At 40.6% G+C, this 60948-nt stretch overlaps 3 protein-coding genes across 4 annotated transcripts in view; 1 reads left to right on the top strand and 2 right to left on the bottom strand.

Annotated features, from left to right (window-relative positions):
* plxnb1a (plexin b1a) overlaps positions 1–14718 on the bottom strand; it is a 61814-nt gene extending 47096 nt beyond the window's left edge. For both annotated transcript variants that reach the window (XM_076741617.1, XM_076741616.1), the window contains exon 1: positions 14496–14718. The gene's annotated coding sequence lies outside the window, so the exon portion shown is untranslated. The remainder of the gene's footprint in view (positions 1–14495) is intronic.
* Positions 14719–16741: 2023 nt separating this feature from the next.
* On the top strand, positions 16742–24734 carry LOC143327464 (mitogen-activated protein kinase 14A). The gene is made up of 12 exons (XM_076741817.1): positions 16742–16959; positions 17812–17941; positions 18723–18781; positions 19028–19139; positions 20927–20956; positions 21618–21665; positions 21819–21933; positions 22064–22135; positions 22745–22824; positions 22990–23068; positions 23350–23523; positions 23768–24734. Exons 1-12 carry the CDS (start codon positions 16826–16828, stop codon positions 23827–23829), a joined length of 1095 nt encoding a protein of 364 aa, XP_076597932.1. The 5' UTR covers positions 16742–16825; the 3' UTR covers positions 23830–24734.
* A 12896-nt stretch (positions 24735–37630) lies between these two features.
* On the bottom strand, positions 37631–43294 carry LOC143327451 (keratin, type II cytoskeletal cochleal-like). The gene is made up of 9 exons (XM_076741793.1): positions 42704–43294; positions 40288–40496; positions 40134–40194; positions 39920–40015; positions 39557–39721; positions 39305–39430; positions 38947–39167; positions 38759–38817; positions 37631–38629 (listed from the first exon to the last, which is right to left on the bottom strand). The coding sequence occupies exons 1-9, from the start codon at positions 43184–43186 to the stop codon at positions 38421–38423; spliced, it is 1629 nt and encodes a 542-aa protein (XP_076597908.1). The 5' UTR covers positions 43187–43294; the 3' UTR covers positions 37631–38420.
* Between the last annotated feature and the right edge of the window lie 17654 nt (positions 43295–60948).

A 60948-nucleotide genomic window follows, 5' to 3' on the forward strand; every position in this document is an offset into this window, starting at 1 on the left:
AAGTGTATTTTGTTGATAATAATGAATATTTTGACAGAACTTACAATGGAGTATTTTTACATTGTTGTATTGATACTTTTACTTAAGCACTATAAAGGAGCTGAGCACTTCTTCCACTATAGGCCCCGACTGTAAAGCTTCTTACTGTTCAGTTTATAATAGCCTTAACCTTCAAATTCAAATCCTGTTACAGCTGCTGTAAAGCTGCTCATTCATCAGTGTTACAAGGATGTTGGCATCGTGTGAGTGTATCAATACAGTAAAGACAATAAGTCAGACCTGCAAAATAGACCAGGAAGTAGTTCTGCAATGGGGTAATTCCTTTTAACCTGGTGAGGACCTCAACCCACATTTGATATGATGACAGACAATGGAGTAGCATAGATTTATCTGTATGTATTTTAACAGCCATGTGACCTGTTTGGCTTATTGTTTAAAAACCTAAACTTGGCTGAACATGCAATATGTTTTTTTCTTGGTTGCTGGCTTTTGGAGAAAGCAGATTGGCTCTGAGGGTTGCTCCCTATTGTTGGTGAATCTTTGAATAAAGACAATCCACTCCCGGTGTCAGGACTGATGCCTGGAAATGCATTATTAATGAGAATATTCTGACTGATGCTTGGGATTAATTACAGTAGCTTTGAAAAGACTCTCCCTCCCCCCCTTTTTTTTCTGTGTGTTTGCTCAACACAGCCATGCCAACATTATTTTTCTTCCCTTTCAAGCACAGACTTAAACTGTGCAAGTGGTTTGCACAAGTCTTCATACTGAGGACACCCAGACAGACATTACTGTCTGGTCAATTATTTACACTCCACACTCTATAAAGCGAGCCCCTTGCACACTCGGGAGAGCAACAGTTGCACCGTGCTGTTGTCACCTGCTTTGGTCACACGGAGAAGCGCTAAAAGGCAAAGAGCGTCTTCTTGATCGCCCATTTGCATCCTCTTTTGTCAATAGACTCACTTACAAGTGCAGCTGGCTAATGAAAACACATTAACACAGCCAACATGTGTTGAAGTCTTTTCAGTGAAAGAGTTCTCTCCTATTGTGTAGTCAAGCGCTTTGTGTATTTATGAGTAATAAAACATTTCATGTCATTTAAGGCAACAACAACAACAACAAACTGAACCAAATGTACGACCGTGTAGATCATGTTCTCGTGATTTTCAGTTCCTCTTCACACATCATACAGCTTTATAGTTACGAATGAAATATATTGTATAATATATTGGATTTCTTAAGAATATGACAAATGCAGAATAATGCCAGCCTTGCTCTTTAAGTTGGACACTATCCCTTTTTTTTGGAATGCATAATTCTCAACCCACATTCATCTTGCCGTCATACAGCTGACATGATTGCGCCATGATTTTTCTTGCTAATCTTGCAAAAACCCAAGGTCCCAACAATAGCTGATGACTGGGTGATCACCATGTGAATGTGACCGATCCTCCACCCTCCTCATTCATCAATCCAACACACAGATGCACACGAAAATGCTCATTCTCGTTCACCGCGGGTTGTTGTTGGTTTCAATTAGTGGACCCAACATCTGACACCGGGCCACAGGAGTCTGTATTGATTGGCTGAAGCTATACAAATGTATGTGTCAAGGGCAACTGGGGTCAAACTGTGGACCCCGGCAAAAGAAAAGACGCAAAGAATGACAGGAGGGAGGGATGGAGGGAGGGGAGAGAGGCAGACGGACATGGCCTATCTAGACATGCTTCTGTTAGAAGAGGGGGAGAGGAAGATCCATTTAGATGGGACACAAAGGCAGAAGGCCATGGTGTGTGTGTGTGTGTGTGTGTGTGTGTGGAGGGTGTATAGGATAACCCACTTGAACACCCATTAGACATTCAGAGTAAGGATTTTTTGGCTACGATTTAAGTTAGGTTGGTCAAGGGTTAAATTTAAAGTTTGTGTAAGATTGGGAATGACTGTGGTCAGCACAAAAGAGAGTGTGTGTGTGTGTGTGTGTGTGTGAGAGAGAGAGAGAGAGAGAGAGGGAGAGAGAGAGAGCCTGGTAGGGGGTGATTCAGCAGCTGGACAAACAGAGTTGATCCAACTACTGTTCAACTAATGGAAACCACTGACGGCCTGGAGCACACTCACTCACAGACACGCGCACACACACACACACACACACACACACACACACACACACACACACACAACAACAACAACTTCTGGTCTGTTTCTCATATTGCATTCACCCACTTTCATGTGAAAGCTTGATATTACAATAATAAGCAGCATGCATAGCTTGTGGGCTGAACCTGGTGGGAGGTATCATTTGTGTAAACCCTGAACAACACTGGGAGGGGTCAGTGTGTGTGTGTGTGTGTGTGTGTGTGTGTGTGTGTGTGTGTGTGTGTGTGTGTGTGTGTGTGGGTGGGTAGGGTGGTGGGGGTGTGAGGGGTGGAGGGTGGTGGTGGGGTCACTGTCCAAGGGAATATCCACCAGATAATATTCTGTCGTTCATCTCCATGACTCCCACGTCCCCTTGAAATCATGAACTGCTATTTTCCCTCTTTATATCAGTCGCAGTGCAGCGCTGCTCTGATGACACTGTGATAGCAGCTGCAGTAGTATCTTCTCATTATATTTCAGATACAACCTAACACGACTACTGCAACTGCTGAATTTGTTACATTTTCATGTGATGATGTCAAACACCAACACCTGAAGCATTCATCGAGTTGAAACAAGCAATTTAAGACAAGTTTGTGAATTTAAGAGAGTTTGATGAATACAACTAAGATCACTTGAAAAGAAAGAGTGATTTAGGATAAAGAGTATAAAATGTTCTTGCATCATGGGGCCAATTATTTCTCAAAGAAAGACTCCTTGATGAATACTGTACAGCAATGCTCTGTGAAATGTCTTTATACGGCAAAGTCACAGAAACATGATTTTAGTCTACTAATGAAGCGAAAACAATCTGACAAAAGACTTTCATCCCTGGCCTTCCTACAATCTGCTTCATTTCCTTCATCTGTCATTCTGCTTTTCTTTGAAGCATTCAGTAGAACTGTAAGAAGGAGATGAGTAGCTGTTGCTGTCCAACCGCTGACTTTACTGTGGGCAACATTTTCACCATCTGCGCAGAAGAGCAGAGATACAGAAATGTCAAGCTGTCGCACATTCAGGACGGTAATGATCCAGTTACTGTGTTTGTGTCATTTCCTCCTGTTCTCTCACTGTGTGGTCAGCTGTGCTGTAACCACTGTGAAAATCTATACTCCCCTTCTACACCCAGACACACTGCAGTCTGTTTAGTTAGCTCCCTCCAGACTGCTGGACCACTCCTCCTGTTACATCCGGAAAATCTAAACAAAACACTGAGCATTAATGCTGAGATGTTGATCAGTGCCAATGAATTAACCATGACTCAATGTTTCAACCGCCTGCTGAGATCTGTGGCTTTCAGAAGTGATCACTGATGACTGGCCAATGACAAAAACAATTCTAAAACCAGATGTTATTCATCCGTTCACTGTGATACTTTACATTGGACAAAATTAGCCAAACATTACAGAACTTGACATTCTTATTTTGGGTTCCTTCACAGCTTAAAAGGCAGGTCCCTAAATCTATTTGGCCCTGCCAAGCTTTTGTCTGCCAGTCGCATTTTGTGTGTTGAATGCACTTAAAGCTTCCATAATCAATGTTTTTTTTTAATAATTGATCAAATGACTATGTGTATGTGAAAGGTGTCGCTCATAGTAACAAAAAAATCAACTGATCAATTCAAGACACAATTCAGAAGAACCAGACTAAATGGCTTGTAATATATGAGCAGCACATAATTACAATACTGACCTACTGAAGACATCAACAAATCCAGCCAAAAAAACAATTTCCACAGGGGCTCTGGGTTGCTCACGTCAATAATCTTGGCTTCATGTTAATAAGCAGGCATGTTTTCATCGTGGCTAGCTGCCAACTGGATCACAGAAATGAGGCAGACTTTGCGACTGCCGTGGTCAAACCGGTCAAACAAACCATCTAAATGATTTCCTCCTCCTTCTGCTGCAGCTGCCGCATTTGGAGGAAACACACACAAAATCATGGCCCTCTCTGCAAAACTCTGCCAACGGGCCAAGGTTCTTTACTAAATTATACCGTTGAGCACAGAACAGTATGCTTCTCCTCTCCTCTCCTCATCTAATAAAACAGTGAGCGAGCAGTCACTCACAAAGGCTTGGGATAGTTTGGCAGAAAAGCATCTATCTGTCAGCTCCCGTGAGCCAGAGAACAAGGTAATTTAAAGCCACTTTTCAGGTTCAATACCAACCTTCCGGATAAATCATACATCGAATGAGATCAGCATTTCCTGGTGAGCTACTGTTCAACAGTAAGTGGAATGCCAACATTTATAGCGCAACTCAACAAAATACTGCACAGTCAGTGAGGACATTCCATTTACATCATTGTAGATGGTTAAAAAAAACCAAGAAAGTGGATGGTGATCATAATGGACAGTGATTATTATCAAAGTTTTCTATGTTTGTTTGCCGGACAGACTTTCTATATAGAGTACTTTAAAATGATCCATTGGGTGATACAACTCTCAGATCAAAAATAATGTATTCAGTGAGAAGTGTCATAATGTCCCTGACAGAAAAGCAAAATGTAATTTTACCCATTTCAGAGTTTTTAAAAAGAAATGTAGCAGCAGCACTTTTGAATACATCCAAAGGTTAACTTGACTGTCCCCATTTGCATAATGATTGCTGTGACTGGTCATATAGCTCACACTGTCAAGATCATTGCTGATCATGAAAAACGTGACGTACACTAAGTTCTATCTACTGTAAAAAAGCACTGGCAATCATAGGCATGAACGGTACACAGATGTTTCTATTCATAATAATCAGAAATAGGGCCAATTACTTAGACTCTATTGAGCAAAAGGGGCCCTGAAAGAATTACAAGTATGGCTTCATGGTTTGAGTCTCACACTGCAGGATTTGAGCAGCAACCATTAGAAAATTTAAAACCTACGTGGTGAAGTATCATAATCAATAGATAAGTGCTGACAAGACGTCAATGATGACTCAGGTCAATATCTACCAGCCAATCATGAAGTGACAAATGTGTAACTTGTGCACCCTCACAGAGCAACTCTGGGTCATAATCTTATTCTAACCTGTGATAAAGGCTGGCACATCTGCAGCCACAAGGTTGAGTCAAAATCAATTAATTTCAATGGGATCAGTGCAATTAGTGGCTTTGCTTGCAGGGGTAACGTGAATGCACACAAGCTCAACTTTGGTAAACGTTGGTTTGTGAAATTGAACCATTGAACAATAGCTGACATCTGACCGAACAAAAGCTGGAGAGTCCAAATGAGGGAAGCTATTGTAGCTTATTAGCTGTGTTGCACCATTCAGTTTACTTCATCTCCATTGTCAGACAGTAAACTGCCCCCAAAAAGAGACATGACTTACAGACAGCCATGTGAAAGGAGTCCATGGGGGAGCGTTAACAACAACACTAATAAACTTGTTATTCGACAGTTAGCACGCCGTTAGCAAGCTTGTTAACTCTGAGAATTTGTATTTCCCTCTTCAATATAACTTTTTATTGAGTGAAATGATTAACAATCCTGAGAACAATGTGCCAGGGGAGAGTAAAAATAGAAAAAAGCTTGGAAAACTATTGTAACTGACTAGCAGACCTGCATGTTAGCATTTACCTCACCAGCTACAGTAGTTCACCAACCAGCCCAGTGAGAAACATTCATTCATTGTGTTGCCAAGTATGTTGTGAAGGCACGCAGAAGTGTTCACACAAGGGGTGGGCAATATGGCCCAAATCCTCTATCACAGTATATACAATGTATTTATCATGGTACAATAATTGTTCTCTAAATACTATTAAGAAATTGTATAAAATGACTTTTTTCACATATGAGAAGGACTCATCTGTACAGATGAATGATTTCTGCCTTGATATCAGTATTACATGTATCCACAATATCAACTGAAGTGTGGAAAGTATTATACAGATGTGCAGGAAAAAGTCTGAAGCAGCTAAACTATATGCAACATCATCGACACACCCACTCACTCACTGTGTTGCAGGGTAACAGCGCAGAGACTGTGAATGATTATGTGTGAATACGGCTTAAGGGATATCTCCCACGATGGAAACGGCATTGCAAAATCTCTGCCACTGGACACAATTCTAACATTGCACGGTAGTTCAAACCACTTTGTGATGTGACAAGGCCTTAAAAGGTTGTTAGTGACTATCAGTTGACAACATCAACTATATAAAATACGTAGACTCCATGACGTCACCCACAGGTTTCTTCCCATCATGAAGCTCAGTGACGTCACTGTCTTGGCAGTGCCTGACTCAACCTAACTCCCGCCTTATCCAAACAAGGGCAGAGGTGAAGCGCGGGTGGAGCGAATTCCCATAACTATGCAGATTACGTAGAGACTAAAACAATTTCTGTACTAGACTGTCAATGCATTTCTTTCTGCTGTAAAGTTAGGCATTTTAAAATGGTGATTTATGGGGACTGGCTGACCTTGGAGCCAGTCTGTGGTGGTTCAAGCAGATGCAGTTTTTGGCACTTCTTTGTTGGTTTCATTTTTCAGGCGCACGGTTTGCTGCTTGTTTGAGAACTATAGTGATAAAACCTTACATGTTTGCTCATTGAGATATTTGGTAAGAAGTCAGTGTTGGTTTGTCCATTGCATCCTATGGTTTGCAAATCACAGTATACCAATGAACTGATTTTGATGTAACAAAAACTACCTACATGTTGTTTTGCTTTTAATGCTTTTAAATGAATGCATAGCCAGCTTTATCTGGCTTAGACAGTGAGTGGACTTCATACTGGGTGGCTGGCAAACTCACCCTGGAGGTATTATGGTTTAATCTTCAACCTTATTACTTTTCCCTCAGCTTTTCATTAATCAGCAGGAGTCTTAAGAGGATTTACTTTCACTAACATCACAACATAAAAATCTGAAGTACCAAGTGAGCTGATTCCGCAATGTAAACACTATGAGAATCCTCTTAAAATACAACTGCACCAAGATAAAAACTTGTAAGAAGTCAAAAAAGATGCCGAATAGGTTAATTTAATAAAGTCATAAGATACAATCAAAGTAATGTCCTATACTGGAAGTAATACAGCAACAGATAATATATTTGAAGTCACATCAATGGCAAATATCACAAGAAGAAATGAAAACTGATTATATAATTCACTGGGCCAATGTCAAATAGTAAAAATAGGACTCCAGACTTCATTTAACTCTGTATAAAATCCAAACAGTCATGGGTCACAAAACACCATTTATATCAGGGACTGTTTATACAGTCTGCACAGTCGGCAGATAATCAATGAGCTAATCAAGAGTCCTAGACAGATGTGGCCCTGCAGGAAAAGATTCTTCTCATTTCATCCCCTTCTCGTAAGTGGCCAAAGGGGATTTAACCTATCCACTCTACTGGGATCTAACTGACACTGAGAATCCTCTTCACAGCTGATAAACCTGAGGATCAGATGAACCCCCATACAACAGAGCGCCCCTGCAGACAATCAGAAAAGAAAAGCTGACTTAGCACTAGCCTCTGGACCTGCTCTGTGTGTACAAACAAGTAAATTCCAAATCCATTAGCTCGACTGACAGCGAAGCAAAGCAGTTGAGTCGGATTTGTTTGATCAATCAATTCCCAGAGTGTTATCTTGACAACTGTGCAAATGATATTGATCATTCATTGACCATTCATTCTCACTCCTTGTTAGCATAAGTAATTAATTCCAGCCTGATCTTGAGAACTAACAATAACACAAATCAAATATCAGTGGAGGTGTCAATTATCGGGTCAGATTCCAGGGCATTGACGACAGTAGCTAGTACCACCAAAGCTACAGCTCACACCAGAAACCAGACAGACAAATGCAGAGGCATTTATTCAAGAAAGGGAATGCTCCACCTGTGAGTCAGTCAGATCGCTAGCATAGCTCTACTGGGGCCAAAGACAACTGTCCAGGGGCCTGTGGCAGCGTGTCAGGGGCAACAGCTTACGAGGAAGAAGGTTTATGTTTCGGGCTATTGGCAACTGGACCCACGTACTCAATGTAGCTGTCCAGAAGTCTAGGCACCAAGGACTCAAATATAGACAGAAGTGAAACAGACAGTATTCTAATCCTATTCAAGTTATTCATTTGGCTAACACAACAGGTTCACAGTCCATCAGCCCCTGATCACTATTAGTTAACTGGTGCATCACAAGCTGAGAAGTTAGGGAAAAAATAACCAGGTCAGTTGTGCTCAAGAGTTTCAGTTTGCACAGCAGCAGCAATTTCACTCAATGTTCAGTGCAAAATCTGCACAGAAATCAAACTTGTCATTGGGAAAAATTGCATTGCAAACATTGCAGCTTTCATATTAACAGGATCAAGATTTCATTCCAGTAATGTTAGGTGTTGCAATAAATTACCCTAAGTACACAACAGGAACATCTATATATTCTGAATCTATAGTGGACTGGAAAGAGCCTAAGGCAGCGATACAGAAAAGGGCAGCTGCCTGGGGGTTTAAGGTTTTGTCTAGAGGCTGGGCTGAGGCTCTCTGGGGAGCTGGGTAAGGGGACAGGGGCTGTGGCTGGTGGCATAGTACATACACAACTGTCCCGGGGCTGAGGGCTGCTTCAGAACGAACAAAAAAAAAACAAAACACCACACCCTCTGGGTTTAATATGGATATGCCCTCTTCTGACCGAATATAAGAGGATTAGATTTTCAAAAAGGATTACATCAGTGAGGGTTAATCTTTACCATAGTAGATGCATACTTTTAACTTCCAAACAGTGACAAATCCTGCTGATGTAATTAAATGGTTTCTGAGATGTTGCTCATTTTGAAATCATAATTTCTAACTTTTGTCAAAACATTTATGAAACTGTATGATTTTATTTGAGATTTGCCTATTTTTAAGTGAAGCTGGCAGGCATAACAGGATAGCAATATAACAGTCTCCACAGTTAGGTGTAGGCCAGTAGGCAAAAATAGGCAATTACCTGGAGTCGCAAGTGACTTAATGCTTCCCTACCCCAATACATCAAATACAAATAGCTGTCAAAGTTCTCATACTGTAGATCAGAAAATAGTATATTATTCCAGCTTTGTGTGCACATGTAAGGGACAAAAAATGTGGGAGTTCATGAGCATCTTGTACAATAAAGGAGAAAGAAGGCAGACAGCAAGACATTCTGCCTGCACATAGCTGCTAAACAACACCGCGGCTTGCACAAGCTTTGAACATCGGTGCCTATGATGACTCTTTCATTCAACATGCAAAGACATGTTGTAAACTTCGCTAGTATATTCACTAGCTCACATTCAGACACTTTGCAAAGTAAACTTTATGTTGTACCAACTCTTGAACCTGTGACACTGTCCTCTCACAGTGAAAGTACCAGACTCAAATGCTGTCTCAAGTCCACGAACGTGAGGCAAGCAATGTCTTCCTACCTGTAAGAGCCCTTCATTATGTTTCATTTACTGAGTATGTACAATACTCTCCCAGATAAAATATCAGATACAGTATATTTCAGTAAACTTTGCAGAGGATCATGGACACCAAGTCTGTCTGATCGTGGGAAAATTTGTCTTAGGTACTATGCAGCAGAAAGAGGAAATTTTATTCTAATGTCAAAACAGAATTGTACCTTTTGGAGTACAAAAGCTTCTTGCAGGGACTGAACCCTGGAAGTGCCTCAGGGTATGCTTTCTTGTAAGCCAATTTGTGTAGCCCTTCCATTTGTGACTTCAAAAAGTAATTAAATACCCCAAGCGACCCAAGTGTACCTTTAAGAACATCAAGCAATATTGAAAAAAAAATCAGTGTACCACTATTTTTTCACTCCCCCTCCCACAATTAAGAATAGACATATTTCCCTGCACTGCTGCTCCAGGTAAGTTAACTCCCACTTTTAGCCTGGGGAGGATGTAGACAAAAAAAAAACAATGCAGACAGACCAAACAGACTGAGTCACTCAAGGATCCCTCAACAGCTCTCCAATTGTGAACACTTCTAAATGTGTTTGATGGGGCCGAGCCAGAAGCAGCACTGCTGAGGAATAATCTCAGATCTGTGGAGAGTTGGGTCTGGGCGCCTCCATCGATGTGCCACCTTATTAACTGACTTTAGCAAATGTACCATTAGTTCAGGCTGAATTCATAAAAATAAGTACGGTTAACTATCAGGAACTACTTTGTACCCTTCTGGTGGATCCAAAGCATGCATCTGGCCTCATGAGGGTCCATTATGTTTCATGATACATCTCTGTATGTACTTTTCATGACAAAAGTCCACTCATCCTGTACCTCTGTTTTGGACTGTGTATGGTTAATAGGATGAGAGAATGCAAGGGATTTCCCTTTAAGTACAGTGGATAGAAGCTTGCTGCTAATGAAAAGAAGCATTTATTAGGCTGCCAATCTGTCTGTCAGCCAAACTCCCTCGAGGGCTTGTGCCCAGCAGATAGCGAGCATATCTGAGCCAGGGTCAATCATTTGTAAAGCATTTCCACTGTGCTTGTAAAAATGATAAAGAAGTGGCTTGGGGTTACATTGTGGTACACAGAGGGGAGGAAAAAAAACGGGTTTGGGATTTGCACAATACTGCTCATATTCCTTATCTTTTCAGGGATTCCTGTGGCCACCGTGGTGCCCCAGCAAGTGTTCTCTGCAGAATCTCCTCTCCCACACCCCATTACAGCACAAACACAGGCCACACACACACACACACACACACACACACACACACACACACACACACACAGAAGAATGCACCATGAGGTACCACCAGCTGTTGTGGTGACCAATATGGGGAACGCCCAAAATACTTCTATCGTCAAAATCTGGCATGCACATTCTCTCTCATACACTTGCACACCTACAGTAAGATCAACATGGTCGTGTTCTTTACACTGCATGATTTCTTGTAAGATGTTTTCCTGCCTGTTATAGCAGTTAAGCTAATAATTACTATGAAATCACACCAGACTTATCCAAGTCACCAACACAGCCATTCATTAACAGGACAAGAGTTTCATCAGAAACCCAGCAGGTCATCATATCCCATGCAAGTTATTTATTTCCTGTATTGGTGACAATTTACCACCCAACTGACTAAACGCTTGTAGGACAGAAGTGCTAAATATATATCTAACATCCTAGTACAGTATGTGACACATGAGATGAACAAATGAGAAATCCTGCTGAGGAGAGCTCACTTGGCATCTGATTTCAAAAGCATTAACACTTGTCTTCCTTTGTTGGTCCCACTCATTTCCAGTTCTCATGCTGTTGAAAGGCAAACTACTTAACCTACAGTGTGCCCAACACTTGACACCTGTCAGTCATAATACCCCGCCCTTGCTGCATAAATGCCCAACAGTCTTACTTTTATGATTCATACAACATATAACTGGCTGGAAAACGGTAGGTTCAGCTGCAGAGCATCGCTTTTCAATGACCAGCTGCAGCTGAAGTGGCCTTCGACCCATTCCTCTATGTTTGTCTGAGAGGTTTGAGGTCCGGATGGTAACCTAACCACTTCCTCTATGCCACCTAATGACAATAATCATCCCACAGTTTAACTTCAAAAGCTCTGCATGCAGAAATGGTAACAGTCAACAATATTATATTGGATTTTGAGGGAGAAAATTTGTCATGTATGGAGGTCCGAAATTGACAAAGTGTTGAAAGGTTATCAGACAAGTCAAATGCATATATGAGTGGATACATCTATAAGTAATATTGTTAGTTATGTAATAACAATGGAGTGTATAAAAAAGATAAAACTTCTTACCTTAAAATGTAATCCAATTTAAAAATAAATTTAAATTCTATTTATTTTGTTTTGAGTTATCTTTTATTAGTTCATTTCATTTTCCAGCTCCTGAAGTTTTCTAATTTTTTGGTCTTGGCACACACTAATCATTTATGTATTTGCTACACTCCCCAAACAACATTTTCTGTTTCCTCAACATGTTTAATTTTTCTGAATGCTGAAATGATAATGAGATGGGTGTGCCAATATATGTCCAGTGCAATGAATGGACCAGGGTGTATGTGTCATGTCAATCATCTCTACACTTTACATCATCGTACGCCGTAACATCACGGTATAAACTCTTGCCTCAGGACCAGAGGTATTCTAGCTGGAGAATTAATGCTAATAAAGTTAGCTGGCTACTTTTACTAAAGACCCATAAAATCACAAATGCCTACAAAATGTCAAGGATAACACAATTAGGTCCAGGACTAATTTCCATTGTGGTCCTTGATCAAGACAAAAGACTTGAAGATGAAGATAATGTGATGAAGACAGAATGTATGTCTGTGAACTTCCAAGTAGCATTAGCTAGCTAACTTGGTTGACCTTAGCTTGCCATCTTAAATTTCCCATGAAATGGCTAGTGGAGTGTGATTTACTTTCACAAATTAACCTGTTTCCCGTAAAAACAAGAAGCGAGGGAGTGACTTGTCACGGTTATTGCTGGGCGTTTACAGTGGCCAACAGAGTGGACTGTGCACTAAATGTACACCCCAGCCCCTTCTATGAATACATCCATGGCGGCAACTGCAAAAGAAGAGTTTTTTTTGCATTTGTCTGACCAGATACTGGCATATAGGTGACATACAGCGCAAGACATATGTGGTAAAAACACATCAATTTTGACTTCATGGGAACTTTAAATGCATTTGCTACTGTTAAGTGATGCCACAGCAGTAAACACAGTATACAGATGACTAATATTAAGTGCTGATGTGATTTTATGAAGAAAGTAAACTGTATTTTATTGACGGATTGGTAAAGGAAACAAAGTATTAAAGTTTCTAATTTTTTTTACATTTAATTTACATTCAAATTTAATTATTTAACTAAAAGTATTTTTATTGATGTATTCCGTTGTATTTTCGACCTTAAAGGCTTGTTTTGGAGCTCCACACAGTTATCTTAGTTCACCTGGCAAATTGGACTTCAGTTTGTGAACAATCTAACTTCTCTACACACTACAGTCTCTGATAATGCCATAAGCACTCACACTTTCATTCATCCCCCACAGTCAAGTGTGGGTAATGTGATATCGTGCTTCTGGAACAGACCCTTAGCAAGCAGATGGCCATCTATTCAAAAATGTCTGGATATTGAAACCCCAAGCAAAACCACAGAAAAGAAGAGACTGAGGTTCAAGGCTGGGCTTTCCAACAACGAGAATCTTTATAAAGGTTGTATATGAATTTGTGCTCTCAAAACGTTCAACCCTCTTCAAATATATTTGCCAAGAGATGCTCTTCTCCACAGCAGTGTCTGCCTCACAATAAGAGGAGAATATTCCAGTGTTTGGAATGAAAATGAGATGCTTTGGAGAGGCTTTGACTTTGATACATTTCTAAGCTGTTTCCCGTTTGCAAGATAAAATCCAACAGCTGCTACAGAAGATGGGAACCAGCTGCCGAACTTAACTCCATTTTCCTTTTTTAGCCATTTCCACAAAATCATGAACGCATCCCACACTGGAGAGGTTTCTCACTTCAGATTGAGCAGGCTCATGCATTGCAGGCTCATCAGGTGCAGCACACACACTGAGAGAGGGCTCCTCTGAAAGCCAAGCCTCACCTTGAGCAGCTGAAATCATTGCACATGACTGGCTCTAAACACACACTCCCCCTGTGACAGAAGAATTTCAACTGGTCTCTGCAAGTCGAGGGACAGACTAAACTGGCTGTGAAGCTTTGCCTTGAGAAGCAGAGCAAATAAAGGATGAAGGCCAACTTCATCATTTTGTATGGGGTGATAAAGCTGTTTGAGTCCTCCTCATATTTCACCAGGAGAAATCTAAACATTCCCTGTTCATCATCATCACCATCATCACACATCAGTGCCAGACATTCCTGGAAATAACCACACATCTAAAAGCCACTAAACTCTTGTCAAGTTCAATGAACGCTACCAACGCAGATCCCTACTGTTTTCTAACTGAGCCAATAAACAGGCAGCTGTGTGTGTCCAGCAGAATGCTAGCAGGTGAACAAGGCATTTGACATTTGGCTCACACACATTCCTACATCAGATGACAAAAGCCCAGTGCTCACCACAGTCCAAAGCTGCCGCACACACTGGAGTGAGCAGTGCTGTCTGAGGGTGTGCTCGGTTATTATTAAACATTATCCTGACAATTTAGTTATACTGAAAAACATTAGAATAACTTCAAACAAACAAAGCATATGAGTGTTTTGAGATTTTCTGCGCCCACCTAAAAGCAGAACTGACATTTCAGACTAATAAAGCAGTTTATGATGTGAATGGGGAATTCAGAATGCTGCTCCTGAATGTAACACGCATCACATCATCAAGTGTCGCGCTGGCATGGCTGATATCAGGGTTTTGTCTTTAGCAAGCAAAAGTGGCGCCCATGTTAATAAATGGTGGCCTTGAACTTACCTGTTGGGTCGGTAAAGTGCGTGAATCAGCCGTCCATGGTGTTGAGTGAATCAGCCTCACATCCACGCGAACAAGCGGAGGAACGTTATCTGATGAGCTCCAGCTCCACTTCACGTTAATCTTAGTTTTCCTTCAAAAACCGGCGCAATTTTTTTTAGAGAGTAACTGCCCTGGAAGAAGAGACAAAGTCCGAGTACACAAAGTGTTGGTGCGCGTGTGTGTGTGTGTGTGCGCGAGTGTGTGTGTATGTGTGTGTTCCCGTCAGGACATGAGGCAGCCTCTGTTGTTTGGCCGCACAGACGCGCAGGACAGGCAGGTCTCCACTTGAGGGAGCGGACAGCTGAGACAAGAGACACGGAGTCAGACAGGGTGGGACAGGAAATGGCATGTGCCGCCTTCAGAATAAAGGCCCAAAACCTGTTACCTGAAAAGGAACAATGGCTAATCGATTATGTGTGACAATTAAACCGATATTGTGAAGCGCTGTCGTGAAGTACGATTTAAAACTTCCTGTAATTCTTCAATATGCTGTTTTATACTTCTACTTCAGTACAAAGGCCTTCTCTGAAAAGTTACAAAGTCCATTTCCGGATCCCGATCATTAATGAATTATGATATACTATTGCAGATTAAAATTACCCCCACCTTTACCAGCAGCAGCATTAAGGTGATGTGCACATTAAAGGACTCAATAATCGGGGTTCAATTGTCTAATAAACTTTAAAGATTGTAGTGCTTGTAAACAGTATTTGTACAATGTAATATTGCTGCTTTTACTGAGGTAAGTTTGAGCTTGAGCTCTGCTTTAGTTTATCTTGAAAGAATTTCACTGTAGCTCTGCTACATGAATTCACAGTCTCACTTCTGCACCTGTAAATGTGCTTAACACAGGCTTTTATTTTGAAAATGCTCCTCAGACACATGTGTCTGCCTCCGCTGGCTTGACACTGGGCTGCTGCTGTTCGCAGTCTGACTGCCTCTGAAAGCCTCACTCTGGATTCACTGGACAAACATTAACTTAATTAAAACTTACTGTAATAAGGAACTTGGTTCTGTGATCATGCGCACACTGTCAAGTACATTTCAAAACACACAACACCTATGAAACGTGGATTTGTACATGCTGACAGGTCTGCAGGGTGTCTGATGTCAGTATCTTTTCCCCTCGCAGTGTGGATGGTGGTCTATGCTTGACCACAGAGGTCTTGATCAATTGGTTCAAATTCTGATGATGATTTTGTTTTTCTTATAATCAAGCCAAATATTGTATTCGTTTAATTCTGCACAGCACACAGCATGCTCCAATAACTAGAGTATGTTGGCATTTATAGTAATTTTGCTCTGTGGTGGCAAACATAAAAACATTTTTTTTTTTTTTTTTTATTTGAGTCTCTACCTCCAGCTTTGAAATCCATCGAGACAAAAATGAACAATGACTTAAAGACGGGGGGACCCTCCCCCTTTTATAGGTCTACCGGAATGACGTGTGACTGCCCTCTGCTGGTCCGAGTCTGTCCCCCAGGTGAGAGGTTTAAAGTTGTGTATGCAAGTATCTTACATGCTTTAGGCCAATATGTCAAAGAGTTTAGTTTTTAGAAGTACAAACTGACAATATACATAATTAAATACTGAGGAAAAATATGTCAGTGAGTCAGAAACTTGTACTTAATGTATTCAAAGTAAAAGAAAAATGTCCCCTGTGACTGTTACACTATTATACATCACATCACATAGATTATTATTACAGATGAAGTGTAAAAGCATTGATTTTACTGCTGTAGTTGACTGAGATGGAGCTCATATTTAACTATTTTGTTTAAAATTCAGGAAAGAGTGAGAAGTTCCATCAGAGTTGCCAAGAGTCCAGTGTGACACCTTCACAGTGCTTGTTCTGGATAACCAGCAGTAACCAGCAAGGAATAAAAAAAGAAAACGTTTCCACTGATTAATCAACTAATCCTTTCAGCTGTACTTATACAAGTGGCCAGCAAAGCTTAAGTAAATGTACTTCGTTACATTCCACCACTGCTATTACTTGCATGATTTTTAATCTCCATATTGTCCATCAATTCTTGTCATTTCTGTGAAACGCTCAGAGGTTGTGGACACCGCTCAGGTGTGCACCTGTCTGTGACAGCTGATAGGTGGAGGCAATGACAGCTCACCATGTGACGAGGGGGCAGGCTGCGCAGCACCGGGGGCGTTTCCTGCCTGCGCGGCTCGCATCTGTGCCGCCGGATCTCACCTGGCAGGTTGAAACTTAAGGCCTGGGGAAAAAAAAAACGGTTTATGACCAAAAACCCGACTGGAAATTTAACCACAACAGCGCCATGCAGTCTCCAGAGAAGGATTCCCCCGTCAGACCGGGATTTCACAGGCTGGAGATCCAGAAAACGACGTGGGACGTCCCGGAGAGATACACGGCGCTGCGGGCGGTCGGCTCCGGAGCGTACGGGACAGTTTGGTGAGTTTACGCGGGGAGGGGTCACACTAGTCCAGCCACACTGACGAAGAAAGCGTCGCAGAGCTTGTTGCAGGCAAAGTGCAAGCTACTCAGGGCTTTTAGTCTAATAATCCTCAAATACATTTTAATCCTGAGGATTAAAACTCTCACAAAATACCAGATATGAAGTCTATAAATTATACTGACAATCAGCCCCATGCAGAAAAGTTATGTTCCTGAGAGTTTTATTTAATGTAGCCCAGCAGAGCACAATGAGGCTTTAAAGATCACAATTACAGACCTCCAACATCCAGAGATTATTATTATTATCATAGCAAGATAGACATGATGAATTGCGTGATATATGATGCCGTTTGTAAATGGTCAAAAGTGCTATCCTTTGTTTGGCTCTATCAATATTTGAAGGCTTGGTATCACAAATGGTTTTCAATAAGCTGTCCACATTTATGTAGGCCTTAAGTCTGCATTCCACTGCGGATTCTGCTGCATTCAGTCCAAGAGGCCTAGACTGACATCTGCTAACAGAAGCACTATTGTCCGCCTGAGGCAAGTCAGCAAGTCAATGCAGGTCCTCCCATAGGACAAGAATCTCTCCCACCAACACAGAGAAAGCCAGCCTACAGGAATCCAAGATATCTCAGACACAGTTCTGTCTGATGATAAGCCACTGACAGACAAGATCTCACTTCTGATCTGGTCACATCACTTTTTTATTTTTCTGTAAGAACAACAAGAAAAGCTCCAAACTTGTGCTCTTTTGTCTGTTTTCGATGATTCCAAATTGAATATCTTTGGGGCTTAGACCTTCCACTGCATGTCAGGCCCTTTGCACTGTGTTTCATTCCCCCTTAGTTCTTCCATTGACCAGAAGACCAGTGAGAAGGTTGCCATCAAGAAGCTGTATCGTCCTTTCCAGTCCCTCATCCACACCAAACGGGCCTACAGGGAGCTCAGGCTGCTCCGCCACATACAGCATGAAAATGTAAGAAGTTTGCAAAAATGTGGCCGTGGATGGAGGCGTCTGGAGGGAGTGGTATCTTCTTAGTTCGGGGGTCGACACAAGCAGATGAAAAACTGTACTGATATGATAGAATCCAGTGCAATAATCTACATTTTTGTTCAGACTCCCTGCCATACAGTGAGTTGTAATTTGTCCAGTCCTTATTCAACCAAGCAGATCAATCTTAAGAGAGAGATGAGAGGATTTTGAGTTCAAGCAAGCTTTGGTTATTCAACAAAAGCCCATTATCTCATCAGTGCTCACAAGCTGGGAGTGTTGTGTATTGTTGGAACCCTCATGGGTCAGTATTTTTGCTGAAGGAAGTACAAACACTTACATAACTGCCTCTGACTTGGCTGATGTTTGCAAGGCATCACTCCACACATATGGAGACATGTCAACGAAAGACTTGAGGTCCATTCTGTATCTTGTGTTTTTGTATTTAGAATAACTAGATGAACTAACTGTCTTTTAATTCAAGGACAATGATGTCAGTACTGGATGCACAAATGCTTATGAATGCTGGGAAATGCAGCCCAGACACATAACAACGATGACAGTGTAGCTTTAAGACGGACACTCTGAGACGTAGAATTGCAGCAGCCACAGAAACGTCAGTGCTGTAAACATGACATGAACGCTGGGTGTTACTCCAGGGTCGTGCCGCTAACACTGCACTACATGTGACCTCTTGACTCTTCATTGATTTGTGTTTTAACAGACATATCGGATGCTAATGTTTTCACTATGCTTTTCCTTGAAGGTGATCTGCCTCCTTGACGTCTTCACCCCGGACTCCACGGTGGAAAAATTCCAAACCTTGTGAGTGAGGAGCCAGAAACCACATTCTTCTGCTAAGTGTCGCAGCTTGTTGAGGCTCTGTGTGCATGTGTGTGCATGTATGAAATGTTCAAGCCAGGATGTGTGTGAACAAGCTTTTTCATGGTTGTTGTGGTTGGTTTGTGCAGTTTTATTTTCTCACTATAGAAATTAGCTCTATCTGTCTTGGCACATTTTTTGTCCTTCACCTATTGGTTGAACTTGTATTTCTTCCTCCTCTCTCTTAAGTTATATGGTAATGCCATTTGTAGCCCAGGATCTGGGCCACATTATGAAGAAGCGAAGATTAACTGATTGTATCATCACATACCTCTTCTACCAGCTTCTGAGAGGACTCAAGGCAAGTTTTTTTTTTCTGTATTGCTACACATACACATACTGTTAATACTAATACACATTCTAAAACCAATGTATGATATAGACAATAAAACTAGAACACTCCAACAGAGTTCTTGAAAATGCTTGAGGTTTCTGCAGACACATGAAGCATTGTTACTTCAAACCATTCAGTCCTGAAATGAAGCAAAGTCAAGTGCAGTTTCAGTGGGTGTAGGACGCTTTGCATCGAATATAGGGTTTTGTTTTTCTGTTTAAACATGCATTTCCCTGTAATTTGACCTCATAAAGCAAACACTGGGGACCTACACCGTTTTTGGGCCGAAGCAGGAATTGTCAGTCACACAACATGCTTGCACTAAAGGCAAGACAGTCCAAAAATAACATAAGACACTTCCTGATTAACTCTGCTAATCAAAATTGTTATATTAACAATGATGTGTGTAGGTGAAATGAGTCATTCATGACAAACCCACACTGACTCTGGGTTTTCCTTTGCTCCTCAGAGCCTTTTAGCATCTTTGTACAACACTGTTTAGAGTTTACTCCCCACAACTTGACTATTCTGACTCACTTTCACCTCATCTGTTTTAATACCTCTGATAAATCCACTGTACACTGCCTGCCCAGCAGCAAACAGCAGACTGACAGTTAGTGACTGGACATGGTGGAGCATTTAGCTTTTAAGAGATGGACATTTCCTTTAGGAACGTGTTAAATGAAGTGGGAATACTGGATTCATTATTCATACATTGGCACAAAAAAAATCTCCAAATGAATACAGTGTTGCTCGATATCTGCTGGATGTCTGTGAAGTCTGCAGTTTTTTGTCACTTGTTTCCAAAGTGCTTAACGGACCAGTGTGTACTATTTAGTGCCATCTAGAGGTGAGGTTGCAGATTGCAACCAACTGATTTCCCCTCACATCACCCTCACCAATGGTGGCAGCTAGAGCCAATGCTTGGTTTGTCCCTTCTAGACTTCTGCAGAAGCATGGCGGGGCAACTTATTTTCAACCTGTCATACTCTAATGAAAACATAGTTATGAATATTATTAGATTATATTTCACTTCTGCCTGTGGATCCCCTTGAATCCTGCGCTTTCAAGTATTTTGGTGTCTGTGGTGGCTGTAGTGGCTCACTGACTCCAGTGGCTTTAAATAAAAACCTATCAATACATTTGTATTAGAGGAAAGTTTGTAATTGTTCTGGTGACAAACAGCAGGATGCATCATTTTAGATTGTATTAATTTATTATCAAAGGAAGTGCACGGAAGCAGCTTGACCTCTCATTCAGTCAAGATGTCTTACCAGCATTTTAAGTGTAACGCCATCAGTGTAGGAACTCTAAATAGCATTCAGAGTGTGTGACTGCTTTACCTTTGTTTATGCCTTCCCACTCACTGCTAGTCAATGTGTAACCCAAAGTGCTCAATGGAAAAGGAAGAGGAAGCATGTTTTAAATTGGAAAACAAGCCTAGCTTGTTGTAAATTGCCCTTTGTCTCTGAATTAAACTGCAAACGTCTTTGATCCTGAGACATTTTCCCCCTTCTTATCTGTGTACGTATGTGTCCTTTGTGCTCTCTTTGTGCTGTGAGAGTCTGGTTTAGATCTGAGGGATGGAAAATATACAAAACATAGCCCTCACAAAGGGCTCTGGGCTACACCATGCTATTTGGAAAGCCATAAGCATGTGGGTCTGTGCACTCTGCTAAACTTGTGTATGTGCAGTATGTCTGATTAAGCTGTTATATACTGTGTGCTTACATCTATGTTCCTTTTCTTTACAGTATATTCATTCTGCAGGGATCATTCATCGGGTTGGTATCTGAACCTTCCTTTCATGGACACGTACTCAAGCTTTTGCGGCTCACTCACAATGTGGTGTTTACCTGACTTGTACACTTTAAGGAATAGTTTGACATTTTGGGTAATATACTTATTTGCTTTCTTACTGAGAGTTAACTCTGACAGAAGAATCAATCAGTCAACTTTCTGGATATCCCTAACCCTAACCCTAACCCATTACTCTTGTAGTATTGTGATTACTTCTACAGTTTGAGTTGGGCTTGTTGTCTTACCAGCATTTTGTAAAGGAAGTGTTAACTTCCCGTCCCTGGAGGTGGTGGCAGGCGGAAAGCTCGAGCCAAAGGAGGAGAAAACTCCTTGTCCTGTATAGTTACATGTTGTGTGTGCTGAGCTGTCTTACAAACATTGGCCATTGTTAAGCCTACGGCAGGATTTACGCAGACTAGCTGTTTCCTCTGGTTTTCACTCTTTGTGTTAAGCTTAGCTAATCAGTTGTTGACTGTAGCATCATATTTAGCATACAGAAATGAGAGCGTGTCTCTACATCTAACTCTCTGCAAGAAACAAGCGAACGTATTTCCCAAAATGTTGGAATATTGCTGTGGCTATTTCATAGCATATTTACTTCAAATCAGAATAGTCTTAAGGAATCTGATGTGGTTCTGATTTTAGGATCTGAAACCTGGTAACCTTGCTGTGAATGAGAACTGTGAATTAAAGGTAAGTTTAAACAAAAACCTCAGAGACATTGAACTCACCCTTTTCAAGGTGCAAAACAGTAGACACAAGTGAACTAAAATACAGTAAATTCAAAACTGAAAAATCAATTAATTAACTTTAATTAATCAGTTAATTCACTGTAACTATTGTCAGATCCTGGATTTTGGCCTGGCTAGACAGACAGAGAGTGAAATGACTGGTTATGTTGTGACACGCTGGTACAGAGCACCAGAGGTCATATTCAACTGGATGCACTACAGTCAGACAGGTAATAAAATCACCTTCCTGTAATGCAAAAAGTCATTTTCAGCTTGTTAAAAATATGATAGAATTTCACAACATGCTCCGAAAAAGTATTACATTTTTATTATTAAAATTCTCTGTGTCGTCCCTCACAGTGGATGTCTGGTCAGCCGCCTGTATCCTGGCTGAGATGATTACTGGCCAGGTGCTTTTCCCCGGACACGACAGTATCTTCACACATTCAGCTCACTGTGTTGTAATAAAGCTGTGTGTGCTCAGTTACAGTAGGCAGACACTCATACTGTCTCAGGCTATTTCAATCTTTAAAATATGGACACTTTTGTTGTTGTGATCTGCTGTCAGGTTTTTTTAACCTGCAAAAATTTTAGGTTTTTGCAGGTTCATTTTCTTTGCAACATTAAAAAATGAAAAAGAGGGTAAAACAAAACTGTTGCATTATGTGAAATGTAGGATCAAGTGTTTTTGAAGCTTCATCCATCATCTTTTGAGTCCCCCAGCTTTGTGGTGCAGTGCAAGTGCGGTACTAAATCACCAGAGTGCCCCTTTAACTCGACATTTCATTGAAATCAGTCCTTAATGCCTCAAAAATGTTTTTTTTTCCCCCTACATCCAGTCTTACACAACTGACACCAAAAGCTCAATTGCTAAACCTTAAAGCAGAAAATCTAAGCCAGTATCAGAAGCAGCTGCTAATACAGTGCTCCTGTGTCATGTGTGAGACTTGCACTTTCAGCGCATGTGCCTGCTCTGACATCAGATCCACTGCACACAGTCTACACTGTGCTTTATGAGGCTTCCTTAACCAGCCTGTTCAGGTATTGATCAGCTGAAGAAGATCCTCCGTCTGACAGGAACACCAGACTCCTCGCTGGTTCAGAGGATGCAGAGTAAAGATGTGAGTTTTCATATTTGGCATGTGGTCCAACTCATACAGTGTGTATTTCCAGATATCAGTGGAAAGCTGCACACAGTTTATTTTGACTTTCCTTGCCTCTTGTTTTTTTCTGTATGTTAAGTCATGCTTTGGAATGAAATGTAATCGCTCTTGACTGTTTTCCAGGCACAGTCATATGTTCAGGGACTTCCTCCACAAAAGAAGAAAAACTTCAAGGAAGTGTTTCTGTCCATGGATGAAAATGGTGCGTTGAACTGCCTCTATTTGTTTACTTCAAACTGAAATTCACCACATTTTTAATTGAAAAGTTGAATTTCTTTTGGGTTTACCTGATCCCTTTGTGTGCATCTGCAAAAAATTATCTACCAAGGTGAACCATCATGCCCTAAAAAGCCTTTAGAATCAGAATCAGTTTATTGTCAAGTTGGTTTCCACATACAAGGAATGTGACCATTATTTTAAAGTACTCACCAGGGAAAGTACAAAAGTTAAAATTTGAAGTGTTTTCTGTGTTGATGCTTGCAGCTGTAGACCTACTGGAGGGCATGTTAGTCCTGGACCCAGAGACGAGGCTGACGGCTAAGCAGGGACTGTCGCACCCTTTCCTGGCTGAATACCATGACCCAGAGTGCGAGCCAGACTCAGAGCTGTATGACGACTCATTCGAGAGCCTGGAGCTCGCAATTGGGGAGTGGAAGAGTAAGTATGACTGAGTAGTCATAGTCAAGAAGCTGAAAGTGTTACAGTGAGGTTGTGAGTTTAACAAAGCACATGTGAAGCTTAAACCATAACGGAGAAAATATTATCCCTTTGAATCTCAAGTATTACATCAGAAATGATCAGTACTTGGAGTGAAAGTATCAGGGATGTCTCTGTGCCACAGTCTCTTAAAAATAAATCTCCACTTTTTTAATGCTGCTTTCCTTTTTATTACTCCTATCAGGCCTCATCCACATGGAAATCATGACCTTTGACCCTGACAACCCCAGTAAGACAGCCATGTAGGATGCTGTGATGTGCTGGTGCCTCGCAGTGTTTGGTTATAATACATACGCACAGTGCAGAGGTAAACAACACTGTCATGCTCAGAGAAACGAATGCAAAACCCATAAAATATCTTGAATGTCAGTTGTTTTTTTGGTGCATCTGACATGTATTGCAATTAAAATGCATTTTACTAAAGGGCAGCTGGTGGCATGTAGAGGATAATAGAACACAGAGAAGCTAAGTTGTTATGATGGCAATAATTTTTATTCTGTAGTCTTTCAATGCAGTTGGCCTGCACCTCAAATCTGAGCAAAAACACTGAACCACTGAATTCTAAAATGACGTCTTCTCATTTCAAGAAGTGCAGAATATATTGACAAAATAACCTGAACTCAAGGTCCATTTACTTTCTTTATTCTGAGCCTTTTGAGCTCATCTCATGGTTTTCATCAGCACAACATCTCGCCGTTCCTCCTGTGAAACGTGAGATGATCCATCCATCCAGTGATGAAGACTTTGGGATGAGGATGAAGGCTATGAGAAAAGTAAAAAGTGGACCTTGAGTTTCATGAAATATCTATTTCTAAGGTCAAGGATAACGCTGCACCTTCCTCAGAATAATTTATTTACTGACTACTGTAAAGTAGATGATGAAAAATCATCATTTGGGAAATAACAAATGAATTACCGTAAATGTGGCTGAGCTAGACTTACTTGTATGATCTATACAAGTACATAGCAGACAGATCACCCTGCCTGACAATAAAAATATCGTTAATTACATTGATCTTTCTTCACAAGCACAATTACTGTATATCCTTTTGTATGCTTTGTGTAACATACTCTTATTATGTAGTGCATTTTCTCTTTAGGACTCATGTTGAAAGATGTATGAATTTATTTTGGATCATTTTTACTGTTGGAACCCACTCAGCTGTTTTCAAATAAAACATTGCTGTTAAATAAATGACATTAGAGTGACTCATTCTAACACGAATACTAATGAATGTGCACAGGTTGATTCTTGTAATATGACACAGGCGTAAAGTGTAATAGAATCACAGATCACTAGAGGGCAGCATTACATCATATCAAAGATTCTCTGAAGAGGAAGGAGAAGGGTTGATCGTGTGTGTTAGGAAAACTGGAAAACTAACTGTGTACCTGCTGTCAGGGGCAGGGCTTGCAGACAGGCAAGCCAGGCAGTTGCTTGGAGCCCCCGGCCACTGGAGGGGCCCCGGCCACTTATTTACAACAACGATTATTGATAGGCCTGGGCTTTCAGGGACCTCTGTTGATCCCTGGGCCTCACTTTGAGAACCACTAATCTATTTTTTCAGTTTTCATCTCAAATGTCCCAGAAATTGTGCATTTATGTGTGCAAAAACCACATTTTTGTGTGCACAGGTGGGGTGGAGGCCCCAGGGATTTCTTGCTTGGAGCCCCAAGAGACCCTGGCAACGCCACTGCCTGCTGTGTGTATTTTAACAGAGGCACAATAAAGATATATAAAAGGATAACAATACCATAGGAAGGATCATTCAGATATGTAAGAATTTAACATATTGTGGTATTTTCTGAGATATCCAATAAAATACTTGGCACCAGCTAAGAGATGCCTCATGGTGGCTGGTGCCTGGCCGTCACATATAGTCTCACAGACCAGAATGAGCTAGTTGTCTCCAGTTCACCTATTTACTAATACTGTCAAATTAACTTTTCATTTTCTGCTGCTGCCGTTAAATTTAATGTTTATAGCCATGCTAGCAGAGTGTCTCTATGGATGGGGATGTCATTCTGTCAGTCAGCAGATCACCACATTGTAGTATCTTTGGTGATCTGCTGACTTTTGATTTTACAGCATCATCAGGTCAGCATTGTTATTTTTAAACTAGTAATTAAGACTGTAAATGTGTGGTCTAGTGACAATACAGAGGAGCTGAGAGGATGCATTCACTGTATGGACCTGAACAGTTTTTTCCAGGACACAGATATTGACCTGGTCACAGATTGATCACTGCCTATATCTCGTTCTGTGTGGACCTCAGAAAACTGTTCAGAGATATGCAAATAATAAACACTTTGTCATGGAAGGAATTAAGGAATGTATTAGTAGGAAGGAAATGGCCTCCAGATCAGGAGAAAGTGCAGGACTGAAGGCTGCACAAAAGGACCTCGATCAGCAAAGAAAATGGCACAAAGAAAATGTGAGATTCAATTTGAGAAAGGACCAATATGGAGTCTAAAAGCATGTACTACTTAGCATTAGCCTCACTAGACAAAACACTTTCTCTCTGATAGCATTTAGCAGTGTAGTTAGATACAAAGGTACAGTAGTAATTCATTCATTCCCCCTTAATTTCACCTCGAAAGACCACTGAGGAGGTATCCTCATTTACAATGGTGTCAAGATACACAAACAAAACAACAGCAGGCTCTAAAACAGTTATGTACAGAATAAGAAGTTGCTATCGTGACGATAATAAAAAAAAATAGGAATAAATAAAAGAGATAAATACAATATTTGATATTGAGTTAAAAACACTTACAATCAATTAAAACTACGTCTGACATAAGACTTTTGAACAGCCGTAGTGGCAGCAGAGAGTCCATTTGCAGTTGTTCCATGTACAAGGTGCACTGTAAGAAAATGACATTTTCCCAAACTCAGATCTAATCAATGGAGTGTGGAGCATCAGCCCATTCTGTGAGCGAGTACCATGATTATGTGAGTTCAGAGTTAAAAGGGATGAAATGTACAGTGGAAGCAACTGCATTAAGGCTTTACAGTTGAGTATCAGTCAAAAAAGGCCAACTGACTTTTTGGTAAGGGATACAGTGATGATACAATGTGCAGGTAGCAGCTTTTAATAACATCCCCATAATCCTGACAATTCTGGCAAATAGCGAAAAAAACAAGTATACATTAATGTAATTCCAATGCAGTTTGGAGAAGAGCCCAGTGTAAAGAGTACATCTGTATGTAGGCTGTAAACAACACCCCTTTTTTATTTTTTTTTATATCAATAGAATATTGAAAATACAATGATGGAACGGAGATACAAGACCACAATGATATGGAAAATGTTTGAATAAAAATAGCATTATCTGGGAGGATTCTGTGTTCAGCTAAGAATCTTAGCATCAATATCTGATCAGTTTTTGACTTTTGATCAACACTTCTACGTTTTCAGAGAAAAGAAATTAAACAGGTGTGCAGCCTCTTTGTGATCCTGTGTGCCTATAAATTGTTAGTTTATACAGTAAATACTATGTCTACGAGAGAGGATTAGATATGAAGACTGCTGTGGTGACAAAAAGCAGACATCAGCGAGTAGAAATGTGGCTCAGAAGTTACAAATGATGGTAAGTGTGACTCAGGAATTATCAAGGCACACCCAATACATTCATGTTCTAAAGCACACATTTCTTCAATATCATGATACTGTTACCCCTTTAAAAATCATTTGATGAGTGGACATTGACTTGATAAGGACTCAAAACACCATGTTTATGACTTGGACTTGAATTGTGACTCACTGGTCCTGACTTGGGACTTCACAGCAAAAAGAATGACGTATTTATGTTATGCACCACAGGCAGGTGGTGTGGTATGTCAATGATAAATTGGAACCTCCAGTATTTTAACTGGAGAAATAATACTTTCATTCTTCCTGCTGCTAAAACTAAAATCAGTTGCATTTGACTTACAGTGAAATTCAAAGTGCTGCCAACAAAACTTAGACATTTTGAGAATTGCTCAGTTCGTATTAGTCAGTTGGTTGTAGTAATTTGGTGACCAGCTACATGGTGGTGGGGGTCAAAGAATCAGCTTTGCCCAGTTGATAAAGTTTACTAACTTTTAAGGTTAGTTTATCAGATAAACTAACCTTAAAAGTTAGTGTTCAAGCATCTTCAGGGTAAAGGCTCCTTTACTCAAGAAGCCACTTCTCAATCAATGAGTTACAACGTCAGTAAAGTTTGAAGTGAGATGGACGTTTAACCACATTGCCAGCTGGTTATTCAACAACTTGGCAGTGAGGCCATCCGCTTATAATCTACTGATTCTTTTCTGAATCAATTGATTGATTGTTTGGTTTGGAAAAATTCAGGAAATGGTGAGAAATACAATCACAATTAGTCCAAAGTGACACGTTCAAAATGCTTCTTCAACCAATAGTAAAAAACTTAACTCATAAGTAAAGCTGTCAGATAGATGTAGTGAAGTCAAAAGTACAAGAATCCCCTCTGAAATGTAGTGGTGGAGAAGTAGAGAGTGGCATGAGAAGAAGACATGTGAAGTACAAGTACCTCAAATCTGAATTTAAATACAGTACTTAAGTAAATGGTTACACTCCAGCACTGTGCACAGTACATGTTATGAAGAACACAGGAGGAAATGATTGAAAACTCTGCAAAAAAGAAATCATTCAACTAATACTGTTATTTTTCCGTGCGTTAGTATTATTAGTCCATGCAGGCAGGGTGACACTGATGTGCGGAGGCGCTCTGAGAGGCAGGATGTGGAGGAGAGGCTTATTTCCCCTGGACCACCTGCTCCAGAGCAGCGGCCGGCCTCACCTTGGCCTGTTTCATTTACAGGTTGTACAGTGATAACAGCCACAGTTTGTGCTCTCCATGGCCGCACAGAATGAAGTCCGACATTACCCCTGCACGCACCATGACGTCACGGTGGCTCGGTCCACGGTTGTTATCTGCGTGAATCATTTGAATGATCGATATTCAAAAAGAAACCGTTTCTCAGACTCAAAAACAGACAGCCACAAAAGTTTTCACTGGACGATTTCTACAAAAGCCACAGATTTTTCCACACGAAACCCACCGCTCACATCCCTGCAGACCTGCATCTCCATTATTTCAGGACAAAGTATAATTTTTAACACTTTCATTTAAATCTTTCACGGTCATTTCAACGTTGAAACGTCGAAATATCTGCATCCATAAATGTATTAAGATTGCTGCAGTGGCAGTAAGTAATGCTAATTAAATGCTAATTTCAGTAATGCTAATTACAGTATGTGTATAAAAACAGGCTAAAGGGACTCTCCTGCCAACATGAGTAACTGTACTCTCTTTATGGGCAGTATGTTCTGTGTTTGATCAAAGTGGCAGGTGAGCACCTTTGCAGATCCTGTATTTGAAATACTACAAGGTTGTAAGGAATGCAGTACAAATGAATAAACATACAGCATGGTGAAATATGCAGCTAATGACTAATAACCCAAGTGAAAAAAAATATACTTAAGCATACCTAAAGTGTATTTAAACATTCAAAGTATCTTTCCAGTACATTTTAAACAAATGTGTACTTTGAATAAATTTAAAGCATAGTTTTAATAACTATACCACAGTAAAATATAGTTTAAGTAAAATCTTTAAAGTGAACTTACACTTTAAAGATAAATGCTGTCAATACTTTCTAGTATATTTTCAGTAAGTGTCTTAAAACACCATTAGCAAAGCTCCTGCAAAGCAGCTCCGATCCATGGAGAGAGAGAATCCATCTAAACACCTAAGGAGATCAGTTGGCTACCTGGTTATCACACTCCTGCTTGCTGGCGATGTCCACCAAAACCCTAACTTCAGCTGCAATGGTGACCCACAGTGAGCTATTGCATCCATCAGACCAGGTAGACCTTCTGTTGATCCTGCGGGTAGCTCTGAGTTGCCCCAGCAAAGTGACAATAATCCACAGTCTTACCAGTCATACCAAAGAGGCTTATCAATGAATTTGACAACCAGTTCAAACAACTCTCCTGGAGGGAGATTCTTTCCACAGATAACCTTGATGATGCTTCTAAGAGCTTAATGACCATGATTGATAAAGTTAAAAGAGATCCTGATAAAGTTGAAAGAGATCCTGATCTCAATGGGTTTTTATCTGGTTAAATAAAGGTTAAATAAAAAAAAAAAAAAAAAAGTGAATTCAGTAAAAATATTACACACTCCAGAAAAAAGCAAAACTTGCCCTGGCTTAATGAACAAGTATGGGCCTTAATGAAGCAGAGAGATTATGCATTAAAAACTGCAGTTAAGTCGGGTTTAGCCCATGATAAGAGAACTTGTCAACAATTACGTAATAAAGTTGTAAGGGAATTGAGAAAGTCTAAAGCGAATTTCTTTATCAATATCATCAATGATTCCAAAGGTAAAAGCAGACACACTTGGAAAAACAATAACAGGGTCTTAAAAAAAGGATAATAATAATAATAGGGATAAAGGGTTTGAACTACAAGTGCAGGGGACCTTTACTGAAGATATAGTTAAGATCTCTTCTGTGTTTAATACTTATTTTATTGACTCTGTTCAAGACTTAGCAAAAAGCTTTGGTCCTAAAATGAAAATGAAAAAATTTAGCCAAATTAAAACCCTAAATTTAAAACCTTATTTCAATCTCTAACTATATCTTTTAGAATTTCTGAATTTCTATAAGGATTATTTAGAACTCCTTGCTATTTCTTAATAACACATAACAAACACATAGACATACACACAACGTTGTAGACATATATATACATACAGATATATATGTGTGTGTATAAATATATATATAATGAGCTCTTTCACATGAATCATGAATTCCCACAGCCTCTTGTTGCACCGATATCTCTCTTTTTTTTCAGTTTTTTTTTTCTATTTTCCGCTGATGCAGTTTCAAAACCACAAAGGAATTACTTGAAACTGGTTTACACTGCCCCGCAGGTCTTAAGTGTAAACTACCCCAGCACCAGACAGAAATTACCTGGGAACTTAAACTCATTACCACGAAAAACTTCCAAGACCACACAGGTATTACATGGAAGCCGTTCCCAAGACTACACAAGAATTACATGGGAACTGATGGTTGAGACCACACTCATAACACCGTACTTAATTATTAAAATAGATGGAACATCCGATGTCTGCCACCCGTGCCCGACCTCAGGCGGAGGTCAGGCACTGTGTCGGAGCAGAACTTTCCCTGAGTCGTATGAGACTCCTGCCAACAGTTGACCCTCAGTCCAGGCTCAGGTGTCGATCAGCAGAGCGTTCATCCCATCCTTGTCACCAAATTATGTAAGTGATGTTCTCCGTGTTGCTCGTTGAGAGTTGCTAATTCTCGGAACTACAGACTCAGTGTGATGAATCAGGTCTCTTTAATACATGCAGCATGGAAGGAAGACTCATGCAGAGTGTTATCTGCAGATCTCCACAATGTCTTGGCTTTTATACTGTCCAGCAACAAAAGGACAACTGGTTGTCACATGCACCTGGTATTGGTAAATCAGTCCCTTAAAACAATGACCATTTGGGGGAGTGCACTCATCCTGTTTCCCAGGGTTCATACTATACCATAAATTCCTCTGGTACAATGAATCGCACCCTAAACTTCCCCCTTCATCCTATTTCCCTTACTGAATGTCCTTTTGTGCTCTTTCTGACCTTAGTGAGAAAGGGCCACAAAAACTTTTACAATTCATAGACTGATTCCTGGGATTAGTAAATCATCTAATTCCTACACTAGAGAGAAGAGCATTACACCACCAAATGATAATCTCCCACTTTTGAACATCTCTGAGGTGACAGAACCATCTCTAGTTAAAACCTTAGCCAGTTTAAGAACACTAAGGCTAAAGATATGTTTGACTGTGATTGTGCCTTTGTGAGGAAGTACAAAAACATATTCTCTACTCCAATTACACATCTGGTTAATCTGTCGATTAAACATAGTTCTTTCCCCAGTGCCTGGAAGTCAGCAGTATTAACTCCTGTTTTTAAGGCTGGTGATGTAACTGACATTACCTGTAACGGGCTAGTGGAGGACCCAATTGCAGTACCGGCCGATTTACAGGGAATACGGGGAAATGGACAACCGGAGCAACAATGTGCCGTACTGAGCAGAGAGACGGCCCAGAAGGAGTCAGTGTGACACAGAACTCAGACAGATTTTGGTGTGGTCGAAACCACTCTCGGAGGAGGAATATGCTCTTTGAAACCACTGAGGCGGTAAGATCTGCACACCTGGAGACACAAGGCTAGGACTGAAGGAGTAGTCAGGAACATGCGAGGTCGGACACCGGAGATCAGTCTGGAAAAGAACGCTGGAGAGTCTGGCATGGCACAAAGACAACCTGGCAACTGGGAAGAATGACAGCGTGGCTCAAATACCCTCCTGATGACTCTCATAGGCTAGGTGTGCAGATAAGTGCTATGCTGGACTGTGACAATTCCCAACTACAGACCCATCAGTATACTTCCTGTAATCTCCAAAGAAACGGAAAGGATAGTGTGTGACCAGTTGATAGCCCATTTAAATCAAGGCCATTTTCCACTGCATTCTATGCAATTTGGATTTAGGAAATATCACTCAACAGAGAAGGCAAACTGCTATTTTATTAAGCAAATTAAATCCAGCCTTGATAATGGAGGTGTTGTTGGTGCTGTTTTCCTTGATTTCAAAAAGGCTTTTGACACTGTAAATCATAATGTTCTGTTGTCAAAGTTGTCAAAGTTTAACTTTTTGTCTAAAGCTCTAACATGGATGGAGTCTTATTTAGATTCAAGAAAGCAGTGCACCAGAGTTAATGATGCATACTCTTCTTTTTCTAACACTACCATTGGAGTCCCACAGGAATCAATTTTAGGACCAATTTTATTTAGCTTATATATTAATGACCTGCCTCTGATTTGCCCAGAAGTTCATATACAAATGTATGCAGACGACACAGTTATTTACACACATGCTAAGGATAGAGAACAGCTGTATCAAAACTCACTGCAGTACTACACAAAGTCTCAGACTGGCTAACTAGCAGCTGTCTGACTCTCGATGTCAGTAAAAGAGATGGTATGCACTTCTCCAACAAGAGAAATGCACAGAAACAACCTGATATTTTTGTCAAAGGAGAGGGGATTAAAATTGTTACCTGGGCATAATCATTGATTCTAATCTAACATTTAAAAAGCATATTAAAAAGATATCCAGAAATGTCAGAGCTAGTTTAATTAATTTTAGACATATTAGGCATCAGTTACCTATGCATGCTGCTAAACTGTTTATGCATTCAATGATCCTCTCACATTTGTCATATTGCGCTGCAAGCTGGTCCCAGGCAGGTGTGACTACGCTGAAATCCTTTACAAACAGGCTGTGAAAGTTTTTGATAAAAAAAAACAAGACATTACCATAATTGTACCATTATAAAAAAGCATAACCTGTTGACCTTTGACAGTTTTATGTTTTTTGCTGACATGTGCTTAATGTACAAATTGATTCATGAACTTGCACCACCACCACTCAAGCAATGTGTGTCACTCTGCAGGGACAATGTAAGGCTATCCACGGCCTCAATGAGAGGCGATTGTTCTACCAAATTTAGGAAGACCACTTTTGGACAATCAGCATTCTCATTCCAAGCAACTGGAAAATGGAACTCAATCCCACTCCATATTAGAGACTGTGCAACTCTTAACAGTTTTAAAATTTCTCTGAAGACATGGCTGAAAGAGAATCAATCATACGATCATTGATATTGTATATAGAACACCAAATGTATTATGTGTTTTGTATGATATTTACTCTGTAATGTTGTTGTTGCTGTAGCTGTCTTGTTGCTGATATTGTCTGTAATGTTTAGTATGTGTTTTATTGTCTTTTTAACTCCCTGCCCAGGGACCACAGATGCATTTTTTGTGAATGTGCCCCTCTGGTCTAAGCCCTACCAGGTTCTGCCTGACTCCTCCTGGTCCTCCTTGCTGTTCTTGGATATGGTGAACTATTCCCTGCACTCATTGGAGATGTAAACAGACTCGCAGGGCCAGGAGCTTGGCTCACCAGGATAACCAGCAGCTGTAGTAGAATTAGAAGTTCCTCTCAGCCTCTCCTAATCCAGCCCTCTTCATTTGGATACAAAAAATATGACATCTTTTAAAAAAAAATCTTCAAAAATCTTCCATTTCTTTCCTTTTTCTCTACTGCTTTCATGTTTATTTAAAAGTCCCCACAAAAAATATATATATACATATATTAAAAAAAAAAAAAAAAACAACTAAAAAACACCTAACTATCTTTTCCTGATGTGAAATATATTATTGGGTGGAATGTTGTCAGAGGGTTAGGGTGGGTCAGACCTTCCACAAACCTTTTAACACTGTTCTTGATTCATTCCTTTAACCTTCCTGTTCACATATCTTTAAAAAGAAAGGATAAGGGTTAGGGTCTGAGTGGATTAGACCCTCCTCGACACCTTTTTTTGTTATGCCTCAACATGTTCTTAGTCAGTTAAACTCTTAACCATACTATTCCCAAGGAACAGTTGAGTGTTGTTGTTGACAGATTTTAATATGATGAAGGATGAAACACAACACAAACACAGTATGACATCAGAAATGAGGTCATTTACAGGTAAGTAGCAAAATGTAAGTCGTTAAGTAGAACCATATCCATCCTTTTCAGACACTCAGGTAACATACAGGTAAATAAGAGGGTAAGTACAGTAGTCCAGATGATCCACTCCAATAAAAATATTTAGAGTAAAACAAGACAATAATTCACAGAAAGAGGTTTGTGCTTGTCTCCTGCTTGTTTCCATGTTTTTCCTGTTACAACTTCTGGAAGGCACTATCTTGGCTCCAGTTACTCTGTGGAGTCTCAGGTTTCAGTTACACCTCACGATCTTCCATAAGAAGCCCAGCAACCAGAGCAGCCAATAAAAATCCAACTTGAGCAGAAGTTCCACGTTCTCTTCTTCTACGTGAAGATGGAGCCAATCTCAACAGTTTTTGCAGATGACTGGCGCTTCCAACAGCCAATGAAATGCTGAAAACGCAGATGTGCCACTGCAGTGGCTTTTTTACAGCTCGAATGAAGGAATTCAGTGTAAATAGGGATTTTACAGGGATGTTTTGAAGTGATAAATAGAGTAAATGATGTCAGTATAAAAACATATAGCCAAAATATGGGTATAGATACCTTAAATTATGAATATAGACGACCAGAATATTGATTTCAATTTCTTTGTGATTAGACAGAACCCAAGTCTGGCGACAGTTCAGTGTAATTTCCTGTTTCTATTGCGTACTCCTCCTGGCAGCTTCTAACGTTTTTTCTACCAAGTTTAGATGAAACCATGTCAACTTCTATATGACGAGTGCTTCGACAGCTGTGTTCCTATGGCAACTGCTCTCACACAAGTCAAATAGCAGCAGCGGCAGTTAGCAGAGACACTTCCAGTGGCAGGCTGGTTGGTTTCTGGCAGCTGCCATCAACTTGCCACTGTTTTAAGATGACGGGTAGTAGTGGCTAAATGGGACAAATACATGACTTTCACCCTGGAGATTAGGGTTTGCATCCCATATGAGTGATTTCTTATATAGTTCACTAAATATTTCCGTGTCTTTAGCTGACAGGTGCACACACAACACTCCAACATCAAAAAACACCTTTCCTATAAGTCAAGTTTCGCCTCACTTTGCTCTTGAATTTCACATTTGTGACAAATGGAAATGTTTGACCATAGGACTGCCCCTGGAGGTGAGTTTCTCTTTCATCCTGACTGGAAATACTTCTCATGACAGCTGCAAGACGTAAAGCATCTCACGCTCTCTCATTATGTGCTCTGCAGCTAATGTACCTGTAGATGGTGCAAGTTACACGTTGATCAGGGTCAGAAAATAAGAAATGAGTGAGAAGATTGAAAAACTGAAGGGCACAGCTTTAATATCTGTATTTTACGAAAAAAGACATCAGCCGTTACTCACACCATTTATTTCTTTGCTCAGCATTGAAAGAATATAAAACATTATTGTTTCTATTGTCAGAGTAGAGGTTCCACAAGATGTTTTACTGTCCATTTGTGCTCCTGTTGTATCTCCCGTTGTAAACATATGAATATGTGCATAAAACGTGTTTTAGTCGAATTGAAATGAAGGCTAATAATCAAGAGGGCAAAAAGTCAATCGTTCACTGTCCTACTGCTCAGAAGTTTTTGAGAAAATATCTAAAAAGGTTTGTTGATCATGCAATGATTTGCAAAAAAAATACTCAATATTTAAGTGAAAATAGCACTAAGACAACATATCAAATGTTAAAACTGAGAAATGTAATTGTTTTTGAAAATAATATCCTCGTTTCAAATTTGATGTCAGCAACACGTGTCAAAAAAGGGACAGGGTCATGTTTATAACCACTCTGTTGCATCAGCTCTTCTTTTAACAAGTTCAGGGTTTCCTTTGTCATATTTAATGTTTCATGATGCACCAAATATGTGCATTGAGTGACAAGTCAGGACTGCAGGCAGCCAGTTTAGCACTGAGGCTGTTGCTACTGAGCCATGCTGTTGGAATATGGCAGAATGTGGTGTGGCATCGTCTTGCTGACATAAGCCAGGCCTTCCCTGAAAAAGACGTCTACTTGGCATCATATGTTGCTACAGTGGCGAAGCCCTCCCCATCTTTACTTCAGTAAGATTCTTTTTGGACCCAGTCATGTGACTAACCTGTTGCCAGTTAACGTAATTCATTGTGAGATGTTCCACCAGCTGTTTTCTTTTAGCATTTCACAACTTTTCCAGGATTTTGTTGCCACTGTCTCCTTTTTTTGAAACCTGTTGCTGGCTGCAAATTCTAAATGAGGATATAATTTTCAAAAATAATGAAATCTCTCAGTTTCAACATTTGATCTGTTGTCATTGTGCTATTTTCAATAAAATGTGGGTTTTCAGTGTTTTACAGTGTCCTGTTTTTGGAAAAGGGGGTTATAAAAAAGACATTCACATTCATAAACTCAGTCCCTTTGTCAGCTGCAACAGATATTTTTCTTAATTTAGAATGGTTAGAATTAGAAAAAAAATTAGAAAAAATGTCGTATCTGGGGAAGGGTATTTTTTTCAGCATTGCCTCGGTTTTCATACTTAAACAGTATGATGGAGAGGGGCGGAATTGAGCGGTGTTTTTCCAATATGAACTAGGGAGCAGTTAAACACTCATTCTCAATTTTGTATTGTGGAGACAACAAAGAATACAACTGATCGTTTGCTGAACCCTGACTAAAACCTGCCCCAGGCACAGCTTAGCAACAGGAATGTGAGGCCTTGGCAGTTTTACATATGTTGCAATAATTTGCATGGGGCTCTTACAAGTCATCTGCACTATGTCTGGAGAGTCTGGAGAGAGGGTCTTTTTTAAGCCTCTCCAAAACCAAAAACAGAAGCAAAAGTGGGTTAGAGTTAGAAACTGTGTTTGTCTGCTCTAACCTGAGCTGCTGCTGTTAGTATGCCCGGCTATGTTAGCAGCTCTGTCCTGCTCTCTGTTTGAATTTAGTAAGTTTACAACCCCCACCTCCAGCCGTGCATGTGTTCGGTATAGTGCTACGTTTGCCAAACACATCAGTTATTGTAAATCTCATCCTAAAATTCCTTTCCCATTTAAAAGTGACACATACTGTTTAAAATTGGAACACTAGAGCAAAAATGTAACCACTGTGATGTTATAGCATTTTTCTACTGCATTCAAACCACATTCAGTCCCGTTACAATGAATAACATTTGAAGTACACTACATTTTTATTCATTGGACTGTAGTACTGTGGCTGATTAGCTGGGGTAGGGGTCCCCCACTTGTGGAGATATTTTGCCTGGGACGTGTGTTTTTCGCCTCGTTGCCTATTATTTGCCATGCTAGAGTTGAAATCTTGATAGCCGTAGCAACAGTAGTTAAGGTATGGTCTGGCTTAGCAAACGGTTAAATATCATTGTATGTATGTATTGTTCAAAAGTTACTGTACACCATCAATCAGGAAGAACAAAGAGAACTGCCAAAATGAATATGAAATCAGATTTATTCCAGACATGTTGGTGGTACAAATTCATCATAAATCCGGTTGTCCCAGTCAGCCTTATCCATGTTTCTTTCTCATTCAGAGTGTAAATCAAGATGAAAACACCATTTATATAGTGGAGAGCTCATTTATTCTCTGAACAGGAGAGGAAAAAGAAGATCCCAACAATGAAATTTGAAAATGTTATTCATGGCTGCTTTTGCTGATGTCAAAATGCACAAGATGACAGATGTGAGACAACATGAGAGACATTGCAGAAAAGAAGGCTTGACACTGCATGTGACCAACCACAACATCCAGACCTCCTTCTGTGCAAATCTGAGAACTGTTGTCTTTTTTGTGCAAATACTGTTGCCTTGTAAGGACTCTCTGTCATGACACTACAAGTATCCTCTTGTCTGCACGGCAGCACATCCAGCAACCAAAAGACAGCCAGGCTGACTGATCAAAGAAAGAGAGGACTGACTCATCTCTGCTGCTCTTAGTTTTAGGTGTAATCATTTCTCTGCCTCAGCTTCTATCTCGATGTAATCTCTGACTCTCTGTAGGTATTATGGTGCCAAAGAGGGAGCACCAACACAGGAACTACATGCCAAACAGAGCTGTACCATTGCATGGATCTGTCAGCTGTAAATGGTCAAATTTTTCTGAGGCTGCTATGTCTGCAGAAAGAGAGGTGGGGTTTATTCAAGCTATTATGATTGGTTGTTCGGAGAGTGGAGGGGCAAGAAGAGGAGGAGAAAATAATGAAGGAAGAAGACAGCTGCTGTCTTTAGTAACGGCGGTAGCTGCTGCTGCTGGAGCTCATTTTAATGCTGCTTCCACCGCCCATGCCGATGCCGCCGCCAACACCGACACCGCCGCCGCTGCTTATGCTCAAACCTCCTCCAAAGCCTGAGCCGCTGCTCATGCTCATACCGCTTCCATAGCTGCCACCCATACCACCGTAAACTGCTCCACCGCCACCGCCGCCTCCTGCTCCTGATGATGAGAATAAGACATTTTCAGATTAGATGGCAGGAATTTGAATTTCCGTATATCTTATGCTCTTTTCATCAAAACGTATCAATCAGAAATAACTTGAACTGTAAAGATGTATTCAATACATACCAAAGCTGCTGCTTGTTTGTTGTACATGGATGGTTGCAGCTGCACCACCGGTAGCAAGTCTGTAGAGAGGGACAGAAATGAGCAGGTTTAGCTGCTGATGTTGCTGGCTGAACAATGTGCTGCAGTTCATCCTCTCAGTGTTTCAGAGGATTAAATATCTTGTGAATCCAAAGTAGCAAAGCTTTTACCTGGATTCCTCTCCTTCCAGAAGCTTCTTGTAGGTGGCAATCTCAATGTCCAGAGCCAGTTTGACGTTCATGAGCTCCTGGTACTCACGGACCTGGCGGGCCATGTCCTGTTTGGCTCTCTGCAGGGCCTCTTCCAGGTCCCTGATGCGGGCCTTGGCGTCCTTCACAGCCAGCTCACCACGCTCCTCAGCCTCAGCGATCTGGGCCTCCAGGTTGGCACGCTGTGAGGTTGGAAAGTTAGCAGAACCTTCAGATGACAGTTCACATTCAAAATGCGTTCTACAAATATTTTGTGCACGGTTGAGAAGTTTCTAAATGTATTAAACTGAAGACTATTCAGCGGTAACTGTGATCTTACCTGTGCTTTAACTGCCTCAATCTCATTCTGGAGGCGGCTAATCATGCGGTTGAGCTCAGCAATTTCACTCTTGGTGTTGCGAAGGTCTTCTCCATACTGGCCTGCACTGGTCTGCATCTCCTGGTACTGAAGGAATAATATTAAAAATAACTGTGATTTCGGATTCCACAGATCATCCTGTCCACTTTTACTTGACAGTGCAGGATGTGTGTTTCAGATTGGATTTGTTGATGACTTTCTCTCTCTACTAACCTTCTGCTGATACCATGACTCTGCCTCAGCACGGCTGCGGTTGGCGATCTCCTCATATTGACACTTAACTTCAGCCACAATGGCGTCCATGTCCAGATTGCGGCTGTTGTCCATCTCCACAATGACTGAGGTGTCCTTGATCTGTCCCTGGAGCTCACGCAGTTCCTGCATAAGAGTAATATGTTGTTTTTAAAAATGAAATCAGAAGATTTGGTGAGTAAAGGTCATACAATATCTATTTCTCTACTTTATCTGTCCCACCCAGTGGTGTTATTTTCTACATTTAATGTTAGGTAGCTGAAGACTTGTTTTAGAGCAAAGAAACAGACATAATAGGACTGAGGTGTGGTTAATTTGTCTTACCGCCTCATAGACAGCTCTGAGGAAGTTGATCTCATCCTGAAGAGCATCAACCTTGGCCTCCAGCTCAACCTTGTTCATGTAGGCGGCATCTACATCCTGTGAAGTAGAAGGAAGAGGTGGTCCACATTGGTGATGGATCAGGCCAATAATTCATTCCAGTGTCATCAATGGCATGGTGGAGTGACAGGTTTAATGATTGCATATCCACTCTCACCTTCTTGAGGAGCACAAACTCATTCTCCACACCAGCACGCTTGTTGATTTCGTCTTCATATCTGGCATAAATGGTAGAAAAATGAAAAATGACTGTGGGCGTCGGCCATTGTATGTCGGCTGCTGTGTTCAAAACATGGCATGCATGAACTCACTTGTTCTTGAAGTCCTCAACCAGCACCTGCATGTTCCTCAGCTCTCCCTCCAGCTTGACTTTTTCGTTGCCGAGCCCATCCAGCTGTCTGCGCAGGTTGGCGATGTAAGCCTCAAACATGGCGTCGATGTTGGAGCGGGTGGTGGTCTGCTCTTGCAGCAAGCTCCATTTGGTCTCCAGCATTTTGTTCTGCTGCTCCAGGAAGCGAACCTAAAAGGTGAAATCATTTTTCATACTTAGATCCAATGTCAATTGGGAAAAGGTATTTGAATATGACAAGAAACCACATTTGTAACTACGCATAAAACAACATATATTGGAATTAATGCTACAAATAAAAAAGGCAAATTAGTACATTTTATTTGCTGTCCCATCATGATTAGGCATGATCGCTCTGACGTAACAAAGATGTTTGTCTTCTTTGTTTTGCTTTCCTCAGGTGATTCATGAAGCCACACCTGTGTGTGACTTTCTCTTGGATGCACCAATATTGGCAGTTCCTGTATTAAAATATTCCTCAGGGCAGGGATGTTCTACACACAATGTACTGTGGAGTCTGTCTGCACAGTATAGTTGGACTGTACTGTATTAGAGTGAGAACATCTGACATGAGAAACATGTTGCGTGTGGCACAAAGTACATGCTCTGCCACTTTTAACCCTTCAGACAGTGGAGCCTATCCCTCCATTTTTTTTCTTTTTTTTTGTGTGTGTGCCACACCTCAGCCTAGCCCCTCCCTTGACATTACCGCTCCCTCGCCTCCAGGATGCATACTTTCACTGAGTGAACTTGCCTGCCACAGCCCTCAGTAATTAATGCTACATTCCTGATGCTATTAAGTGTCACATCGAGCGAGTGGCAATGCTTTAAAGAGATGTCATTTGTGTGATAGCTATATTTAATATAAATATCAAATTAAAATGTCAGCAAACTTGATCCCTCCATTGCTGATACTACAATTTATAATAGTTTGAATACTTAGCCCAACAATATTTTATACGGAATCATTTAACAGTAAGAAGTCTGCTTTGAATGAATAGGATGGGAGTAGACCACCAGTGTGAAGACAGATGAGGTGTGGTATGCACACACTGCAGAAAATGTTAACTGAGCATTTTCCCTCACAGGGTGTGGCTAACTTGCTCAGGCAGAAGCCTGACAGACATGGCCCGTCGTCTTCTTTACAAGGTTTTCAGTCATCCATTAAAGTGTAGATGGGTGAATTAAAAAACTTAATTATTGTATTAACAAGAGTTAATGGAAAAATGTTTGAAACATTAGCTTGAACATTCACTTAAGGACCAGTGTGTTGGATTTACTGGCATCTAGTGGTGAGGTTGCAGGTTGCAACTGAATAGCCCTTGTCTCAATGCTCCCTTTCTAAGCATGTAGGAGAACCCATGGTGGCTTCAAGTATCATGAAACACACTAAAAGGCTCTCTGTAGAGCCTGTAGTTTGTCCATTCTGGGCTACTGCAGAAACACGCTGGTGCAACCAGATGGACTCTGCAGAGGAAGACTCCCTCTGCAGATATAAAAAGCTCATTCTAAGGTCATGAACAAACAATTCTTATTTTCTGGTTATTATATACTAATGAAAAAAACATAATTCTGGACATTATATTCCATTTCTGTTAGTTGATCCTCCTAAATTGTATACACTGGTCTTTTAACATTGCATTGCAAATAGTTAAGATGGGGTCCTTTCTCTGCATCACCACAGACGGGTTGTGAGTCCTTGCTGCCATAGGAGTAGGGATAACCTGATCCTGTGTTCTCCTCATACAGAGAGCCACGAGTCACTGGATACGACCACTCTAGTGTTTCCTGCCTCTCACTCTACACAGTAACACCTGGTATGGAGCCAATTATGGTCAAAGAGAAGTTAAAGGAGCAGTGACATGCTTTCAATAGAGGCTAGTTGATGCACAGTGTTGGTCTGAGAACACTGTTTGAGATGAGAAGCACCTACACTGCAGTTTTGGTTGACTGACTAAATCGTATTCACACTAATAACAGTGTACTAGTTAATTTTAGTTTTTAGAGTTAGCTCTAGCTATGCCCTCAGTGTGCACATTATTCAGGTTTAGATTAGCTCCTGTGTAATATTTAATGAGCCCAGGTGGTCATTTAGAGGCAGCTTGTTGCAGGTATTCATGCTTACACGAGCTAATGAACTCTATTGTGTGCAGTCCATCCGCCATCTATTCCTAATATTTCACGCTCCTTAGCTCATTCATATAAACATCTATTGTTCAACAAAATGAACTTCAGAGTTAACGTAGCAAAATTATTATGGATTTAAATAGAGTGTATCACATGTCAGACATAAGACTTTCAACATTCTTATGAAATAGCGTGGAATATAAGCCTTAGACAGAAGCTGTTTCAGTAACTGACAGGAAAAGATCACTCACCTTGTCGATGAAGCTGGCAAAGCGGTTGTTTAGAGTCTTGATCTGCTCTTTCTCTTGGGTACGGACATGCTGAATGTTGGGGTCAATTTCAAGGTTCAGGGGGGCCAGCAGGTTCTGGTTGACTTGGACGTTTGTGATCGGAGGCACACACATTCCAGCGCCACCAACACCGTAAGCACCACCACCACCCATAGACAAAAGACCACCACCAGCACCTCCACCAGCACCATACGCACCACCATAAGAAAAGCCACCAGACTTATACATTCCAACTCCAATGCTGGATGTTGCAATTGATGGCCTTGAAAGTGGCATGGCAGATCTTGAAGAAAATGATTTTCCTCCTCCAACGCTTCTGAAGCTACCACCGCTGCCGCTGAAACTGCCGGCACTGAAACCGCCGGCACTGAAACCGCCACCACTACTACCACCTCCACCATAGCTGGACCTGACGGTTTTGATGGACACAGATCTGGTTGCCATGGCTGGTTTTGTTTTCTGCTGAAAGGTAAGGATTCACAGAGAAAAAAGGGAGCAGAGAGAGAGAGGTTTGGCAGAGCACACTAAGAGGAGAGTCAAGTCCCTCTAAGTATCTTCTCCTTGGCTAGGATGGATATTTATCTGCCTCCAGTTGTGGAGGAGGTCCCAGTGAGCTCCACCTCCCCTGCACCTCCCCCTCAACGCTCCTCCAATTACCTGGATTCTGGAAAGGGCACTTGTAGGCAGGTAGATAGGCTTGGAGCAGCTCAGCCTGTCGGACAGGTAAGAGTGCCACCCCTGTAAGGCGATCGGGGCTTGACACACCCCGTTGCTCGCAGAGGAATGGCAGCACTGCCTGGGGTGAGAGGGTAGGAAAGACATGTTGGCAAAGACAATTTTACTTGATTAGCTGGGGGCTTTCTGAGAGGTGTGGTTGGAGTAGTGGGAGGGTGGAGTGCAGTGGCGACTTCTATACTCACCTGTCCACCATTTTTCAGCTTTTTTTCTTGCAAGATAGATAAAATATAAATATTTAGAGGTTCAACTGGACTTTCAATAGGTAAAATCTGCATGACCAGCTGTATTTAAAGATGTCCCTGCATATGAATGCATACATTTAAACACACTATGCATATGCATTTGTACATAGATTCCTGACGTCAAAGTTTGCATTATGCTTTTAAATAAACAGCTGCTTAAACCACACAGTGACCATTTAAAGGTGGGATGACAGAGATTATTTTGGGGGCAATTCATGTACTCTGCATATTCTTTTGGAGCTCTTTCCAGTCTCCAGTCCTTTTTGTAATACTGCAATCACACATTTCAACAAATTAAACAGCAACTTACAATAAAAATATGTTAAATTTAACAAGCTTGATATTTGTAATAAAAAAAGCAGTACACTGTCAACAGTGATAACGAATAATAGGAGCAAAGTTTCACCAGACATGTAAATATTATATATATGTATTCACTTCTGCATGCACTTCTGCTGTATTGGGGTGGGGCCGAAATCCAAGAGACAGATACATTAAGACCTTGAAAAATCTAACCAAAATTATCAGCATGGCTACAAACCACCAGGCAGAAATAAAAACAAAACAAACAAACACACACATACACACGCACACACACACACACACACACACACACATATATATATATATATATATATATAGCTGGAGAAATACCAGGGTCTCAAGGAGGAGTTGGAGAAGATGTGGGGCAAAAGTGGTCCCAGTAGTGATTGGGGCACTCGGAGCGGTAACCCCCAAGCTGGGAGAATCGCTCCAACAGATACCAGGAAGAACATCTGAGGTCTCTGTCCAATAGAGCGCACTCCTGGGAACAGACAAGATCCTACACAGAACCCTCAAGCTCCCAGGCCTCTGGTAGAGGACCCGAGCTTGAAGGAGGCACAATACCGGTGAGAAGGGGATTTTATATGTATATCTATCTATCTATCTATCTATCTATCTATCTATCTATCTATTTATCTATCTATCTATCTATCTATTTATCTATCTATCTATCTAGATCTAGATAGATAGATATTTTGCCATTTGGGTAAATTCACAATTTAACCACATTGTAACACAATCAAAAATAGTTCCAAGAAAGAAAGAAAGCTAAACTCACTTCATGAGAAATAGTTGTGTTGCTGAATTTGTTGGTTGGTGGGGGTTCATCAAAATACTTGGTAACCCTTAAGGTTTCCTGCGGAGAGCAAGTTACTTACTCTCTGCACAGAATTAGATAGGTGCACCGGGACTAGAGCTCTTACACTTTAAAGGTCCAAACCAGAATGCTCAATTCAAGGAAAACACACATGTATCTTCAAACTTATTAGATAGATATTTGAGGTAAAAATAACAAAACTAGAGGGCTTGTTAAAATTATATTAAGATGAGTGGGGGACGTTGTAAAGTGAAAGGTGCACTTAGAAATGCCTTGAGAAATGAGTCTTGAATTCCAGAGTTACTTGGTTAATTCCACCATCCTTTTATGCGTTCAGGCCTGCATCCTGTAAATGCTTGAGGGCTCTGTACATGCTACCTTCAATTCTCATACCTCTCTGTGTTCTTTGATACTTTGCTTGCTCAGCTAGTGTCACTACTTTTTAAATTATTTGCACCTTTTTAAATGTTTCAGCTTTTAAAAGGCATTTTACAATTTGGATCTCAGTTGCATTAACATAATTCTTGGAGCTAAGAGAATGTCAGGAGTTAAAAGTCGAGACCAGATTTCTTGTTCTGTCAGATTTGGAGCTGTTCATACCTGTTGAAACACATCTCAGCTACTCTGATGTAGGTGTTGGCTTCCCAGTCCTCGTGCTGTATGTAAATGAGCACTAAGCCTTACCCCAAAAGATAACGCCAGTGGTTCGCTCTGATTTCTAATATTCTCTTGTTGAAGAATTCCATAGATATGCAACATTCGGCAGGTTCATGTATCTGTGCTTTAGGGAAACACATATAAAATATGTTCATATCTGCAAGTGTTTACTGTTAACGTTGTTTGCAGTACAGTGGTGCAGTACTGTCACCTCACAGAAATGGGAACTAGATGGTGGTCATCTAGCAATCTTATCCTATTCAGGTTTTGGTGTGGGGAGTGGTGCACATTCCAGGAAAATGCACAATAGCCAGTGCTGGAATGTAACTAAGTAAAGTCACTAAAGTACTGCACTTAAGTACAAATTTGATTTACTTTATTTCAGTACTATTTTTTTTACTTGCCACTTTCTATTTTGACTACATTTTAGAAGGATATATTGTACTTTTACTCCACTACATACATTTGACAGCTTTAGTTACTTAAAAAAGTAAGATTTTTCATTAATTTTTGGCAAACATTTGACAAACTTATAAAATATAATACTTTTATATATATTAAACTACCCAACAGTTCATACAAATATAGCTGAAATGAATAATAAACTGACTGAAAATGGACTGGCAACTATTTTGCATTTAAGTCATTTTTGTGCAAAAATGATTGGCTGAGAATTTGCTTCTTCTTCTTCTTCTTCTTCTTCTTCTTTTTTTTTTTTTTTTTACTATATTTGTAATAAGTTTGAGATTTAGGTTGTTTTTAATGTTCCTGCATTGAGTGCTTTACTTTTACTACCTTAGGTAAATTTTCCAGATCATACACACACCTTTACTTGACATTTTCAGTGCAGGACTCGTAGTGGAGCATTTTTACAGTGTGGTATTTGAATACTTCCTCCAACACTGACAATAGCTTGCAACAAGTGAACCCCAGACCACTGTTTTGAGGTGGACCAGACAAGTTTGACAGCTTTTCACACCAAACATGACACCTGCTCCCAGACCACAAACCTTCACTACAGAAGCCACTTCAGCTTTCTGCTACTAATGGAAATAACTGATCTCATGGCTACCTCATCTTACACAGAAGCCCTCATCTACAGTCATGTTAATACTCTTCTGCAAGACTTATGCCCTGTAACACTATAGACTTATGTGTCCATTACTTGTATTTGATGTAGAAGTCTAAATGATGGGATTTACTCAAAAGAAAAGCTATGAAACTGCACATTTCGTCTGCATCTACAGTACCTATACGAGGAACAGATCCCCAGAGCAAAAACAAAACTTGATGTGTTAAAAATGAGGGCCTCACCCGATTATATTTTTAACCTTTTCATAAAAACCATCAGTCATCACAATAAATATCATCACTTTCAACCGAAAGCTTTTCACCATTCCATCAAGGCAGCGGCACCCACAAATTTGGAACAGGATTGTATTTGATCTCACATGATATGACGGGTGACATTTCAGGCTTTCTAGTCGGTGCATGTAGTGGAATGTTCACAAGCTCTCTCTCTCTGTGAGAACCGGCTTTGAGATGGGAGTTTACTTTACTGAAACTTGGCAAGAAGAACTGCTGAGAAAAGAAAGAATGATTAATTGCGGATGAGAAGTTGGTTCTGGTGTGCTATTTAAGTGCCAATTAGGACAGTGTTTGCATTATATAATGTTGTAATTTGACATTTCAAGGTATCTAAGATAGCACTCGACAACAGCCTTCAGTACAGCGCTCTGGTAAAAATGTCACATTATTTGCTGTTTGTCTTGTCTTAGGTCATATTTCGTCATAGTACTGTGTGCCACACCTCCGTGGTTAAGTCAGGTGAGTCAAGGCCATTGAGATACATTACAGAACACAATGTGATCTCTTAAGCAGGCTTTTTCAGGGTGCATCACACTAATAATCCCTTTGAAAAGTTGTCCTTGTACTCTTGTATTGTGCACTACGTCTTGTTAATGCAAGCTCAGTACATAGATAGGTAGATGAATATCTTCAAGCAACCTCTTATTGCCAAAACAGAGGCATGGGTAAATATAATGGGTTATTAGAGGGTCAAAACAATAAATCTCTCCCTGAGTGGAGAAGCATGATTACTCTACTACTGAGAAGGTTTAAGTCTGAAGCAAAAGTGTAGGAAAAGTCCTAAGGATAAGTGAATAATCTGTTGCTTAAAAGGGAGCCCTAATGCAGTGACATGAGTGCCTTGTAGATGTTGATGTTGAAAGTTTTATCGTTGATGCCCGAATCACCAGAGGTTTATGGACCTTGCTGTGTGGTTAGTGTTTGTGCAAAAAATATATATCTCTAATAACCATTTTATTGCATTATAGTTGGTATAGCTGACCCTATATAAGCTTTTTGTGGACGGAGGTGTCAGGAGCCCTGATGAAGCCAACTTCTCTGGTGAAATGTTAGTACTGTTTTTACAGTCTGTTGTTCTTATTCATTACACACCTGAAGGGCCTGAAGTACACATACACAGTATCTATGGCCATGCATTCACTGGAAAGATGTCAGAATGACGTGGCTGCCATGTAGTTGCCGCTCCAAGCAGTTAGGGGTTTGAGTGTGCGGCCGTCTGTTTCAAGCTGAGTAATACAAAACAAACTTTTTAATACAAGAAAGTCTGTTATTAATTTCAAAACACAGCTTTGTAAAAGTAAACAGGACTTAATCTAATTAATTAATCTGTGGAAGTATTTCACAGGCATGTTCCTTGATACTAAATCCAGTGTTCTGTCATAAGAAATCCATGAAGGCAGAGAGCAGTTCATCAAACAGCCCTATAGCCTAATACAAGTCTAATATGGTGGAAAACAACGGGCATTCAACTCTGCAGGACGAGCAGTGTCAGACAAAGTCATTTCAACCCATTAAGGTACCAAAGTGTCCTAAAACACCTTCTTGGGAAACATGTTTTTCTTTGATGGTGAGTTTAAGTTTGCCTTTCTATTTATGTATCTAATTTCTTCTCTATTGTTCTGTCTTAAGTCAACAGCATAATGATTTTCAAACAAAATACTTGGGTGTGCATTGTTACAAGCTAGCATGCTCATTAGCTACTCCCTACAGCAGTAGATACCCTGATCTGAAAATGTGTGTACTCATGTGTGCAAAACATTGGAATATACTGTCAGAAATATGCATTAAATAAGGAGGAAATGGGTTAGCTACACCAGTTCTTCCCCTTTTAACAACAGACCACACATCTATAGGCAGCTGATGGTTCAAACTAGTCAACGTGACACATGGAGTTCTAGTTAGAGACTGTAGCAGTAAGAAGGCTAACCCAAACTACACAAACAGAACAGAGAATCGTGTATCTCAAACCATCAACGGGCAGCACGGCTCCTCACGCTGACATAAGCCAGATGTCAAATACAAAAATCCATTAGCCTGCAGTGTATAATCTGAGTTCAAAGACAAGTTCACAGCAAATAACATCATAGGCAAAAGTTTCGTGTCAATACAGAATTTTCTGTGTTATTACAGCTGTAGCATTACACATTAGTATTATTTATCAGCCACAGGCACCAAAGGAGACTTGCTGGAGAGACACAGCTGTACTGACTGCATTGTGTTTGTTTGCCTTTTGTTTCTTTAACAAGCCACAGTCTGCCACCTCTGTCAAGCCTGAGTTAGCAGCTGTCACAAAAATACTTTTACACTCTAGCAAAGCATTGATAGAGTCCTAAAACTAAACTTGATCACTTTTTGCTAAAGTAGCCGTGAATGTCAACATGTTCTTTATGTTTCCATGCCAAAAACTCATACCTCAGTGTCCTGGCCGGGTGCCTCAACTGCCACTGTCGGGTGACATATTTTTCAAAGCTCTGTTCATGGGAAATGAACGCCTCATATGAATTATAGAGCAAATAAAACACATACAAATACAGTAATCCCTCAAGTAATCTATTTCTTAAGATAGTAACTGTATTCAGAATACCACCAAATTATACTGTAAGGGACAGTTAAGGGACAGTACAGTTACTCATGTTATGCATTTTAAATACGTATTCTGTTACTCCCCAGCCCTGATAAACCTGCAGGAACACAGCAAGCCTTAAACTGAATGAAGCACTTCCTCTTCAGCAGTTTTTGACAGAGGATAATAATGGACTCTGTGCTCAACGGGATGTTCCCTCTCAGGTCAGGGAATGTTTTCCACCCATCGTTTTTCATCAGAAAATCAGACAACAACAATGTCTCCGTACTATCAGAACTATATTAATGACTTAGGCCTATATAAAATAAATAATTTAGAAACATGTCACAGACAGCTGCATGTTTGCATGTTTACTTCTGCACGTTTACAACTGCTGCTGCAATTACTTTCTGACCAGGGCAACTCTAATGAATTCTGGAATTCCAGCAGGTACTACACTGAGCACAAGTCTGTTTTGGGACCCTAAATAAGTAGGTTCACTAATTGCACATAAGGGCATGAACAAATGACTCACAGGAAGTTTGTTGGTAATATTGTGCCTGCAGAGATAGGCTGCTTCAGGGTACCAAGAGAATCCAGATTCCTTGTAAGTCTAAATTGGGCCTAATAGACTTTTATGCTTTCCAAGAACACAAAAAAACCACTCAGTATGAATCAAGGCCGAGGTTTGGACTTGATTTACCTTTACCCATGTTACTGTAACTATACGTGTTTGGATTTGTCCCAGTGTACATAACTGGTGCCACCTGAGTTCAGTTGACATCCACTCAAAGTAATCAAACACAACTGTCAAAAACACTTCAGATAACTAAGGAGTGAATCTCTCATTCTCCTATTGTTTGTAGCCCACCAGTGTTGGCGTGTCTTGCCAGTTATTCCTGTTGAGATATGTTAGCTTATCAAGATTGTTGTTTATCTGCATGCGTCTCCTCTAGGCTGTGCGCTAAATGTTAAACCACTAATCATGGTTTACAGCAGCAGTTAAAGAGTACATTGTTACAACAATGTCGTGACACTGCATGCTCATAATGTGTTTCCACCCTGCAAAAGTAACCATGGCAACTCATGTGAAAGTAAAGGTGAATCCAGTTCTCTGCCTCTGTCTTAGTTTGGCTCTGCTCAGACTGCAGTCCAAGAATAAAACAAAGGGCTTCTCACATTTTTTTTCTTCAAATAAATAAATTAGAGGTTTAATGACGAACACTTTTCAGTAATGAAATACTTTTCCTCTTTTCAATGTGCCATTGAAAAGCTGCTGTGTCTCACTGAGCTCTTGACAGACAGTGCTACAGTAATTTTCTGTGATTAAGGTGTGGTGCCTAGTACGTCTGCACACAGTTTTACTACTCCCTACTCCCTCTTACACACACACACACACACACACACACACACACACACACACACACACACATACTACCTTGTACTACAAAAGCCACGACAAGGGAGTGTTAGTGGACTGAGTCCACTGAGCCAGAGGGGAATTATCTAGACTGCATAAAAGGAAGATTAGGACACACCTTCACGTGAATTAGGGAGATTCGGTATAAGGTTATCCACCATGACTACAGCGCTCCCTCTGAGTAGGACTCATAGCCTGTTTTATTCAATTTTATGACAATGCAGCAAGAATAGTGATCAATGACCTAAATATGCAGCCCAAGCAAGCAGGGCTTTAGACAAACAGTGACCATGCCTGTCACCTACGTCTCAATGCAACTGAAAATGCATTTCAGTCAACGAAGACCAAACTGAAGGCAAAAATCCCAGAATCAAGCACAAAGTTAAAATGGATACAGTACAGATCCAATGAAGAGCATCATCAAGGAAGAGACCAAGTATCTTCTTATGTTCATGACCTCATTTTATTTAAATTTGCATTGCTCGGGTGGTCTAGGTGAAAAGATGCTATATAAAACTACTCCTTAGTATCTACAGGGGGATGCAAACACTCTCAAATTTAAGCTGAAATTGAACACAATAACTCATAGTTATTCTTTTATTTCAAAACCAATATAAAGAGCGCACAGCCAAAAAAAAAAGATGTGTCATTGTCCTGCTACTTCCACACCTTGTATGTAGTCACAGGCATCAAACACTGGTCTTAACACTGCGGTAATGACCTTACTGCTTCTTCATCAAGCCATGAATGCAGCACAAGAACATCTGTCAGCATTCTGAAAATGTGCCAATTATTGGGATACTCCTTTCCACAGCTCTAATCTTTTGCAACCACACCCAGTGCTACAATAGCCAGAGGGGAAACTGGCATAGTGGAGGCAAAGCTGAACTTGAAGGTGGCAATGGAGAACAAGAGCAGCGCATATTTCTTTGCTGCCTTCAGTGACAAACAAAAATAGGGCAGATCTATGTGCATATATGATTAGCACACAAATGTTGAGAGCAGGTTATTTTATTTGAATTGTACCAATTTCTGTTGTGTCTAGTCACATTCTGTGTGTGTGTGTGTGTGTGTGTGTGTGTGTGTGTGTGTGTGTGTGTGTGCGTGTGTGTGTGTCTGTGAATGGTTAATACATGAGACCAGCATCAAAGAAGTGACTGTTAATGAGATCTGGGAAAGAGGAACCACGCCCTGGCAACAATACCTGGATCCTGAATGTACACAGGAAGACAAAATAATTTAAGACCATCATCAGAAAAACAGGGCTTTAACTCTGAAGTAACCAAATTTGTAAGCACTGCTTCAGTCACTCCCTTGTACACTGTCTATTCATGAGTGTAGTCATGAGACTTAACCCTGAAGACAGCTACAACCTGGCCCCAGAACTGAATATTTTATTGAAAATAGCACAAAGACAACAGATCAAATGTTGAAACAGAGAGATTTCATTATTTTTGAAAATTATATCCTCATTTAGAATTTGCTGCCAGCAACAGGTTTCAAAAAAATGAGACAGTGTCAACAAAACATTGGAAAAGTTGTGAAATGCTAAAAGAAAACCTCTGGTGGAACATCTCACAATGAATTAGGTTAACTGGCAACAGGTTAGTCACATGACTGAGTCCAAAAATAGTCTTTCTGAAGTAAAGATGGGGAAGGCTTCACCACTCTGTGACAGACTGTGGTGGCAAGTGATGCCGAATAATGATGATCAGAATAATGTTTCTCAACGTAAAATTGTAAAGAATTTGGGGATTTCATTGTTTACAGTACATAATGTCATTAAAAGATTCAGAGAGTCTGAAGAAATCTTTGTAAGCATGGGACAAGACCAAAAACCAGTTTTGGCTGGTCATGATCTTCAGGCCTCAGATGGCACTGCATTGAAAACGGACACGATTCTGTAATGGACATCACTGAATGGGCTCAGGAACACATCCAAAAACCATCGTCTGTGAACTCAGTTCATCACAGAATCCACAAATACAAGCTGAAACTCTACCATGCAAAGAGGAAACCGTATATAAAGCAGATCCAGAAACACCGCGGCCTTCTCTGGTCCCAAGCTCAATTAAGACAGGTGAAGTGGAAAACTGTGGTCTGTAGAGTCAAAATTGGAAATCATGGATGCCGCATCCTCCGGGCTGAAGAGGAGAGGGACCATCGAGCTTGTTATCAGCACACAGTTCAAAAGCCAGCATCTGTGATGGCATGGGGATGCATTGGAGCACACGTCATGGCTAACCTGCACAACTGTGAAAGTTCCATTAATATCTACAGGTTTTGGAACAACATATGCTGCAAGCAGACGTCTTTTTCAGGGAAGGCCTCGCTTATTTCAACAAGACAATGCCACACCACATTCTGCACGTGGCTCCGTAGCAACAGTGTGGGTGCTAAACTGGCCTGCCTGCAGTCCAGACTTCTTACTCATTGAACATGTTTGGTGTTTCAAAAACAACAAAATTTCTCAGTTTCAACATTTGATATGTTTTCTCTGTGCTATTTTCAGTTAGATATGGGGTTTCAGTGTTTTGCAGATCATCCTATTCTGTCTCTATTTAGATTTTACACGGTGTCCTAACTTTTTTGGAGACAGGATTGTGATTGACAGGTGACCTCTTGGAAATAACAGAATGGGACTGAGGAGCATTACAGCATAATCACAATCTCACCCTTACAAACTGTCACAAAAGGTATGACAGGCACTCACAAGTTGCTGACACCAAAATCTACAGGCCTCTACAATGATAGTTACCTCAGGTGGTCTGATGACTGTGTTCAACATTATAAATCATACCTCATATGCCCTGACACTGCATGGATTTAAACACACACACTACAGATGGAGGTAATTTATTGAACATTTAAATGGCGCTTGTGTGTGCATGAGTGACATGTAGTCTAGAGATGAGTTGCAGGGGACTCATCCAGTGCATGAGGCAACATGTCACACTTCAGCTGTGATATAGCACTTTTATCATTGGCAGCTGCATAATCAAACTACTCCCCTATAGAGCAAGCTGCCCTGGGCTGTGATCCGCCCATGAGAGTTCATACACGTTTAGTGTGACGGCCCACACGCTGCAATGCCTGGCACAGATCATTTCAGACTGCCATGTTTCAGCATCACTATGTGGCAGTCTCACTGTTTTCTGTTACACTGTAGGCTCTATCAGTGTGTCGTGCTGGTTTATTGTCTTGATTCCAGGCTGTCACTGTGTCACTCCCTGAAATAGCTGAAGGTAATTGATCCGACATCCTCAAAGGTACAGTATGCACACATGCCCTCTACGAGACTTTGACTTAACTTGCTAAGTCAGTTTATAGTGCGGTTTGGATGAATGTGGTGGGATGACGCCGGTGACACATTTGCTGGCTGATATTTGTGGAAATCTGGAATCACAATCTATTTACCTTTGGCAGTTATAGGAAACAAATGCGGCTTCACGGCAGTTGTGTGCATCTTCGAATTGTGTGCTAGACTATACTGGCTTTATTGTGGTGAAGGTGATTTATGATGCACCTGGAAGCTTCCTGCTACCACAGAGATTACCACAAATATTTTGTAAGAGCCTGCGAGCCAAATTGTGGGACTCAAACAACAAACTGAAATGTATTAGAACATTTGTTTTCACAGGAACTGGGAAATGAAACCTGGACAGAGTATCAGAAGTATGAATTGTAAGGTGTGACAATAATCAAATTCAATCAATTTAATGCTATCGTGAAAACTGACAGCTAGAACAATCAATAACATCTAACCAGCAGTTCAGCCACCCAGTCAGTCAACAGCCCAGTATCCTCAAATGGTCACACACTAATTAAATAAGACAAACATATAAAAAGTGAGCGAGCATGACAAACATGATGTATAAAATCAATAACTACTATTACAGTTATTAGTGTCAAGGTAGGCTGATAGGCTGTGCATTTGAGGTAAAGCTGGACCCAAAAATCAGCCAGGCCCATATGTCAGCCAGGCCTGTACCTCAGGCAGGCCTATATATCAGCTGATGTTTGTTAATTGCAGGTATTTTAGTATCTGTATCTATGTTCGTCTATAAGTACTAAGAAACTGCAGCACAGAAATGTCAAACATGTTGGTTGCATAAGAGACAGCCAAGCTACCATTCAATAAAAGGCTGCTTTTATAGAGTGATCTCATGGGAGTTGATTCATTGTTTGCGTGTCTCTTTATACTTCTGTTTGTTGATGCTGGCAAACGATTAAGTGTAGACACTCAGACTACACAGAGTGCTTTTTTAGCCAAGGTGGCATCTGCACTGAGCACCTTTCCACGTATGCCTCACCCTGCCCCACGCCTGTTGGGGCCCACCCTGCAGTCTGCACACAAGATACTTATTACCAGCTATTTCTTCTTTTCCCATGGTTCATCACCTCAGCATGAATTGTACTAAGGAACAAGCTTTTGCGCATACCTCTAAAACCAAGGACCTGGCCTGGTGTTCAACTTAAGCAAATAGAGTGTCCTCACTTTGCAACCGCATGTTCAAAGGTGATCAAACAAATGTATTTACTCTGCATTCTCAAACCTGTTGCACATGTGAATTGTCACAAACGGGGAAAATGAAAATGCGCAAGAGAAAGAGAAAGAATATGTCAAGCTACCAAGTATTTGCTCTGTGCTTGGGAAAGAGTAGGATTTAAAGGCAGCTTTAAGGGACGTTAAGTCAGGGTGAGAGGATGGTGTCACCTGTCAGAGGGCTCAGTAGATTTATGATGCCTGATGCCTACTGCAGGGCCTCAGTAGGAGTCAAAACATCATTTAACATCCATACTTTCATGGGATCACCCAACTTTTGACACATTTTACAGTGTATAACTGTGCTCTACAGGTCACCTTGTTAGTCCTTCTGTTGGTTCTGTTGCAGTTTCATGACTGATGTTGCACAAAGAAGTAAATGACAGGTTCTGATCAGACACCACTGAATAATAATGGATCACAGTGTATATAACATATTAAGTGTAAGTGCTGCAGACTGTGTTAAGCAGTGTAGCATGTTGCAAAACAGCTACCATACACACTGTATGTTACTCTTTTTTATGAGTTGTCATCTCAGTTTATCAGCTTTCCCATTGGCATTTACCTTGTTGTGCACTTTCAAATGCTGGCGGTGGACTGATTTATGGTCAGATTTATGGTCATTTGTGCTTTCTCCACCCCACCTCTTGGTTAAAGGCTTGGTCCCCTGGGGCAACTAATGGGCCAGCTCTGTCAAAAAAGAATGCCAACCACCTCAAGGTAAAGCCACACCCCACACACTAGCATATCTGTAATGAGCACATTGGATTATTCACTGTCTCCCGTTCTCCTCCAATCCTAACGTGTTCCGCTCGTTCTGCCTCTGACACATTTCAAAAGGTCAACAAGACTTAACAACAAGATAGTGAGTAATTATCTGCGTGCCACTGGAGTCACTTTCTCCGACTGTTGGCTGTCAGTAACTGATGTTTGCCTTTGTCTGACATGCCAAAGCTAACACTAGCAAAAATGTTAAATGAATTATTACATCCAAGCTGCATTAGATGGAGAAATCTACATTGCAGTGAATAATTGTACAGATGTATGGAAGAAATTGCTGAAATTTGGAAGTTTGGAATTGCTTAAAAGAAAAATAGTATCACTTATTTCAATGATTCAAGGCTTCTTGTTTCAGCTTTGGTCAGTCAGTATGAGTGACCACAGCCTAGGACTAGTCTCCTGGAGGTCGTGTTAGCTAATCCTTATTGTACACAGCAAATGACTCCAGATCACAAACTCTGCTGTGCTGTGCAAATTTGCAGATTATACATCTGTGGTGGGTCTAACAATTGAGCTACTGTACAGACAGTTGGTGCATCTCTACAGGACTGGTTGTTGAGTTAATAAAAGATGCAGAACAGGTCTCCTCCCTCTTGTTCCTCCAATCCCTCTCATGGGAACTAAAGACCATTAATACCTTATAGTTAACAAAGCTCCTCAGCCACTCATTTCTTTGTGTTAGTCATTAGGCCCCAATTTTCTGTGATTTAAACCATGTCACAGACAAGGCCCAGACAAATAAAATGGTGCATACAGCAGCAAAGATTATCGGGATCATCTGTTGTTTTATAATTCCAGACAAAAAAAGAGGACAAAAAGAAAAGCCATCAGTCACTGTCAGCTAGTCCGCTCTCATCAGACAGGATGGACAAGTGTATAAAATGCAGGGCTTCTCACTTCTCACAGACTATATATATATATATATATATATATATATATATATATATATATATATATATATATATATATATATATATATATATATATATATATATATATATATATATATATAGATAGATAGATAGATAGATAGATACACACACACACACACACACATTATATTTTGTTTTGCAATAATGCTGTAGTTAAGGTCTGGTTAGGTTTAGGATCATACCTATTGTAGAGACATTGATGTGATACATACGAAAAATGCAAATAAAATTTTTGTGTGGTTTGCAGAAATGTACAATGCCAACATTTTATACTCGCGACTGGGCTGCTAATATAGTGAGATGTTCAAAGCATCTCACCATATTACTAGTCTTTTTCATCATAGAGGACCTGTTCATGCCGTGGAGTCCTGCTTGAGATTTAAAAACTCTTTAGTGAAAACACCTCATTAATATACTATATGTGCTAAACTGAAGTTACAGTAGCTGAAAGTCAAGTTATAACAAACATTTAACATGATAAAGTCAGTGACTTTTGCACCTGGATGAATATCTGAGATTTCCACTGTAAGGGTGACACCTCAGGTGCTGAGTTGCTTTCAGCTACAAGTCCCTTTTGTAGCTTTCATTCCACACAACCTGTTTGAGTTGCACCACTTTCACAGTGGTTTGAAATCAGTGTCTCTTATTTCTGATTTATGCCTCCACACCCTTTCACACCCATGCACACACCCACAAACCAGGCACCAACACTACACGCTCAGACTAGCCTGCATTATATTCTTCTGCTTGGATTAGGACAGCCCCAGTATGAAATCCATTCAAGTTGGCTAAAGATGGATTTGTGCGTTCTACTGTTCATTGTCATGTGTTGATCAGCTGAGATTTTAGGTGATGACTTTTTCTCTCAGCCTGTTTTTGCACCACTCCTCACAGCACCAAGAGTCTGTGCATGAAGGCAGGATTTGACAATAATTAAACCTACCAGTCACCCTTTTAACAGCCACTTTCCTTTTTTTCTCACTGAGAGTCAAATCAGACTTGTTCCATGCTTACATACTGCGTGAGCTATGCTGATGTCTTGCCTGAACCTGTTTTCTGCTGGCAGTGGTAAAAACAAGCATCGCCTACAGGCACCAATCAGAAAAAAGCATAAGATGTAATAACTGTGTTTGCAGTCTGATTAAAAATGGCAATGAAAGCACTGGCATGGCTACTGCCCCTCTCCCCCAACACATACATGCACATACACTTGAGTAGCCTGTTAGTACCCTTGAAGCTTCACATTGGCAATTTGTCATCACTTTTTCACACCCACTTTTCGGGGTCATGAAGGTCCTGTCAACACACGGGGGAAGGGGTAAGGAAATACCCCTGGAGATTGTTATGTAACACACCTCATACTTCCTCATGCGTGAGGTTTCAAGGTTAAGACAAAGTTTATCTTAAAACTGCTTGCTACAGACAAACTCCAGTTTCCTTTTTCAGGTAGGAGGAAAGGCTGAGTGTGCAGCTGTAGTCCTCAATTAGGTGTAGGCCAGTGTTGGAAAGTAACTTATTCCATTTACTCAAGTACTGTACTTAAGTAGAATTTTGAGATTCTTGTGCTTAACTTGAGAATCTACCATTGATGTCACTTTATACTTCTGCTGCACTACATTTTACAGGGAATTACTGTGCATTTATTTCACAGCTATAGTTACTTTGTGATTATCTATAACATATGATGCATTATTCCAGGTGAAAATGGCCTACAGCATGGCTGGACTAACCTGTTAATGGGACTTGCGGCCTGGTCCCATGGCAGCGTAGCGTAAACTAACATTTAACCAAATTTCATACAACCAGCTGACAAGGAAATAAACAGTAAAAGTGGGGCCCGCTGGGGCCCGCTTAGTTGTCCATCCTTGCCCAGAAACATAGAGCAGTTTAAATTATCTCTGTCTCTACCAATTGCAGCATTAAAATGCTGTCTGGCATTTTTCAAATTCAATTCAAAATAAAATTCCTACAAAGTAGTTTTACTTCTGATACTTTAAGTACATTTTGCTGATAATGTTTAATCCTGTTGTCACTTAAACAGGAGTTTGAATGCAATGCTTTTGGAATACTGGAGTATGGATTTCACTGTGCTGTATTACAACTTTTACTTATTTAAAGAATCTGAACACTGTTGCCACCTCTGCTGTAGGCCAAACCAAAAACATGAGCCTGAGGAGAATTTGTCACACAGCACAGGGAGCAAAAGTTGACTGTTGATGCTGTAACAGCAAGCCCAAGAATCAAATCACACATGTCTGCTATCATAACAATGCTTTTCTCTTCTATTTGTTTTTCATTCACACTTGAGCATTAGGATGTAGCACCTTGGCTGCTATCCCAGTTTCTGTGAGTTAAACTACATGGGAAATACGTGCACTTTCAAATTAGTAAGAAAGGTCAAATCGAGCATGAAAGGTCGTTCTTGAACATACAGGTTATGTTTCATCACGCGACCTGAGAGAAACCGGAGAGGTTGTTTTTTTGTTTATGCTACAGCCTAACCGCTCATCCACTTTAAAGTTAATAGAGTCTAACATTTACGGCGTGTCAGAATTGACTGGCTGCTCTTGTTTTGTCCATGAAGCTGACTGGTGCATCCAAATAAACAGCTCGGTCACCACAACATGGAGTCACTGGGGCTGATGAAGAACAACAATAAGTGCATACATGCAGAAATTACATCATTGATTCTTGTCACACCACAATACCTACAATCTGCCATAAAATCAAGCATCCCAACTCCAACTATTACGCAACATCTCAACAACTCCAACCGAACTTTTTGCATAAATAACAAGAGCGGCTATTTTGTTTGCCTTTTTTGTGGTGCCCCTTTATATTTACAATAATTAGGTTCTCTAAAGATTGTGCAGGCCTCCTCACTGACAAAACAAATTAACAACGACTTAACCACAGTGTGAGCTCAAATAACCTTTGCCAAATTACACATCCACCTTGGTGCTGTACGCAGACGCAGGGAGGGGCCTTCTGGGAAATCACAGCTCACTGAGGCTAGCAGAAGAGCCAACATGCAACACCTTCAGAATCTCAGCTTTGCATCATGACTTTCTCCTTGTGTCAAACCAACACTGGTTGACTGAGAGGGAAAGCAAACCAGCATTATTGTCTGATTTAGTTGACTTGGAAACGTCAGGCAGACATCGAACACTGTCATCGTACTCATGTGAAAGTGTGCACGTCTCAGGCTCTGTGAGACACTCTCCCCTCCCTTTTCATACCTCGCCCACTCTGTTTGCCCGTAAATGGCTATGAATCAGACTTTTATGACATCAAAGGATGACTCTTTGGGTGGAACCGCTGCATAAACTGTAGCACCTAATCTGAAAGGTTCCCCGTAAAAAATTCTACATTTTTCAATAGACTTTTAGAAACTGTCATTCAGTGATTTAAACTATTTCTGGTGCATATATTAAAAAAAAAAAAAAAAAAAGCAGTGAATAAGTATATGCAAGTATAAGATCTATTGGGCAAAACTCATTGTTAAGACTGAATCAAGCAGTTGTGCAAATTGTGAAGGGGTGCTGGTACAGGATCCAAGGTGAGACTGACAACACAATACTGCCTTCTTGTGGGAGAGAGTAAAATAAATGGCAGGTCAGGTTGCTACATGCCGAAACGCTAGATCGAACTGCTCCACCCTCCTGGGATATTCCTCATTAAAAGACGATCATTTTTGTCTATGCCATATTATGCAATTGTATTTGTAGCCTGCAGGACTGCTGATCTGAGGCAAAGATTCTTCTTTTTCATTTGTACTCTGTTTCAACTGTGGATAAGGACTTACTCTCTGAGAAGCTG

The sequence above is a fragment of the Chaetodon auriga genome, chromosome 10 (assembly GCF_051107435.1).
Source record: "Chaetodon auriga isolate fChaAug3 chromosome 10, fChaAug3.hap1, whole genome shotgun sequence".
In the NCBI taxonomy this organism is placed as follows: domain Eukaryota; kingdom Metazoa; phylum Chordata; class Actinopteri; order Chaetodontiformes; family Chaetodontidae; genus Chaetodon; species Chaetodon auriga.

Coding starts and splice junctions, on each gene's coding strand:
- LOC143327464 (XM_076741817.1), top strand. CDS start 16,826: ATGCAGTCTCCAGAGAAGGATTCCCCCGTCAGACCGGGATTTCACAGG. Junction 17,942..18,722: donor GCCACATACAGCATGAAAAT/GTAAGAAGTTTG, acceptor TTTTCCTTGAAG/GTGATCTGCCTCCTTGACGT. Junction 23,524..23,767: donor CGCAATTGGGGAGTGGAAGA/GTAAGTATGACT, acceptor TACTCCTATCAG/GCCTCATCCACATGGAAATC.
- LOC143327451 (XM_076741793.1), bottom strand. CDS start 43,186: ATGGCAACCAGATCTGTGTCCATCAAAACCGTCAGGTCCAGCTATGGT. Junction 39,722..39,919: donor TCAGAGCTGTCTATGAGGCG/GTAAGACAAATT, acceptor ACTCTTATGCAG/GAACTGCGTGAGCTCCAGGG. Junction 38,630..38,758: donor ACAAACAAGCAGCAGCTTTG/GTATGTATTGAA, acceptor TCTCATCATCAG/GAGCAGGAGGCGGCGGTGGC.